Genomic DNA, 72,089 nt, shown 5'->3' with positions numbered 1-72,089 from the left:
GTATGGAAACACAAAAGTCCCCGAACAGCCAAAGCAATCTTGAGAACGAAAAACGGAGCTGGAGGAATCAGGCTCCCTGACTTCAGACTATACTACAAAGCTACAGTAATCAAGACAGTATGGTACTGGCACAAAAACAGAAAGATAGATCAATGGAACAGGATAGAAAGCCCAGAGATAAACCCACGCACATATGGTCACGTTATCTTTGATAAAGGAGGCAGGAATGTACAGTGGAGAAAGGACAGCCTCTTCAATAAGTGGTGCTGGGAAAACTGGATGGGTACATGTAAAAGTATGAGATTACATCACTCCCTAACACCATACACAAAAATAAGCTCAAAACGGATTAAAGACCTAAATGTAAGGCCAGAAACTATCAAACTCTTAGAGGAAAACATAGGCAGGACACTCTATGACATAAATCACAGCAAGATACTTTTTGACCCACCTCCTAGAGAAACGGAAATAAAAACAATAAACAAATGGGACCTAATGAAACTTAAAAGCTTTTGCACAGAAAAGGAAACCATAAAAAAGATGAAAAGACAACCCTCAGAATGGGAGAAAATATTTGCAAACGAAGCAACTGACAAAGGATTAATCTCCAAAATATACAAGCAACACATGCAGCTCAATATCAAAAAAACAAACAACCCAATCCAAAAATGGGCAGAAGACCTAAAGAGACATTTCTCCAAAGAAGATATACAGACTGCCAACAAACACATGAAAGAATGCTCAACATCACTAATCATTAGAGAAATGCAAATCAAAACTACAATGAGATATCATCTCACACCAGTCAGAATGGCCATCATCAAAAAATCTAGAAACAATAAAAGCTGGAGAGGGTGTAGAAAAAGGGAACACTCTTGCACTGCTGGTGGGAATGGGAATTGGTACAGCCACTATGGAGAACAGTAGGGAGGTTCCTTAAAAAACTACAAACAGAAGTACCATATGACCCAGCAATCCCACTACTGGGCATATACCCTGAGAAAACCATAATTCAAAAAGAGTCATGTACCAAAATGTTCATTGCAGCTCTATTTACAATAGCCCGGAGATGGAAACGACCTAAGTGCCCATCATCAGATGAATGGATAAAGAAGATGTGGCACATATATACAATGGAATACTACTCAGCCATAAAAAGAAACGAAATTCAGCTATTTGTCATGAGGTGGATAGACCTAGAGTCTGTCATACAGAGTGAATTAAGTCAGAAAGAGAAAGACAAATACCATATGCTGACACATATATATGGAACTTAAGGGAAAAAAATGTCATGAAGAACCTAGGGGTAAGACAGGAATAAAGACACAGACCTACTAGAGAATGAACTTGAGGATATGGGGAGGGGGAAGGGTAAGCTGTGACAAAGTGAGAGAGTGGCATGGACATATATACACTACCAAACGTAAAATAGATAGCTAGTGGGAATCAGCCGCATAGCATAGGGAGATCAGCTCGGTGCTTTGTGACCACCTAGAGGGGTGGGATAGGGAGGGTGGGAGGGAGGGAGACGCAAGAGGCAAGAGGTATGGGAACATATGTATATGTATAACTGATTCACTTTTTTATAAAGCAGAAACTAACACACCACTGTAAAGCAATTATACTCCAATAAAGATGTAAAAAAAAAAAAGTTTATTCTACCTAAAGCCATCAACAAACAGTGCCAGGAATACTAGACACCAGTCTCCAAAGAACGACACTGGTCACCATCTACACTGCACATAAAACTAACTAAGAGCGCACAGTATTCCACATTAAACCCTTTCTCTCCTGAGTGCCCTGACGATGGACCCCACCCACCCAGCAGTCAGCTGCACAGGAGGACTCTCCACACTTGCTCATTTTTTCCTCTTGTGGAGTCTCCTCACCAGTGGTTGCTTAGCAAACCCAGCTCCTGTCAGGGTGGACAATGCCTCATGGTCCAGAGACCTAAGCCCTGACAGGAGACAAAGCTCCTATCTGCTTGTCACAGAGCAAAGTCTGTGGGCAGGGTGCACCTGTGCCCCCAGGGTCAGACAGGTGGGTTCGGCGCCCCCTGTGGGTTGTGAGAAAAGTGCCGGGAGTGCCGCACTCACAAACCCAGAGGCCTCATCTGGAAGGCAGTTCTGCTGTATATACTAAGTTTGGAAATCCAAACTGAAATGGAGCCAAGTATCTCACTGTATCTTCTCAAAAGAGGGTTAAGGAGCAATTAATTACAAACCATATGTAATGAAATGAATGTAGACACAAACTTTACACCTTAAACCAAAATTCACTCAAAATGCCCATAGACAAATTTAAATTACCAAACTATAAAAATCCTAGGGAAAAAAAAGATAATCTACATGACTTTGGGTCTGGTGACCTTATTCAGAAAACCAGAAGACAAACCACAAACTGCAAGAAACTATTTCCAAAACACATATCTGATAAAGGATTTGTACTCAAATTATGCCAACAACGCCATTAAAATTTGGTAAAGGTTGAAACACACACCTGCCCAAGAAGATAAACAGGCAGTAAATAAGCATACAAGAATAAACTCAAGGTGCTGGTGGAATGCACGTGCAACCAGCTTTGGAAGACACTTTGGCAGTTTTTTCCAAATCTAAAAAGTCTCACCTTAGGATCCAAGAAGTGTACCTCTTGTATTTAGACAACTGCTTTGAAAAACTGTGTTCAAACCAAAACTAGCATCAAGTAATGCACAGCAGCTCTATTCATAATGGCTAAAAACTGAAAGATATCAGTATGTCCTTCTGCAGATGAATTCATAAGCAAATTGGGGCAGATACATGCCAAGGGGAGCAGAATACACCATCCCAAAATATGCCCATTTGACAAAAGGATTATTTTGGACTGATTAATTTAAGAAACAGCAGACCCAGGAGAATCTTTCAAAACCAAGTAGAAAATGCCCTTTTAGGAGGTACATTTACATTTATTAAGGATATCTCCATTTGTAAGGGTATGTCCCTCTCTGGACCAGGAACTCAATGATGACTAAATATCAAGAAAAGTTTGTTGGGACTCCCCTGCTGGTCCAGTGGTTAAGACTCCATGCTCCCAATGCAGGGGACCAGGGTTCAATCCCTGGTCAGGGAACTAGATCCCGCATGCTGCAATTAAGAGCCCGCATGCCGCAACTAAAGATTCCACAGGCCGCAACTAAGACCCAGCAGAGCCAAATAAATAAATGTTTAAAAAATTAAAAAAAGCTTTTCAATGAAATACACCTGGATGTAAATCTGTGTAACAACCATACCCTTGTTTACTGGGCTTTGACTAATAACATCCCTTAAATGGCTGCCTCCATTCCCTAACATCTTTCTTTTGTTCTGAAGATAGCATTTAAGGTAACGGCTTGGGCCTTTTCAGGGAGTGACTCAGTTTTCCTGGGTATCTTTCAAGTATACAGGAGGTACGCATGGTATATATTAAACTTCTGGTTTTTTTCTCCAGTTCATCTCTTTTTCATTACAAGGGGGATCTCAATGAAGAACACAGAAGTGTAGAGGGAAATTTATTTTTCCTCTCACATACATGCAGTGCAATAGTATTCAGAGATATAAAGGAATGGACGACCATCAACCCGTGGAAAAAAAAAAATAGATGCATCTGCACTTACATTGCTAAGTGAAAGAATCCAGTCTGAAGAGCTACACACTGTATGACCTCATTTATATGACATTCTAGAAAAGGCAAAACTGACACGGTAAACAGTTTACAGAATATGTGGTTGAAATAGTCCATATGATACTTCAGTGGTGAATACCTGTCACTATGCATTTGGCTACACCCACAGATTTTTACAACCCAACAAGTAATTTACAATCTATTCAAACTTAGCTACCTAGGATATGGGAGTGTCAAAGACTGGAATACAGAACGTAACAAAGAATCTAACTGATTCAGAAATGTATGAAAAAACTCACTGTTGGTAGTGGGACAAATGGGCTGACCTAAGTCAACTTTGGAAATGTACAGAATCTGTAGGCCAAAGACAAAATGTGCCATACATACACAGTGGACTCTATGTTCTTTCCCATGAAGGGTAGTAGCTAACAGTACTGAAACTACTATATCAGTCGTCAAATGGAACAAGCACTGAATTTAATAAATGACAAATGGTGGAAGCCAGGTTTCTTACCACTGGAGTTGGATGTTACAGTCAAACAAAGGGAGAAGGTTACAATATCCATGTCATAACAGATCCGGTTGGAGATATCAGTATAAACTCTCTTTAGCCTACACATAGTTCCACATGGAAATCTTTATAATTATGTGTATATGCATCGGCTGGGATACATGCATATATTTCTATGTACTGTCAGCTGAGCATATTTAGCTCCCACATGTAAGTTTTTAATACCATTCCTTAATAAAAGGAACAAGGCTTCTTTGAAGAAAGGGCTGATGCTAGCACTGAGACAGTAAATATATGAAGCAGGATAATCTTAAAATATCAGAAAGTTGGGCTTCCCTGGTGGCGCAGTGGTTGAGAGTCCGCCTGCCGATGCAGGGGACACAGGTTCGTGCCCCGGTCCGGGAAGGTCCCACGTGCCACGGGGCGGCTGGGCCCGTGAGCCATGGCCGCTGAGCCTGCGCATCCGGAGCCTGTGCTCCGCAATGGGAGAGGCCACAATAGTGAGAGGCCCGCATACAGCAAAAAAAAAAAAAAAAAAAAAAAAAAAATCAGAAAGTAAAGAAGTACCCAAAATTTTTAAAACCCACAAAAGAAAAATTATGTAAAATGAAAACAAGAGCAAATGGAAAAAGCTCTCAACAGCCAAAGCAAGAATTAACTAAGCAGTCTAATAATGTAGTGCTGGATTATAACCAAAACTTTACAATAAATATTCACGTGTCCCAACTGGTATAAATAAATTACATAGTTTTTGATGAATGGTGTTAAATAGAAATCTCCTATGCAGAAAGCTTCTAAACAATGTATATAGCCACTCAGCTGTCCATCAAGGATGTGAAGCTAACCCCTCTCTCCTCAAGCGTGGCTTCTGCATTATGATTTCCTCCTACATAAGACACACAGGATGGACATGGGAAGAAATTAACCTCACTGTGGGAAAATTTGACAAACACTACCTCAGCTAGGTGACCAAATTTAAGAATATAAGTGAGACGTTCCCTTAAGAGCCTGTCCTCTTGATATATAGTGAAGAGGAAGCACTTCACCTCTGTGGTCTGCTTTTTCAAAGCCAAGTCTAACCACGACAAAACCACCAAGCAAATCCCAGCGCCTGGCAGTCTATACAATACCTGAGCAGCCCTCCTCCACGCTGTCAAGGTCATGGAAACAGGGAGAGTCTGAGCAACTGTCAGAGCCCAGAAGAGTCTAAACAGACATGATGACCGCATGTCCTCTCAGATCCTGGAACAAGGAAAGGTATAACAAAGGGAACGTGAATAGGGACTTCAGTTAATAGTAAAGTATGAGGATTTGTTCATTATTTGTCATGATTCTGTAGAAAATTAGACAGGAAAAATTAAACGTCAAATAAGAGAAACCTACTGTAACAAACTGGAAATCTAGAGGAAAAGGGGGATTTCTTTGTAAAAACACATTACCAAAATGGACCCTAAATGAAGGAAAACACAAAAAGGCCAATTAACCACTGAGGAACCTCTTCCCCTACTGGCTATCCTATCACTGTTCCAGGCTTTCCCTCTCCTGGGACAGGGAAGGAGCAGGGACAGAGCTGTTTGGCAGCTCCCCTAGTATATGACCCCACCCAGTGTCTTCACCTACCCCAGCCACGCCTACCCAGTGAGGACACCTGAGGAAGGGTCAGGGATTATTGACTCAGACGTATCAACCAGGACTTTTTCTTTTCCCAGCGACTGGACCACTTACGGAAGTAAAATAAATTAGTATTTGTTGTAAGGGTAGAAATACATTAATACTTGCAAGTGGCAAGTTGAAGAATGGGTTTGGACCTGGCAGGTCCAGTGGCTCACACTGTCTCAGTGTGACCTTGCTTCTCTGCAAACTTTTGTCCCGCTCAGTGCCTTTGGGGGACCCCATTCACAGGCACAGGCTCTCTCACTGCCCTTGGGCCAACAGCAGTTCTAGGCTGACAACCACTCACCATCCATTTTCTGAGAAAGAGTTTCTCCTTTTCTTGGATTCCAAGAAAGTCATGGTTTTAAATGCCTTTGATCTGGCTTGGGTTGCATTCTCATCCTTGACCCATCACCAGAAAATGGAAAATGGGACTGGCTAGATGTGGGTTGTAAACCCATCTTCGAGCTGGGTGGAACATGGGGTCATCCTTATGCAACTGTTTGGACTGGAAGCAGGTGAGATATAATTCCCAAAGGAAAACTGAGGCCCTTGGGCCTGAGAACAGATGCTGGCTGGGATAAAGCAACAGATTCTATGTCAATGACAGCTCACTGCACAGCACAGAATCTGACACAAAAGAAAGAAAGGGGTTCACTTAGGGTCAGGGGCTGCAGCAACTCATCCAGTGCTCTTACTGTCCCTCCCAAGACTGCAAGTTCTTTCACTTGCTGAAAAGTCAGGATCATTGGTGGTGGTAAACTCAAGTCTCTTTCCTTGGGCATCAGGTCCTCACATCTCAGAGGCTGGCCCAGAACAGCCCATGTGCCGTCAGAAGATACACAGACCTCATTCCTGCCCCTGAGAGGTGGAAGTCCTTGAGTTATGCCATCTCCCTGGCCATATTAATTGCCCATCCCTGAAAAACAATACTGCTCCTTTTCCAGTTTCTTCTCTCTCCTTTACTAAGAGGAAGAAACCAAATGCTAGGGTGGTAAGGAAACTCTTGTGCAATGAAGTAACGGGAGGCTCAAGAATTATTCCAGGCCATGGAACCCATAATCGGCAGACTTTCCAGAGGCCACATGGATGCATAAGGCTCTCCAAGACAATGGCAGTGGCAGTGTAAACCTCACACTGGGAGGTCCAGTTGCTCTTTGATTCTTAATGAATATGCATGTCAAAAGTTTCTAACGACTGAAAGGACAAAGGATTGCAGGGCCATGGTCTGCTGCATGGGTGTTGTGTCAGGGCCACACTCCAATGTCTAGAGGATTATTATCTCTCTTGGCAGCCTATGAGGCTGTGAGGGGGAGGCCTTTTTCTCAGCCACATGCATGTTGGTAGTTGAAACTTCTCAAAGGAATGTCTACACTGCCCAGGTAGCTCTTGAATTGCCCGGCATCATGGTCAGCTCCGTAACTGTACATGAGGGCCTGACAATGCCCAGGCTGGACTGAGCTAGAGGACCACAGATACCTGCCTGGATAGTCAGAGGTCGAGGGCTGTCCTGCCTGAAACTTGATCATCTATTCATGCCCACTCAGATGGGACAAAGGATGCCTCCAGTGCCAGGAGGGCCCCACCAGCCCTTAATAAGGCAGCATCTGGGGGCTGGCAGGTCACTGCACCCAGTCCTGTATAAATCCACACATGTCTACTGAGTGCCCTCCTGTCTGGGCTGTGCTGGAACCTGGGGCTGCCCAGGCAGAGTAGGGCCAGCATCACCCTTCCCAGGTAGGAGGGCAGGTGGAAACCATGCGTGACTTCTGACACCCTCCCCAATGCTTGACAGAGGTTGAGGTGGATAAGAAACAGTCCGAGACAAGAACAGACATTTCATTCTTCTCTCAGAGCCCAGGACTGGGCGAAGGCAGGCCAGAAAAACAGTTGTTGACCTCAGCTCCCTGACTCCTGTTTGACCCTGGGCAAGTCCTATCCATTCTGGAGGCTTCAGAGAGAAGGAGAGGGGAGGACAATGAGGGCCAATTGTGCTTAAACCTAACTCTAACCTTTACCCTAAGAACCCTACCCTCTAACCGTAACCCCCTAACAACCCTAGCCCCAGACCCCTAGACCCTCGCCACTGACCCCTAAACTCTAATCCCTGACCCTTTAACCACAACCCTCTACCATGACTCTCCAACAATGACCCATAACCCTAAACCGTGACCGCTGAACCCTCACACTGACTCAGCCCCAGGCCTAAAGCCTGGCCTAGTGGGTACCGAGAAAGGACCCTATGAACTCTCAAATAAACCAAGGAATTAAATTTTCCCGACCACGAATTTAGCAATGGTTTCTTAGATTTGACAGTAAAGCATAAGAAATGAAAGAAAACAATAGATACATTGGATTTCCTCAAAATTACAATCCTTTGTGCATCAAAAGAGGCTATCCAGAAAGTAAAACGAGAGCCCACAGAATGGAAGACAATATTGGCACATTATATATCTGATAAGACTCTTTACCTAGAATATACCCGGGACTTTTCCAACTCATCAACAAAACACAAACAATACAATTTTTGAAACAGACAAATAACTTGCATGGACTGCTCTCCAGGCAAGATATACAAATGGTCAACAAGGACATGAAAAGATGTCAAACGTCAGGAGTCATGATGAAAATGCAAATTAAGGCCACAGTGTGATGCCCCTTCACACACACTGAAATAAAAATAAATTTTAAAATAAATTTTAAAATATGTAAATAAAAATAACAAATGTTGGGCTTCCCTGGTGGCGCAGTGGTTGAGAGTCCGCCTGTCGATGCGGGGGACGCAGGTTCGTGTCCCGGTCCGGGAGGATCCCGCGTGCCGCGGAGCGGCTGGGCCCGTGAGCCATGGCCGCTGAGCCTGCGCGTCTGGAGCCTGTGCTCCGCAGTGGGGGAGGCCACAACAGTGAGAGGCCCGTATACCGCGAAAAAAAAAAAAAAAAAAAAATAACAAATGTTGGCAACAATGCAGAGAAATTGGAACCCTTAAAAGTTACTTGTGGATATGTACAACGGTGCAGTCTACGTGTACAAACCTTTAGCATTTACTCAAAAATATAAAATATAATTACCGTGTGGTTCAACAACTCCACTCCTAGATATTTACCAAAAAAATGGAAAACAGGCTTCAAACAAAAACTTGTACACCAGCGATTCATAGCAGCACTGTTCACAATAGCCCAGGGTAGGAAAGATTTAAATGTCCATCAGCAGGTAAACGGATAAGCAAAGTACGGTAGATCCATAAGCTGCATTATTCTGTCATGTAAAGGAATAAAGTAAAATTATACAGCCGCTGTGGAAAACTGTATGGTGGCTCCTCAGAAACATGGAAAATGTATGATCCCTTGATTCCACTCCAGGGTGTACACCCAGAATAATAGAAAGCAAGGACTGGAACAGATATCTGTACCCCATATTCACAGCAACACTATTCACAATAGCCAAAAGGTGGAAGCAACACAACACATCCTTCAACAGATGAATGGATAAGTACAGTGTAGTAGATACGCAATGGAATATGATTCAACCTTTAAAACTAAGGTAATTCTCACACATGCTACAATGTGGATGAACCTTGAAGTCATTATGCTAAGTGAAACCAGCCAGACACCAAAAGGACAAACATTCTATGATTCCACTAGTATGAGGTATGCAGATAAGTCAAATCCAAAGACAAAGTAGAATAAGGTTGCCAGGGGTTGAGGGGAGTTAGTGTTTAATGGCTACGGTTTCACATGGGAAAATAAAGTTCTGGAGATGGATGGTGAGGATATTTTTACAACAATGTGAATGTAGTTAATGCCATAGAACTGTATACTTACAAATGGTTTAATTGGGGCTTTCCTCGTGGCACACTGGTTAAGAATCCGCCTGCCAACTGCAGGGGACATGGGTTCAAGTGCTGGTCCTGGAAGATCCTGCATGCCACAGAGCAACTAAGCTCGCGAGCCACAGCTACTGAGCCCTCGTGCCACAACTACTGAAACCCGTGTGCCTAGAGTCTGTGCTCTGTAACAAGAGAAGCCACCGCAATGAGAAGCCTGCACACGGCAACGAAGAGTAGCCCCCGCTCGCCACAACTAGAGAAAGCCTCTGTGCAGCAACAAAGACCCGACACAGCCAAAAAATAGAAAATAAAATATTTTTTAAAAAGCTTTTAAAAAGTGGTTTAAATGGTAAATGTTATGTGTTTTTAATCCCAATGGAAAAAATGAATGAAATAATGATCAATGTTACAATGCGGATAAACAGTGAAAACATCCCAAGTGAAAGAAGCCATACAGAAAAACCACCCAGATCATGCTCATCTTGCACACTTTCAATCCAGCAAAGTTTTTTAAGTGAGGAAAAGCCCCAGTGATGGTTCCAAGAAGAGAAAACTGGATTCGAATAGAAAAATACATTTCCACAAAGCTGGGGCAGCTGGTGAAAGTTGAAGCGGGTCTGTGGATAGGATTATAATGTGGAAACCATAATTATTCCTCACTTTGGGGTTATATGCTGGTTCCCTGTGAGAGTGGCCCTCCCACTCTCACAGGGTAAAACACACTGGAGTATTTTGTGAAGGTGGAAAACTTTATACTGCTATTTAAAGTTTTTTATACACTTGAAATTTACTAGAAAAAAAAGTACTTATCAAAACAACCATGTCATACCATGCCAGAAATACAGACATCAAACTCTGTTACAGAGGCCAAGCCCTACCCAGATCCAGTTCACCCACAGTGGGGATGCTAATCACCCTTGTAGGAGTCCACATACTACAAGAGGCACCATGGGAAGATTATATTGGGAGCCACTATGTGCTGCAGTGCCCGTTCCGTGGGGTCAGCATGGGTGCACGCAGGTCAGCCAGTGTCTGTGTGTCTCAGCCTGTAACCACAGACCACACTGTCCTGCTCTGCTCACAAGAGCGAGGCCAATGGAGGGACAACAGGGGTGGGAACAAAGCCGGGTCATGGTCTGGCTGGGTGAGAAAGGGTCCAAGGAGCGAGAACCCGGCTGCCCTTGCCTGATGAGCCGAGAGCTGACATCCACCCTGTGGGCAGCCCCTCTCCCCACGTCCCGAGGTAAGGCTGAGTTTCCTGCATCCTGGGGCAGGGTCATTCCTGTGTATAGAGCAGGACACACAGCAGTGCATGCAGCAGGCCTGATGCCTGCCCTTGCCATGTACTTGGGGGCTTGGTGAGGGTGGAACATCCTGACAAGACATGGGCCGACCCCGGGGAGGATGTAGGGGTGAAGCGTTTGGGAGCCTCTGGAGGGGATCCTCACCTGTCTGCACAGGTGGACTGAGGACACCGACCAAGGGTGGGCAGGCGGGGAGCCCCGGAAGGGTCCTGGGTCATCCCTGAGGCTGGAGGAGGGGTGTGGAGCTGGGGGTGATGGCGGTGGGCATGAGGGGCTGATCGCCAGACAGTGTGGAGGGACCATCAGAGGCAGCGGGGTAGGTGAAGACTGTGCCGGATGGGAGGACAGAGAGACCAGCAGGCGGCACTGTAGGGCGGGATCAGGGCTGCTCCCTGCAGGGCGGCGCCTAGCCCCGCGCCTCTGGAAGCTCCTGGTGTCTGGCCAGACCCCAGCCGGCAAGAGAAAGGAAGCCCCGTCTCCGCTGCTGAAAACATCAGTGTGGGACGTTTGCCGTCCACTTCACCTGGCGGGGAAACGGGCACACTGAAGTGGAGAGTGACGGGGTGCAGGTGGGAAATGCGGGTGCTCGGAGCCTGGAGAGGTGGACACTCAGTACCCGGTCTGTGGATGGTCTAGTCCTCTGGGTGTCTTGTCTCTTCTTGGGGGTCACTGGGGCTTTAACCTCACTCCGTGGAGTACAGGAGGAGAGGGATGCACACGCCCCGGGCTCACTGTGCCTGGGCTCCTGGGGAGGACCTCTCTGGCCCACATGTTCGCAGGCCTCAGGCACCCCTGCTCGACATTCCCCTCCAGAGACTCGGCAAAAGGACCTGCCCTGTGAAACGGGGCGCCTGGCTCGGGGGGCTTGTGGGTCCCTTCTCAGATGGCCACACTCAGGTCTCGGGGTGGGTGCGGTGGCCTGTGACCACTCGCCAAGTCACCACGCTGCTGCGGCTCCTTTCTGGGGCCTGAGATGCCCCAGGGGTGGCTGGGGGAGCGGGGCAGGTTGCTGTGATGGGGAAGTGTGGGACGGGGGTCCTGGGCCCTGGGTCCCTCACCGAGGAGGAGAGGGGGTCATGCCCAGAGGGGGGGAGGCCGGTGACGGTCCTGGGTGTCAGCAAGCACAGCGCCGCGCCCCGCAGGCCGGGTGTGGGATTCCTGTGGCCCCGGCACAGGACACCAGACGGGGGGTGCGGTTGGGACAGGGGACGCTTCCCCTCAGGCCTGGAGCCCGAGGTCAAGGTGCTGGGGGCCCGCTCCTCCGCGCCTTCTGGGGTCAGTCAGTCCCAGGCCACTCCCAGCCCCGTCTCTGTCTCTGCCATGACATCGCCTTCTCCCCCATGTGTCTGGGTCCAAATGCCCCCCATGAGGACGCCCGCACACCGGTCAGTGACCTCAGCTCACCCCGGGCAGCTCTGTGGTGGCCCATCTGCACACAAAGTCCCATACTGAGGTCCCGGGAAGTCCGTCTTCCGGGGCCTCTTGAGGTGACAATCCTCGTGGTCGACACAGCTCGTGGGGGCTTGTGGGTCCCCCAGGCCGGAATCCAGGAGCCTCATGGAGGACGGGGTGTCCTGAATCAGGGAGGACGGACGGAAGAGCAGAGCGGGGGAGGGAGGCCGAGGGGCGGTCAGCCCTGCCCTCCAAGGACGGGGGGAGTCTCTAGAGGGCCAGGTCGGAGCTGGCGGGGGGACGCGGTGCTCAGAGGCGGGCGGCCTGGGCTGCAACGTCAGGGTCGCTTAGGGCAACCATAACCCAGTTCCAGCCCTAATGCTGACCCTTCAAAGCACCAACACCAAGCCACATCTAATCAAGTCACACAAATACATCATGAGAAAGAAATGTACACCAGTATACCTTACAAATATGAACACAAGAATCCTCCACAAAATTAGAACAACATGGAGCCAACAGAACATTAAATGCATGATGCCATAAGCAAGTATCTCTACACTGGAAATGTCAGGTTGTTCAACATATTAAACCTAAGCAATGTACTGAAGAACTATAAAGAAGTGAAGTCAAAGCACATGATCCTATCAATTACTGCAGGAAAGGCTATAATCAAACTCCAGTGCTATTTCATGACACAAGCACTCAAGAAAATAGGAATAAAAGGAAGTTTGTTCAATATGAAAAAGAGTAGTATACAAAGCCACAGCAAACACCATGCTCAATGTTAAAAACTGAAAGATTTACTCCTGAAATCAGGAACAAGGCCAGGAAGGTGGCCTCCACCGCTGATAATAGTGTACTGGAAGTTCTACCCAGGGTTTTGAGGGAAGAAACCAAAGCCATCCATATGTGAATGGAAAAATTAAAACTGTGTGCATTCACAGAACACAGATCACACCATCTTATATATAAAACTTCCTATAACAACAACAAATTATTTGACTAATCACTAATTCAGCAAAGTTATAGAAAAAAATATCAATTCACAAAAATCTATCTTATACATATATACTAGCGATAAATAATCTGAAAAAGAACTTATGAAAACAATTCCATTTTAAATAATGTCAACATTAATATTTACGAATATATTTAATCAAGATACAAGACTTGCTTTTCTGTATGTAAAGCTGTCTGTACGTTTGAAATTACTGGAAAGTCAAGTACTTTGCAAAACACCATGTCAAAACCATGCCAGAAAGGCAGAGGAAACATCAAACTTCCATACAGAGGCCAAGCCTTACCCAGATGCAGCTCACCCCAAGTCCACATGTCATTTAGAGGCACTGTGGAAAGACTTATTAGAACTTCCAAATATAAAAAACTTCCCTTTCTTCCCTGTTGTGGATGACTTAGATGTGGTAGAAACAGCAGGATTTGGGAAGTTCAATTTTCCACATCATTCCACCAAGAAAATACTGTTAGAAATAATAAATGAATTCAGTAAAGACGCAAAATCAGTACACACAACTCAACTGCATTTCTAAACACGAATAATGAACCATCAGAAAGAGAAAAAAAACCTATTTACAGCTGCATCAAAAAGAACAAATTACCAAGGAATAAATTTAACCGAGGATGTGCAAGACCTGAAAACTTTAAGACACTCATGAAGACATTGAAGAAGACACAAGTCGGTGGAAAGACTCCCCGTGCTCATGGAATGCAAGAATTACTGTTGCTAAAACGTCCTTTCCACCCAAAGCGGTGCACACAGGGAAGGCAGGCCGTCCTGAAATTCCAATGGTGTTTTTCACAGAAATGGAGCAAATCTTCCTAAGATGCGTGTGGAGCCACAAAGGACCCCGAAGAGCCAAGGTGACCCTGAGAAACGAGAACGGGCCGCAGGCATCTCCCTCCCTGACTTCACACTTCATCACGAAGCTACAGTCCCCAAAACAGTGTGGAACTGGCTCAAAACAGGCGCACAGACCAGAGGGACGGGACGGAGAGCCCAGAACCCACCCCGCACTCTGGCGGGGGAGGGGGCCGTTAAGTTACGACCAGGGGGGCAGGGACACACCACGTGGAAGGGCAGCCCCACGGTAAACGGTACGGGGGAGACTGCACACCCCATAACCCACGCAGCTCCACCGCACACCAGCCTGACCAAAAACCCAGCTTTGCACACCAAGCCCTTCCTGGGTCGCACGAGGACGGACCCCGGCAGCCGTCAGTCGCCCCCAGGAAGCTTCTCCCCACTGTTCCTCACTGTCTCCTCACCTGTTCCTCCGGCGTCGCCTGCGTCCTCAGGAAACCCAGCTCCCGTCAGCGAGGACGCAGCCCCACGTTGTCCTGAAGCCGAAACCCCAGCGAGTCCTTGAGGAGACCGAGCGCCAGTCAGCAGCCACAACCCGGCGCTGCCTGAGGAGACACAACTGCCCTCAGCTGCGCTCAGAGCTGGGTCCGCGGGGAATGCGCATGCGCTGTGGGTCAGAGAGGCGGGATCAGCGCCACCCTGTGGTCGGTACGGGAAGTGCAGGCCACCCCTCCCTCACAGGTCACTGGAGACAGCGACCCTGCTGGCAGAATTGCTGAACCCATTAAATTGTGGAAACTCAAACAAATGAAGCCAATATCCCATAGCTTCTCCAAAGTAGTTAAGGAACAATGAATTGGAAGCCGTATGGAATAAAATGAATGTAGACACAAGCTTGACAACTTACACCAAATTCACTCAAAATGATTCAGAGACAAGTTTTAAATGCAAAACTATTCAAAATTATAGGAGAAAACATCACAGAAAATTGATATGACCTTGGGCTTGGTCATGTCCATCACAAGCTTTGTGGTTTTAACACACAACGCAAAAAAGCAGTCCAGAAAGAAAAACAAGGGATTCTGTGGACTTTATAAAATTAAAGATTTCTACTGTGTGAAAAACCTCATTCAGAAAATCGAAAGACAACACACACTGGGGGACAAAAACTGCAAACATATCTAATAAAGAATTTGTCTCAAAATATACAAAGAACTACAACACAACCCCATTAAAAATAGGGAAAGCTCTAAATAGACACCTGGTCAAAGAAGGTACAGAGATAGTATACAAAACTATGCCCAGGACTGGGGGGCAGAGAAACAGTGGTCCAGTTCAACTCCCTGAGTCATTTGTGACCCAGGAATAGTCCTGTCCTTCCTGGAGGCCTCAGAGAGATGGGGAGGGAGGAAGGGGAAGAGGGCGGATTCTGCTTAGACCTAACTCTAACCCCGACCACTCTCACCACTTTCATTCAACATGGTCTAGGTAGTCCTAGACATAGTAATTACGAGAAAAAGAAATAAAAGGAGTCCAACGGTAGAGGAAAAAGTAAAACTGTCACTGTTTGTAGATGAGATGATGTTTTATATTTCATTTATTTATTTATTTATTCATTCATTTATTTATTCTGGTTGCGCTGGGTCTTAGTTGTGGCAGGTGAGCTCCTTAGTTGCGGCAGGCAGGCTCCTTAGTTGTGGCATGAGAACTCTTAGTTGTGGCATGCATGTGGTATCTAGTTCCCTGACCAGGGATCGAACCCAGGCCCCCTGCATTGGGAGCACGGACTCTTAACCACTGGACCACTAGGGAAGTCCCGACATGATGTTTTATTTAGAAAATCCTTAAGATGACCCCCCCAAAACAAATAGAATTCACTGGAAAATTCAGTTAAGTTGCAGGATACAAAATTAACCTATAGAAATCAGTTGCATCTCTATCCACTGGCAACAAATTTTCAGAATGAGAAATTAAGAAAACAAACCCATTGACAATGGTATTAACAAAAATGAAATACCTAGGAATACATCTAACCCAGGAGGTAAAAGACCTGTACTCAGAAAACTGGAAGACACTGATGAAAGAAACTGGAGACGACACAGACAAATGGACAGATATAATGTGTTCATGGATTGGAAGAATTCATATTGTTAAAATGATTCCACATCCCAGAGCAATCTAGAGATTTGATGCCATTCTTATCAAAATACCAATGGAATTTTATGAGAACTAGAACAAAGAATTCTGATATGTGTAAGGAAACAGGAAAGAACCTGAATAGTCAATATGATCTTAAGAAAGAAGCACAAACTTGGACATATCACACTCCCTGTTTCAAACTATACTACATATCTAGAATAATCAAGACAGTATGGTATAGGAACAAAAGAAATACACAGAGATCCATGGAACAGAATTGAGAGCCCCAAAAGAAACATAGGCATATATGGTCAATTCATCTATGACAACGGAGGTGAGACGATACAATGGGGAAAAGATAGCCTCTTCAATGAATGGTGGTGGGAAAACTGGACAACGACATGCACAAGAATCAAACTGGAATCCTTTCTTATACCACCTACACAAGCAACCTCAAAGTGAATCAAATACTTCAACGTAAGACCTGAAGCCATAAAGCTCCTCGAAGAGAACATAAGCAGTATGCTCTTTGACATCCGTCTTAGCAATATTTTCTGGATCTGCCTCCCCAAGCAAGGGGAACAAAAGCAGAATAAACCAATGGGACTCCACCCAACTTTAAAGCTTTTCAATGGCAAAGGAAAACGTGCACAAAATGAAGAGGCAGCCTACCGAATATGAGAAAATAGTTGCAAACAGTATGTCTGAAAAGGGGTTCATATCCCAAATAGATGAAGAACCACACAACTGAACCTCCAAAAATCAAAAACCCAATTAAAACTTGGGACCGAACATTTTTCCAAAGAGTACGTACAGATGGCCAAGAGACATATGAAACTATGACCAATATCACTTATCATCAGGGAAATGCACATCAAAAGAACAATGAGATTATCACCTCACACCTAAAAACTTGGCTATCTTCCAAAACACAACAACTAACAAGCCTTGGCGAGGATGAGGAGAACCCTCACGCCTTCTCTTGGGAATGTTCATTGGTGCAGCCTCTGTGGAAAACAGTACAGAGGTTCCTCAAGAAATTGAAAATAGAACTACCATATGATGCAGGAATTACACTTGGGGGTATCTTTCTGAAGGAAACAAAAACACGAATTCAAAAAGATACACACAGGGAGATCAGCTCAGTGCTTTGAGACCACCTAGAGGGGTGGGATGGGGAGGGTGGGAGGGAGGGAGACGCAAGAGGGAAGAGATATGGGAACATATGTATATGTATAACTGATTCACTTTGTTATAAAGCAGAAACTAACACACCACTGTACAGCAATTATACTCCAATAAAGACTTAGAAAAAAAAAGAAAACAAAAATACGGGAATGCATCGAAATCACATCTACAATGGACACTTAGGTTTATCTCGTATGTCTGAAGCACAGTTACTCCTTTTTGACAGTCAAATGCATTCCCCTCCTCAATGCCAAAGCAGATGTACAATTCATATACAAAAGGCCACAAAACAGGCCACTTTGCTCAGTAAAATTTAAGTTAAACCATGTATAAGCCAGAGTGACTTCCTCACACCTCAATATGTGAAGAGTTTTTTTCCCTTTTGATTACAAGTCTTTCAATAGAAAGCATCGATGATCAAAATGTCAATCCCTCAGTGCCAGAATGATTCAGCTGTTTGGCCCTCGTGTAGATCACGTCCCTCAGCGCTAGGCCTCCTTTATATTTGCCTAGTTAATCCACATTGGGGGAATACTGATCAGGTATCGTGCACATGCTCAGAGGAATGTTAATGAGAAAACGCTTTATATAGGCCATACATTTTGTTGTTCATACCCAATTGTCACACAAGCATTGCACATGTGCTTTTAGCCGTAGACCTAAAGCAAACAGTGATACATCATGAGTAGTTACATTCTGATAACTTCACTAGGTAGTTTTCCTTTCCTCTTAAACATCAGGGCAAAATGAAGCCAATACAGTAACTTTCATAAATCCACACTTCCATACAGAGGTGTCATTTATCCAATTGCTCCAAGTCCTAAGTAGCTTGAGGGGAAGGACTTCCCTGTGTCTGGAAAACACAGATCAAAGCCAGTAACAAAAAAACAAAAACATTATAACCATATTCACCAGTTCACTCAGTAACCAATCCTTCTGTTAACTTTTTATGAAGCCATCCAATTCTCGATTAAGATTTTTTATTTCTTACCCAGTGTGGCATTATGATATGAAATTTATCAGAGACCTGTGCTTGCCAAAAGGTCCTTCACATAGATCTTCTTGAAGATGGAGCACTTTTGCAAAGTGTTAGAGCACAACAGTAACTATCTATAAATCACATAAAGACTTAAAAGGTCATGGTTAAACATTTGACCACAATGTAAATGACAAAAGAAACCATTATTGCTGTTACATACAACATTTAAAAATAACTAGAATTATGACTGATAAAACTTTACCAGGACATACTAGAGTTTTAGGAATTCTATGTAATTTAACATACTAATCAAACATTTCTCTCTGACATGGCTCAAGGGCCTTCTAAAGCAGCTCAAAGTTAGCTGGAGATCAAAAGAACTGTTAGAATTGGCCAAACAACACTTATTCACTGAACCAAAGTAAAGAGATTTCAAACAAGAATACAGATCACAGACACAGGCAAAGGAACTCACAAGCTGTTCACAATCAAAAGCAGCATTCCAAGACAACTTTGGAGGGAGAAACCAAATCCAGGCTTGCCCTAACCCACTGCCAACAAAATCCATCTTAGAAAATCCTGGTCATGCACAACTCTTTCCTCAGTGTTCCATTTTCACAGATGTTCATCACCTTCTGTATCCATCTTATGTTGCCCCTTATTTTCTTCCGCATTCAGACAACCAGCTCTACTACAAAGTGATTTTCTTTTCTCTTTGTACCATCAGCCTGTTACCTAGCTGCTCACTTTCTTTATTACGTAGCTTCATAAATGCTTGAACATATGGAACTTCTTTTGTCTTTCTCTTCCTGTGACAAAAGAACTCTAGCTGAAGGATAGTATAGTCATTTAGGCTACCATTCAAAGACCACCATTCCTCATTTTTCAAGAATGTATCCATACATTGGCCAGACAAAATTACAATAGAATTTCATTCTTTTCTTAGTCTTAGGTTTACAACTATAGGTTGACCAGTCTGCCAGGATTTTGCCCACTGGATATCACATGGAACTGAAGAAGAAGCACTTCTTATGCTTGAACCATAGAACACTCACACACCGACTAAAAACAAAACAAAATCCTAAACACCAACGGAAGCCTCAAACCAAAGGAACCAGAAACCAAACAGAAACCAAACAGCACAAGACTCAAATCATCTTCCAAGTCTCAACTTAGCCTGTGACTTCTGTCCAAGTGGTGCACCTTCCAAATGAGATTTCCTGGAATGAAAATCACCCAAATGGGAACCAAGTTTCCCCCAAATGTACAGGGCTAAAAGGACCTCAGACTGCATGCCAGGGGAGTTACCACACGCTGCTTGAGGTGCTGCAACATCCCAAATGCTATTTTCCTGGTGCCCCAAAATAATCCCTTGGAGTAGCACATTCGGGGCAGCCCAGGCAGGAAGAACAGAGGAACGTCCTCAAGGCAAAGACGGCCTTGGCAGCTGCTAGGGTGGTCCCTCTTCCACCATCTATTCCTGCCCCAGAGTTCTAACTGCTGGGATGACTGGGGCTCGGCCTTTCCAGGCAAGGGTCCCAGGTGGTCTGGCCTCTAAAGGAATTCTCCAACACTACACTCTCTCGAAAGAGGCTGGCATGGAGAAAATCTCAGTGTCCGATCAAGTCAGGGGACCCACAGGGGCCATCCCCAAGTCAGCCCCACATTGGGTACTAAATTTGATGTCGAAAACTCGACCTGTGTGCACCAGTGCCAAATCGAATCTCAGAGAGAGAGGTTTGGAGGAAGTAGAAAAGAATGGTTTTACTGCTTTGGCAGCCAAAGGGGGACACAGAAAACTTGTGCCCTCAAAAACCATGCGTCCAAATGCAGGAGGGTCTGGTGAGGAGTTTTACAGCAATGGTTTAAGAACACACTTGCTCCTAAGGATTAGTGTGTGTACAGGGCCTAACTCCCTCTAATCTGGCCTCAGATGGTCTCTTGATGAGCTTCCCTGAAATAAAGAAGACTAAAATCTTCTATTTTGTGGGGGTTTTAAGTTGGTAAAGAGCTCAAAGATACTCTTACCTGTAACCCTTGCGGCAAAACCAGGATCTTGCCCCAAGGCTGCACTATTGTTTCTTGATGGTTCCTCCCTTTTCTCTGCATCCCCTCGATCCCTGATTAGCAACTGTTCGAATCTGCCCTTTGGAACTCAGGGAAGGTCCTGGAGTCTCTAGTCTAAATAAGGCCCTGACATTACACCTAACTCAGTCCCTGACACTGTCTCTAACTAAGGCCCTGCTGCCCTCAATATTTAAGTCCTGACATTATCCTGAGCTAATACACTGATCCTTATATTACCAAGGTCCTGAAACTATCCCAAAGTAAGCCGTGACACTGTCCCTAAGTGAGGCTCTGAGGCTGTCCCTAAAAGAGGCTCTGAGAATGTCTTTAATGAAGACCCTAAGGCTGATACTACAGACGCCCTTATACTACTCCTAAGTCATGCCCTGACACTGTCCCTCAATCAGGCCCTAAAGATAGGCCTCACTTAGGCCCTGTTGCCGTACCTTAGTTAGGCTCTGACGCTGTCCCTACATCAAGCCCTGACACTGGTCCTGATTAAGGCCCTGACACTCGTCCTAACTAAGGCCCTGCGGCCGTCAATATCTAAAGTCCTGACTTTATCCTGAGCTAATATCCTCACCCATGTCTTACCAAGTTCCTGAAACTGTCCCTCACCCTAACCCTAACCCTCACCCTCACCCTAACCCTAACCCTCACCCTAACCCTAGCCCTGAAGTCTGACTGAGCCCCTCTCTGTGCTGCCCAGCCTCCCACTATTACACACAAATCCTGGCAAAAAGGTATTCATGACATTCACCTGGCAACCTCAGTCCCTCTAGCACAGTAAGCATGACCACAATGAGGTACTTGCCCCGAAAGTGGGACAGGTGCGCCACCTTACCATCAAGGCGCCCAAGAATGCTATGCACAGGACACACCACCACAGTGGTGACACAAGGGGTTTTCTGGGAATAGGAAACAGCACTGCTTGATTTTCAGCGCCTGAGGGACAACCTGTACAACTCCAGAGGCACCACAGAGAGTAGGTGACACATGCTCACACACCAAGGAGGCATGCAGCAGAGCGGTGGGATGGGTCTTGCAAGTGGCCCTCCGTGCCCTGGGGAGAGCCATCCCACCAGTCTGCTGCATGCCTCCTAAGGTGAAAAAAGCGTCTGTTGCATCAGAGGACCATAGCCACACTGATGCCCTGAAGCAAAGGACAAGAGACTAAGGTCGGGATAGAGTCGCCACTCCTGAGTTCCACGCAAGGCAGTGGGGGAGAGGCAAGGGCCTCAAGGGCAGGACAAGAGTGGCCCCGTTTGCTTTGAACTTCCAGCCCTCATCTTGTTCAACTTAGCCCCAGCCCTGGAGAGCATGACATAACCACCAATCCATGTGCATGGAATCCCCAAAGGGGAGACCCAGGGAGACCGTCACCAGCAGGGCCTACTTCAGCCTCACCAGCCACCTCTTCTCAGGTGACAGTGCCTAACAATTCTGGGAATATTACATCTCACACATGACATGACACCTGTGAGATGAGGTTATCACAGCCACATGAGAGTAGAGGACCCACACTGCATGGCCTCACTGCCCTCGGGTTGCCAGGGGCCAGAGATGGAGTATGAGGTAGGATTGGGTCAGCTGGACACACACCTAAGAGCCGATGCACACGCCCAGGCAGGCAGCTCAAGAAGCAACGGGAGAGCCAGGTGCAAAGTTGTGGTCAAACCCAGAGCACTATGCATGTCCAGAAGCCCAAGGTCCCTGGCAACATGCACTGAAGAAAACCGCACCTCTCTAGCAGCAAAAAAACCCGCCAACAATTGGTGAAAAACTTGCCACACCCAGCAATGGGGGCTGGCTATTCACAAATTGCAGGGGTCCCCCAGCAGCTCAGTCCAGCCACCGGTCCCCAGCACTACCCCATCACTGCCAGCCCCTGAGCTCTCACGGCCATCTCAGGGTAGCGTGGCAGCAAAGGGGGGCGGGGGGATGAGTGCCAGGAATGAGGGGCAGAGTGGACGGGGCATGCCCTCTCCAGTTCGCCCAAGTTGGCAGGTACCGGTCCCTCAATGTCTCTCGATGGCGACTTGGGAAAATTCTGCAGACGCGCCTCCGACGACTGGGCCCCAAGAGGGACAACACCCAGACCCGTGCCACCCTACCCAGGTTACCTCTCATGGCCCGGGGCGGTCCCCACCTCCTGCGTGCGACTCCGAAAAATCTATCAGAAAGAGTCCAACCACCGGGACTCAAGCATGCCCGCCACTGCGTCCATTCCACACTCCACGGGCCTCAGCACGTACCGGTCGGCCTTCTCCTCTGGAGCAGGAAGTGTAGAGGGAGTGGGGAAATTAATAAGGTCGGCAAAGAACACCCGCGCCACGGGCGTCTGCGTGGGTGCAGGACGCCCTCCCTTTCCTCCCCGCAGCGCCGGGCCATCGCGGGGTGGCTCCTGCAGCCCAAGGGGCGCTGGTGAGTACCAGTACGCCGGGCCAGGCGGCTCCACGTCCGGGCGGAAGCGCGGCGCGACCACCCCCAGTGAGCCTGCGCGCCCAGAACGCGGCGAGCGAATGACGCGCCCACGCCCCTGCGTGACCCGGAGAGCTCCCGGCAGCTTCGCCGGGCGCCCGGGACTCCGCTTCACGCTCGGAGGCCGCGTCCCATCCATCGCCAAGGGCGCCAGAGCTCCAGACGGAAGAGGCGATATAAAAGAGGCCGCCAGAGGGCGGCCGACAACCGGCGCGAACGTAAGCGGGACAGACCCCGAGAGCCCGGGAGAGAGGACGCAGCGCTGGCCGCCCGAAAGCTAGAGCTTGTCCCGGGGCGGGTGGAGGGCGTCCGCCCCAGCCCTGAGGCATCCTCGTGGCACTTAGCTCCCGGTTTCGCATGGCACAGCACTGCACAACCGGCCCCGGCAGCAGACAGGGGGAGCGGGGGCGGGGAGAGGAGGCTGGGAACATATTGGCTGGCGTCTGCCGCCTTGGAGACAACACTAGCCACGCGATTTCCAGGTGGTTAAAATTCCATGGAGTCGCCGGCGGGGCCTGGTGGCCAGCAAGGGCTGCCCAGAGTGCAAGAGCGAGATCCTGGCTCCTGCGAAGGAGGGAAGCCGTGGACTGGCAAACCGAAACCAAGCAAGTGCTCAAAGAACAACAATGCATGAGTCGGTTTTCATTCCATACTTTGGAACAGAGGAAGTCTTTCGAATGTACAGGGAAAGCCCAGGAGCTGGAAAGGAAAGGCTGATACGCTCAAACCCATACAAATGGAAATAAAAATCTATCTCTGCATAGACCGTGACAACGTCCAAAGACAACAAATGGGTGTGTGGGAGACACTGGGGGAAATGCACTTGCGGTCACGATGACATGGATTTCAGCATGACTTACCACAATAACAGGGGGGAAAAAGTGTGTGTGTGTCCATAGCTATCCACTATACACCGAGTTCCACTACATCTGTACAATGCAACATTGTGTGTTGTGTGTGTTTGAAATATGTTAAATGATGATGATAAACTATAGTCCAATAACAAAAACAAAACAACCACCCAAAAGTCAAGATGTAGAACTTCCAATGTCAGGCATTAAAAAAAAAATTTTTTTAAATAGAGCTTCCCTGGTGGCGCAGTGGTTGAGAGTCCACCTGCCGATGCAGGGGACACGGGTTCGTGACGCGATCCGGGAGGATCCCACATGCCGTGGAGCGGCTGGGCCCGTGAGCCATGGCCGCTGAGCTTGCGCGTCCAGAGCCTGCACTCCGCAACGGGAGAGGCCACAACAGTGAGAGGCCCGTGTACCAAAAAAAAAAAAAAAGGGAAAAATATATATATCTGATAAGGGGTTCCTATCCAATCCCTAGCCCTAACCCTAAACAGTGCCCTAACACATAACCTAACCCTAACCTGTACCCTAATTCTAACCCTAACCCTAACCCCTAACCCTGACCCTCACCCTCACCCTACTGTTTTTCCAAGTATAGTTCCTGCTTCTTCTTTTCTCAATTATTCTAACAAAGCCCACAAATGTCCTCAACAATCTGGCTTAAACTTTCTTGAAGTCCACACCCCATTATGAGCTTATGCTCTGGAACATTGATAAGGCGAAATACAGAGACCATCAGATGCACCTGTCCATGGGCTCAACATGAAGCCCACCACTATCTGTCATTCTCCCACCCATCACCCTGATGGGGAACTCTTGGTGTCATCACTGGTAACCTGCAAAGCAATATGACTTAAATCTCACCACTTCTTTTTCCCATCACCCATTGGGCGTCTCTCATAGATATTCCCCCCAGCATTATCATATGATCCAGTCTCCAGACATAATTCCCTCCAATTTTCTCCACAAAGGAAAAATAACATTTTAGTGCTTATGGCCTAACTCATTTTGCCTAGGGGTAAAGAGACCCTAACAACACATCCCCAGCCACTGAAACGTAAAGATACCGGTTATATTTCCTTCTATGTGAACAGGAATTTGTATGGGTTTCCTCCAGTCTACTAGCTCATGAAGGCCATGTCATATGCCAGTGTATCTGTTTAAATGCAGGCTCTGATTCCACCTGGTGAATAATGGGCTCACCTGGTTCTAGGTGTTGGATGCCATCCCTTCCCCTCCCCTCTCCCTCAGTGTATCAGCTCACGTTTCAGGTCCTGACTTTTCCTATGACTCTTGCTCATCCTGCTTTAGTTGACTCTCTTATTATCTACATTTAGTCAGTAAGGTTATTATTTAGTTTTCTCTATTAATATTATTGAAAAAGCTAGAAGCAATAGGGTACATTTGGGAATATGTTCATGAAATAGTATGGAGGAAAGGGCTTTTCATAAACAGCAGGTTCTACATTAGTAAATATGCAGGTGATATCGCAGGGCTGAGGAAGTGCTGATCTGCCCCAGACCCGCAGGTGTGACATCTCAGTGAAGGAGTGGAGCCAGGGTTACATGTACAAATGTGTCAGTCAGAGAAGAGAACTCGGATTGGTCTTTCTGGTTCCCAGGAGAGATAACATCACTGATGACATTGATTACACATCCAACACTAATGGCAAACCCACTATGAAGTTCAGACATGCTGTTACTATCGTGATCCCCAGTTTACATCCTTGCAGACTGAAATGCAGATGGTGAGGCCACATCCTCAGTGCCCACAGCGAGATGGGATGGAGCTGTGCTCTGCTCTCCAGCACCCCTTACTTATGTGACCTCAGGCACAGTCCCAGGACTCAGTGTCCCAGGGACTCGGGAAAGCTGCTCTCAGGTGGACATTTCAAGGGAAACTGCTTCCTGAAGTGGGGGCTTTCCTCTGACCATGACACCCTCATACTCTGCAAACCATTCAACGTGAAGGTTTACTTCTAAAAATCTTGCATGTTCTCTCACCCAGTGCGGTGGGAACTGTGTTCCCTGAGCTCCAATGTCACTGGCTGTGACAAGGAGAGTTAGAAATGAACACTTCTAGAGGGAGCGAGTCTGTGCACTGTGACCAGGTCACCTGCCCAGCATGTTGGAGTCCTGACGAGCTTCCAGGAGCTGTCTGTTCTTAGACCTTGGTAGCCCTGGAGATTCCTCAACGTCCACCCGCAAGGAAGGAGCCCTGAAGCTCGCGGTGTTCCTGCAGACACTCAGTTGTGCACAGGGAAAAAGCAGGACAGGCTACTCGGCAAGTCAGCAATGCTGGGAAAGATGACCATGTCAGCAGAAATGACTACCTTGTCCACACAATTACCTGTGTGGTTAGTTGTAATGAACAAATCCACCTCCAGAACAACTCTTGAAAATATTTAAGCTGTTTCCGGTGAAGAACCGGTCACCCCAGTTAAGTCAGACAGTAAATGTCTTGTGAATTATGATGAACAGTGAATTTTACACAAATTTGTCTGAATTCAAATTGGTTATTACATGTATGTTTTGTTTCCAACATTTGAATATCCAATAAATAAGCATGAGCTAATGTGGAAAACCAAAAATAAGAGTTTGTGTCTGACAACTTGGAGCTCCCTGAAGGTGAGGTGGAGATTTTTGATAAGCGAAGATATGTACCTCCGTGGGATTAAAGTCTCTTCCCAAAATCTACCATTGAGCCTTGAGCCTTGACCACAGCTGTTTCCCTGACCAGCCTTAAAGCATCGTTTCATTCCTGGACAAAGAGGCACCCAGGAATGTGAGGGGGACCCCGGGTGGGCGCTGAGTTCTCTGAGGGCACAGTCAGCACCCTCCTCACAGGGGGAGCCCCAGAGACAGGGGCCCCCTTTCACTACTTTTTACTTTTTATATAAAGTTCCCTCCCACATGAAAATATCCATGTAAGTCAGAAGATTAAAAAACATTTGAATTCAGGTATCTCCTCATACTTGAAGACACTTTCTGGGATTCATTAATCTTACCCACAAGAAGATGAATCAGCTGTGGTTCTTCCTCTTTCTGGTGTCAGCTCCCAGAGGTGAGTGTCTCAGGGATTCAGACATGAACACATGGGGAAGCTGCATCTGAGCCCATGAGTCACCATGGTTCTCTCTGTCCACAGGTGTCCTGTCCCAGGTGCAGCTGCAGGAGTCGGGACCCAGCCTGGTGAAGCCCTCACAGACCCTCTCCCTCACCTGCACTGTCTCTGGATTCTCATTAACCAGCTATGGTGTAACCTGGGCCCGCCAGCCTCCAGGAAAGGGGCAGGAGTGGGTTACTACCATGTGGAGCAGTCGAAGTACAGACTATAACTCAACTCTTTTTTTTTTGTTAACATCTTTATTGGAGCATAATTGCTTCACAATGGTGTGTTAGTTTCTGCTGTATAACAAAGTGAATCGGCTATACATATACATATATCCCCATATCCCCTCCCTCTTGCGTCTCCCTCCCTCCCTCCCTCCCTATCCCACCCCTCTAGGTGGTCACGAAGCACCAAGCTGATCTCCCTGTGCTATGCGGCTGCTTCCCACTAGCTACCTATTTTACATTTGGTAGTGTGTATATATATGTCCATGCCACTCTCTCTGGGACGAAATGAGAGAGTGGTATAACTCAACTCTTAAGTTGCGGCTCAGCATCACCTCCAAGAGCCAAGTCTATTTATCGCTGAGCAGCCTGACAACTGAGGACACAGCCGTGTATTACTGTGCGAGAGACACAGTGAGGGGAAGTCAGTGTGAGCCCAGACACAAACCTCTCTGCGCGGAGGCACGTAACCACCAGGGGGCGCGTAGGACCCAACAAGTACAGGGCTGAGCCCCAGCAGCAGGTGCAGATGGGGGCTGGGAGGGGATTCTTGTTAGAACCTGTGCTTTCTTCTTCCTGCCCAGGAGCTCCACCAGAGACCCTCTTCTATTTCCTAATGTTTCATCGTTGTGGTTTATGTCATGCTCACAAAATTGTGTGTGCATATATATTTTTTAATTTTATTTTTTTTATTGAAGTAGGGTTGATTTTAAACACACACTTAATGCTCAGCAGTTACAGTTGTTTTTTCTGCTTTATTTTTCTTTTTATCAAAGGATCTCAATACAACACCGAGGCTCACCATCCTTTTCCCTGTGAGTCTGAATCTCGAAACTGGTAAATATCCTGAGAAGGCACATGAGATTTTTGAGCATTATTCATTTCAGTTTTGTTTTTGTACATGTCGATGGAAGAGAAACGCCCTCCTGCTTTCAGTCAACCTTCACAGTTTGAATTCTGTAGCTTGTTTGCATTGGTATAGACACTAATGTCAGAATGTCCCAATACTTCATATGCAATGATCCTCATTAGTCACAGATCCCATATCTGCAAATTCACTTACTTGCTACCTTTTATTAGCACCCTAAAATAACTTCTGTCATTTCGTGTTCATTCATGGAAAATTGCAATGTGGCCGGTTCTTTGAGTCACCCAAAACAGACACACACACTTTCCCAGCTGAGGTCAGTCAAGGTGACACTTTCTTTTCTTGTTTCACCTACCATCATGGAAATGAGCACTTTCTGGGGTCAACCTAATGCCATGCTTTTCCCTTTCCTGTGATTTTTGGCAATTGTTTAAAGTACCCCTAGGCATAGGGCTGAAGAACAGTATAGCGTCCCTAAGCACAAATGGACTTAGGAGAAAATATCCATGACAGATCAGCTTCATTCAGGCATGAGTCATGTGGCCATGGGCTGTGGGATTGATATTCATATTTCCAATATAAATCTCATGCAAAAAATGAAGACAAAACTCACTGCTGCATATTTGAGGCAGCCTTGGAAACTTAGCTTAATTCCAACTGCAGCATGGCAAATGGGGTCTTATGGCCAAGAAGAGGGTGGGGTGGAATGGATTGAAAATTACTAACAAAAGAAATATAGGCTAAGGGGATTCTGGTTACATAGACTCAAAAGGATTCTTGCTAAAGGGAGACCAGGGTGATCAGATATCGCATGTGTGATAAGAGGTTTGATGGATTTGATCAAATATTGAGGGTGATCAGAGTTCAAGGGTAGGGAGTTCATATTAATCTGAGGTAGTGGTTTCTTGACAATACTTGCTCATGCAAATACAAACACAGAAGCCCACAGGTCAAGACTAGTTGAGAAGAGCATTTCAAGTAGCCTGTTGCCTAAGATGTGGTCAGGGATCATTGTCACACTTAAGGAGAGAAATGTTGAACACAAAAATAAACCAGGGATGAACACACACACACACACACACACACAGAGAGAGAGAGAAGACTAGATGAGGACTCATTGAGAAGAGGTCCATCTGCAAACAAAGGAGAAAGGACTTAGAAGAACCCAAACCTGCTGACACCTTGATCTTAGACTTCTAGTATCCAGGTCTGAGAGAAATATATTTCTGTTGTTTAAGCCACTCAGTCTGCTATTCTGTAATGGCTGCACCCACCTACTAGTACACAAATGATATAGAAACAGACAGATGTATATGGAAATAAAAGTATCATATTGTAAAGGAAAAATCACCCATTCTTCAGTGGTGACATGATGTTCATACCCAAAAAGACATATATGTGCCTATTATAACATTCTTTAGAATTTAGAATAGATGACAAATGATTTCTGGATAAATTAATGTCCAAATTATGTTGGTTTGAGTATAACTTGGAAATGAATAATATAAAAATTGATCAAAATTAAAGTGCAATTTTTCTTATCAAACAAAACTCGAATTTTTAAGGAAGGACGTTTTAAAGTAAATCCAAAATTTGTGGGGGTATTGCTATGTAAAGCGTTGTAAACATAGGATGAGAGGTGAAGAATTATGATATAGAGCAAGAAAATAACAGAGTACGTGCTATGGAACTGTGTTCACTACCTTTGTATGAAAAGGCCAACACAGTGTGATGAAGTGTGTAAAGCTGGTGTGTAACTAATGAGAAAGTGCACAGCATCTGTTTAACAAGCAGCTCAGAGTCAGAACACAGAAACAGAGAAGGTGCGCGGGGGCAAAGCGGGGGGCCCGAGGCGGCCGGGAGGGCACGAGAGGAAAAGTGAGAGGTGCCGGGCTCTAGGCGTTAGGATCGGATGTGCCCTCGGGAAGTTTCCACGTGAAACCCTGGGAGGGCAAGGAAGTCCTGATGTGTTTACTGTCACACACCTGCCCTCTGACTCTCCTTTGTCCAAACACTCCTGTTCTAGAAGGGCAGGACCTGTGGTCAGTGAACAGAAGCTGTGTCCACCATGGACCTCAGCCAGCACCCTCCTCCAGAGCCCCAGAGAGGGGCCAGCCATGACCATCTTTATATGGAAACATGCTTCCCACCTGCACATCACACCCTGGGCTCAAGGGGAAAACACAGCACCTGTGCTGTGCAGAGTCAGGGTTCTCACCTTCACTGACATAATTCTCTGAAAGTCAAAGATTTAATGAAAAAGAACATGAAATCCTTCGGGTCATTCCTCCTCTTGCTGGCATCTCTCAGCTGTGAGCATCTCCTGGGTCTGAGGAAGGTGGAATTATGGGGTGACGTCTGTGAAGTGGGTGCCACATTACTTTTCCTTCCCCAGGTGTCCTGTCCCAGGTGCAGGTGCAAGTGTTGGGCCCAAGACTATTGAAGACCCTCTACCTCACCTGCCCTATTTCGGGATTCTCCAACCAAAGAGTGCTGACTGCTGGGACTAGATCCCTCAGCCCCCAGGGAAAGGGCTGGGGTGACCGGGGTGCTTTGGTTCTGGGAATAGCACAGCACACAATCTGTCTCTCCAGAAATGACTCTCCACCTCCAGAGACACATCACAAATTTAGTTTTCCCACAAATTTGGTTTTCCCTGCAGCTCAGCTCAGGGCACAGACCTAGGACACAGCCCTGTGTTACTGTCCCAGGAGGCCCAGTGAGAAGTCAGGGTGAGTCCAGACAGGAACCTCCCTGCAGGGGCCGCACCAACCACCGGGGGCACTCAGGGTCATCAGGAACAAGAGGACCCATTTCAGGGCAGGGGCAGAGGATGTCATGGAGGGATTTTCTCTCAGAGCCTGTGGTTTCTCCACTGGATCACTGCCACCCCTGAAAGCCTCATCCACAGTGATTCCAGGGAACTTTCTTGTTTCTAAACTTGAGACGCTTTTCATGGATTCAGGCTTGTCTGTGTTTCCCCATCTATCTTTGGAAGAGCCGCACAGAAATATTTCTTCATGAGACCTTTATTTGAAGATTAGGTTACTACTTTCTGTTATTACTTGTCAAGTTTTTAATCGTTTAATGACATAAATAATTTTTACTGTTGAACTTTAAATCTGCTTTCCACCATCAGATGGATTTCCAATTCCTCTCATCCTGAAAATCTCTCCAGTCCTGTCTGATGCAATGCCTTTCACTTGAATAGTATGAGTCATGTTGATATTCGGAAATTGATGTCCATACAGCACTGCAGTCATTCTCTCCTCAGAGGACATTTTGAAATGTTGGCACACAGGCCTGGCTGTAACATGTGGGCTGTGTTGCCTGCACCTTGTTATCTAGATTGATAATAGGTAATTAGATAAAACAGAGAGATAGATAAAAGGGAACAGAAACAAGTATATCCTAATCGTATGGAAAATAACCATAAAAACTGACTACATAACCCATATTTAGGGAGTGGTAAAGGCTCGAATGTGTAAAGATGATACAAGCACCCGTATGAAGTTATTTGTATTAACATAAATATTTTTAAAACTTTTGTAAATACTTTTCTAGCTCACTCCTCAATCACTTGGTGAGTGTCTGGTTTTCTCTCTAAGAAAACGACAAATATATTCCAATTGGCGGCCATTGGCATTCCTTCCAGCAAGCGGATGAGGGGCCTTTTGCTCTACATCATCCCCAGTATTTAACTTTTTTATTATTCTGTGCTTTAATTGTTGTAATAAGTGAATAGCAGTATTTCATCATCGTGTTATTTTATGTTTCCTTAATGAAGACTCCTTTTAAAACCTTTATCTCTTCTATGTGTAAGTATCTTCAAATCACTGGCACAGTGTACATTATTTTCATTTTTTGTTGCTGTTGTTGAGCTGTTAATTTGCTGTGTATTCATGATACAAGTCCATATAAATATGATACTAGAAAGCACATTCTCCAAGTCTGTGCTTTAATTCCCTTCTCAGTGAAGTTATTGTTACTGTTGATGTTGTTGTTTTCAGAACAGAAGTTTTAATGGATACAGAAAAATTACAAATTTATATTATGAATGATGTTTGGTGTATTATATCTAAAAATTCATCATGTAACTCAAGGGCACCCATAATTTCTGCCATGTCCATGCTCCAGGCCACTTTCAGGGATGGAAGGTTAAGTTCACCTTCCTGAAGGGAGGATGACCATGATGAGGTACCTGAAGTTATTCATTAAGGGAGATTTATCCTACCTTCCCCATTAGATATATTTATTCAATCTCTTTATATAAGTATGAATCAAGTTATTTGTTTCATATTTTCTGTGAAGGTTATATACTAAGGCATTTTCTTTGCTTCTATAATTCTGACCACTTGTCACCCAGGAGGAGCTCTTTCAGATTGTCTCCTGTATCCCCTTTATGGGTCCCCATCAATTTGTGTGAAGTTCCTTATTTTCTGGTGATACAAGAATCTTCAGAATAATCATATGTATTCTCTTCTCTGGCCCTAGAATTAGCCATGCCACAGCTGAGTTGCAGATCCCATTCTGGAGAATAGTAATAGGAATCAGAAGATTGGGGATTAGGATACTAATGCTTGTGTCTTGTCTACTGGGAGCATTAGCTCTAGACCCTATAAGGTAAAGGACCTTGGAAATATATCTGTGTGCACTACCCCACGTATACACACACACATCTGCAACTAGCTCTGTATCTCACCTTCTGACCTGTGTTAAGGTAAATGTGAGACAATACTTACATCTCCGATCCTAGTGCAATATCACATGGTTAAATCCAGTGTTTCCACCTTGCTTGTCTGTTACTTTCCATCCAACAGTGAGAAACCTGGCTCCACCGATGCCATCCAGCTACTAATTGTTCAATTCCATATGCACAGTAGTAACAGAATTCTTAGCCTGACTCCTGATGGAAATACCGTTATCCACGAGGCTCTAGTGCTTATGTGCAGTGGCTTAGAACTTAGCCTTTAGACTCCACTCATTTCCAAAGTCACTTAGGTCAAAACCTACTTTCCCACCTTCTTCAGCCATGTTAATTCATAGATTCACTATGATATGAGGTATCATCTTTACAGTGTGCCTCGTTCCATCCTTCAGTCTCTGAACTACTAAGTGAAATTTATATTTATACTAAAAAGGTTCTCCTATTACTGTGTATATTTTGACAGATTCAGAGTGTAATGATTCCACCACTGCAATTTCATAGAGAAGAATTTCACTGTCCTTAAATATTGCCCATGTTTCACATATCAAACATCTTCTTCCAAATTCCTGCTAAATGCTCATCTGATTGGTTTATATATAGACTTGCCTTTTCCCAAATGTGAACTAGATGAAACTGAACGTTTTCAGACCGATTTTTTAATTAGCAATATGCAGTTAGGATTCCCTCATGTCCTTTCATGGTATAATAGTTTAATATTTAGATTGCTGAATACAATTTCATAGCATGGATACATCGCTCATTATTTATCTGCTAATTTATGGAAGAATGTATTTGTGGCCTCCATTTTTTCTCAGTTGTAAATGAAGAGACCACAGTAATTCATGGGAAGTCTATGATGAGCTCTAAGTATCAAGACACTTGTGTAAATATTACGAGCATGACGTTGGGGTCCTACATTAAGCTCTGTCTAGGTGTGTAAGTGACTGCGGGGAGGAAGGGCTCTGATGCAGAGACCTCTCAGCTGACCCAGGCATCTTGCTGAAAGGATGTCAGAGCCCAAGCAGTGTCCACACGAGGTGGACACAAGGCCCAGCCCTCAGACCAGGCTGAGCCCCCAGCCTACAGTCAGGGTCACCCTCCCTTACACGTGAGTGTGCATCACAGGAGCAGGTCCTGCAGCTGAACTTGAGCCTCTCACAGCGACCCTGCATGAGGCAGGGTGGGCTTCTCCTCCAAGCCCTCCCTAAGCAGAGACGGTGAACAAAGTAAAGAGCTGCTGTCAGTGTAAACTGTCAGGGGTTGTGGCAGTGTTTTGTGCGTCAGTCAGCACCCGGAACATTCTTATTCATTTCCGCATGTGATCCTATTTCACCATTTCATATGTGGTAAATATATGGCACAGTGGGACTGGATGAGGGGACAAAGGTCACACTGTGAGCGGAGATGCTATGAAACAGTGCAGATCCAAGTCCAGGGCCAAGGTCCTCTTTCCGAGGATGCAGGAGGACCTAACAGCTCAGGCAGGAATCCTGAGCTGTCCCAGGTAGGAAGACACACCTGTGTTGATAGAGAGGTAACACCATCTGACTCACACTTTAGCAGGACCACGCTGACACTGGCAAGGTAGTTACTTAGGAGACGTTGGGACACTATTACACCCTAACCACACTCGACCTCAAGGCATCCGTTTCTAGTTTAATCTTGTAGTAGTTTTTATTCCATTCAGCAGCCTATGGCAGCATTAACAATCTTAGCCTTTGCTATTCTGTGAGCATTTGTCTATCCAAGATTTAAATTTGTTGCTCTCTTAGTTCTCTAATTATCTGATATAATGGTGAGATTTTGAGAATGTGCAACTTGCCCCATTTTGAGGTTGTTTTAAGAACATTAAAAAAGAAGCATTTTCTCAGGTTCTCATCTCTCTACATCTCCAAGACGAGTATCAGCTTTATTGTAACGCCCAGAAACTGGAAACAATTCCAATATCACACATCAGCTTAATAAATAAGCCAATCATGCTATGATCATTCTTTAAATGCAACCTGTTATTAAAACCAGGATTCTTGATACACACAATAACATGATAGTATTCACAACTATTTGTGCTGAGTAAAATAAGCCATAATAATAAGAATACATACAATATAATCCCACTTTTATAAATTCTAGAAAAGGAAAAGTAATCTGAGATAACAAGGAAAGATCAACGGTGATGTGGGGACAGGATGGAAGATAAGAAGGGACAGGAAGGAAGAAACCCAGAAACTACTGAAAATAATGAGAGGAATTGATTTGTTCTCTCCTGATAATGCTGATGCCTCCGTCAGTATTCATCACAGTGTTCATTCTGAGTGTGTGCGCTTTATTATATGTCAAGAAACTCATTAAAGTAATTACAAATAAAGAAATGCATGACTTGGGAGGTAAGGAGTGAAGGGAAGATACTGAAACATAAGAGACTCTTGAAAATACTTCTCATCAACCCTGACCCTCTCCATATATTTTAGGTAAACACTAGAATAGAGCAAAGTCATCATGACCTCATTACAGAAGGGGTTTTTGCAAACCTCACCCGGCAACTCCAGCTCTGTCCTCCAGTGGGTTCCAGGGAGCAGACTGGCCCAGAGCTCAGGTGCAGATGCTGGACCTCACGGTCACCCCATGTTTCTCCTTGGACACTACACACACCCTCCATTCTTCTGGGTGTAGTTTACACCCCTAATATGAGGGTAACAATGACAGCTACATCACAGGATGTGTGTGCATATGTAAAATGACATATGGGTCCTACGTGTTTACTGTGGAACAATCAAACAATGAAAGTTATATTTCCCAGATGCTATCAACACCACAAAATCCAAGACTCTCACACCTGTTCTGAGACCCTGCCCTTTCGGAGGACGTTCAACGACATAGCCTCTTATAGACTATAAGGTCATGCAAATAGGGTCCTTCCTCTGTTGATATAAAGCAGCCCCAGCCCTGACCCTGCAGCTCTGGGAGAGGAGCTCCAGCCTGGGATTCCAACGTGCCCCCATTCAGGGCTCAGGACAGAGCACTCACCATGGACTTTGGGCTGAGCTGGGTTATCCTTGTGGCTATTTTACAAGGTAATTTATGGAGAGCAAGAGACACTGAGGATGTGAGTGGATATGGGTGAGGGAATCACTGGATGTGTGACAGTCTCCTGACCAGGATGTCTCTGTGTTTGCAGGTGTCCAGTGTGAGGTGCACCTGCTGGAGTCTGGCGGAGGCTTGGTACAGCCTGGGGGGTCTCTGCGACTCTCCTGTGCAGCGTCTGGATTCACCTTCAGTAGCTTTGACATGAGCTGGGTCCGCCAGGCTCCAGGGAAGGGGCTGGAGTGGATCTCAGTTATTAGTAGTAGTGGTGGTAACACATACTATACAGACTCTGTGAAGGGCCGATTCACCATCTCCAGAGACAACTCCAAGAACACGCTGTATCTGCAAATGAACAGCCTGAGATCTGAGGACACGGCCGTGTATTACTGTGCGAAAGATACACAGTGAGGGGAAGTCAGTGTGAGCCCAGACACAAACCTCCTTGCAGGGAGACAGGAGGGGGGATGCAGGGGGCACTCAGGACATACAAGTGTGTGTTTCAGCCCCAGGAGCAGGTGCAGATGGTAGTTAAGGGCTGCTTTCCACTAAGGGTCTGGGGTTTCCTCTCCATGTAGCAGTTTTCCCTGGGGAACCTCTCTGGACTCATCCATGGTTCTTGACTTGCACTTTCAGTCTCTCAATTAGAAAGACTTTGAAATAGGGGAATAAATGTCATATAAGAAAGGCAGAGACTCAAAGATATATATTCAGCTTTTCCCTTGTCTAAATCTTGTCTAAATTGACCCTTTTAAATACTATTCCAGCGGATGTATAAAGAGTTAAACATATTCTTCCTTCCTCATTGTGATATCTCAGCCCTGCCCTACTGTAGACCAGCTGTCCCTGCCAGGATGCTGGCTGTTGACTTGCCTGCTAACCTCTTGCATGAGAAGCATAAATGCGCTGAGCAGCCCCGGATCCTCAGTGGGTCGCTGGGAAAGATGCCAGTTAGAGGGGACATGGGTGGGGGCGTTTCTACATGTGCTCCTTGCTTCCCGGCCCAATAGAATCCCTATATGCTTATATGAGACCTGCATCCTCTTCTACTGTGCAGTTTATTTTATGTCAAATATTCATCATCACAGCTATTACCAATAGACACATATGTAGTTGGCAGGGAAAGTTTAGCGTCAGGTGGATAATAACATGAATTTTCAGAAGCTGCTGAAAACAAATCTATTCTCCTTTCTTCACCACAGCATCTTACGTGAGCACTAAAATGCAGGAAAGTCCCACAGCTTCTCCTTCCAGGAAGAGTCCTGCAGCCTCACTATGCAGGCCCACCTCTGTCCAGGAACCCCTGCACGAGCAAAAATAACCAGGGTGGAGACGCCCAGGCCTGGACGGGAGGCCTCACTGTGTCCTGATGTGTGCTCTCCAGCACATCACTGCCAAGTCCAGGCTGCAGTTTAGCTTCACATCTGTAAGATGCAGGTAAACCGATACCTACATCACATGCTTGGTGTGCATATGTAGAAACAAAATAATAAAGGAGGCCTTGAGTGTTCGGATCCAGGGTAGGCCACCCCTAAATATGCCTCCAAGTGACTTAAGACAGAGCCCACTACAGGGACACTCTGAATTTCCTCCAAATCACCCTGAAATGAGAAATAAACCTCCCATGTGAAAGGTGCTCTCCCCCATTTAGGTGTGGAAGTGAAACGGTCCTTCACCTCATGCTCTCCACCTGCCTTTTTTCTGTAGAAACAATTTAGCCAAAGAATAAGTTTAATCTGAGAAGTGAGCAAATGCAGAAAGAAGGGAAAACTGTCCAACAAGACTAAAAACTAATAGTTTAGTTATTAAGCAAATCAAGGACCTTTGGTTCCTCCTCAAGGGCTGCAGATAATATTCTTGTCCATGTCCCATGAGCCGTCTTATAGATACTGAAACTCCCACCAGGAGGAAGAAGTTAACTGCATGATGACCAGACTGTAGCCATGACATAAGCTGCCACAATTCCAAGAACTGGCCTCAAGAAATGAGAACAAACCGACCCTGGACCTGAAGATTAACTCTACTTAAATCAATCAAGATGAGGCTGATCACAACACCTCATGACCAACTGCAAGACGACTGTCACAGCTGACTCTGCCGTTTCTGCCCGTAGCCCCGCCTTCCGCCTATAAAAGCCCTTTCCCACAGATGCTCAGTGCTGGGTGACCTTTGGAGAGAAGTCTGCCCCCCACCCCCGGGTGCAGGCAGCCAAAATAAAGCAAACTTTCCTTTCACCAACTTTGCCTCTTTATTGGCCTTTCAGCACCAAGCAGCCAGACCCTGCTTTCCTTTACAGAGGGACACTCTTATCACCAGGGATGGGGAATTCAGGCCTGGAAGTCTCTATGAACAAACCTTGCTCCTTCTTTAATGACTACGCAAGCCCAAACCCTGCTTAGGTTGTTCGCTATTTGAGCACCAAAAGCACACATTTCCTCCTTCTACCAATTCCTCACAAATATTGCATTTTGTCTAAAAATATAAAAGCTGCCTGCTTTGGTCACTTCTGGGTCCATTTCTATGGCACGTCCATGCACATGGTTAAATTTTTTTTCTTTTCTCCTGTTAATCTGTCTTTGTCAATTTTGTTATCAGCCCAGCCTCAGGAACTCAAGAGGGGCAGAGGAGGAGATTTCCCTCCTGACATGTCCCAGGTGTCTTCTCTTCAGCCTCACGTTGTACAACCTCTTAGGAACCTCAGTCCTCACAGCCACTGTCACTCTGTTGACATCACCTTGCCAGGTGTGTTCTTCTGGAATCTCTACTTTGCGTTTCCATCTCACCATTCGATATTTCTTCAAATCGGTATGAGATTTCAGTGTCCATTGACTGGATATACACAGTTTATTAATCATTCCCTATGAAAGGACATGTTGCTTTTTCCAAATTTCGGCAGATATCAATAAAGCTAACTGAGCATCGTGGGCAGGGTTTTCTCTGGACTAAAGTCTTACTGTCTTTCACAAACATACAAAGGAGCACTATTGCTGAAACATAGATAACAGTATGTTTAGTTTTGCAGGAAGCCCCCAAAATGTCTCCCAAGGTGCACCCCGTTCTGCATCCCCACCAGCTGTGAATGGACCCCCTGCAGCTTCACATCCTGCAGGTGTTTGAGGTTCTCAGAGTCCTGATCTGATCCACTCTTGTAAGTTTTCAGGGATATGTCCTTGTTCGGAACGGCACTTCCCTGTGACATATGTTCTCCCACAGCCTTATTTGCGAACTCTTTGTCTTTTTGGTCAGGTGTCTGTTAAGGATTTTAGCCCATTTTTTAAGACTTTTGTTTCTTTCTTATTGTTGAGTTTAAGGCTTCTTGCTACATATTAGATAACAATCACATATACTAGATATGTCTTTTGCAAATATTTTCTGCCAATCTGTAGCTTGCCTTTGGGTAAATTTTAAATGTATTTTTTTTTGCTTCTCAATTATTTGTTGTTATGTTTCTATTACAATGAAAAGTGAAGTTAAACTTTCACTTCCTAAGCCATGGGAACTTCATGTGGGAACATGTCACAGTACACTCAAAGGCCTCTTTCAGATACTACAAGGATGGAATGGGTAAACAGAGGGGGGACTTCGTCAGAGATGCTCTTCTGGAAAAGTAGAAATGTACCAACGTACCCTCCTTCCTGTGTTGCTGGTGAGAACTGTGCTGCGTGTCCACAGAGACACAGATCCTTGATGAGAGAGTGAGATTTCATCAGTTAAAATGATCGTTTCCTAACAATAAATTTTACCCATGATGCATCTGAGTTTATGAATGATTATAACTTGAATGATTCAATGGATTTAGCAATGGTTGAAAACAAAATCAATACCTTGAATTATTATTATTAATTTTAATTTATGTTGCCCCAGAGAAGAATTTGACAATCACAATTTCAGTAACACATTTCCATTACTTAGACTTATACTTCTTAAATTTTAGATACCTTGTTGTTTCATAATAAATATTTCATTACATCCCTCACATTTGAAACTGGATTCCAAGTGGACCTAGAAGATGAAATGTGAGGATAGCGAATGTCTGTACATTCAGTAACATCTAAGACAACTAATTTAATATCACACGAGGGCATTGCTCATTTCCAAGTACACTTCCTGCTTCTTCTTTTCTCAATGATTCCAACAAACATACTAAATGACCTAAACCATCTGTCCTCAACGTTCCTGAAATCCACAACTCATTCTGAGCTTATACTCTCAAGATTTTATAAGGGAAAACACAGAAACCATCAGAAGGACCTGCCCACGTGGTCCCCATGAAGCCACCACCATCAGCCCTTCTCCCTCTTATCACGAAGGTCAGGCGCTCTTGCTGTGACCATCACTAGTAACCTGCAAAGAAAGATGACTGAAATCTCCCCACTTCTTTTTCCCATCACCCACTGGGTGTCTCTAATAGATATTCCCTCCAGCATTATCATATGACCTGGTTTCCAGACTGAATGGACCCCAATTATCTCCACAAAGGAAAAATAACTTTTTTCAGCTCTGGTGAACTAACACATTTTTCCTAGGGTTAAATGGACCCTAACAACACATCCCCACCCACTGAAACATAAAGACACCTGTTATATATCCTTCTATGTTAACATGAATTTGGATGGATCTCCTCTAATCTACCAGCTCATGAAGGACAGGTCAGATGCTGGGGCATCTGTTCAAATGCAGGCCCTTCTTCCACCTGGTGAATAATGGGCCCACCTGGTTCTAGGTTTTAGATGCCATCCCTTCCATTATCCTATCCCATGGCGTATCAGCTCAATTTTCAGTTCCTGACAACAGGGTGCAGACTTGTCCTTTGATTCTTGCCCATATTACTTTGTTCGGCTCTCCTATTACCGACATTCAAGCAGGCAGATCCTTTAGTATTGAATTTACTCTGCAAATATTATTGGACAAGCTAGAAGAAGTATCGTACTCTCTTCATGAAAGAGTATGGAGTAAATATCTTCTCACAGACGGCAGGCTCGACATCAGTCAGTGTACAGGTGAAATCACTGGGCTGAGGGAGAGCTGACCTGCCCCAGACCCACAGTAGTGACCTCTCAGGGCAGGAGTGGAGCCAGCGCTACATGTACAGGGTGTCAGTCAGTGATGGGGACTCACGTTGGTCTTTCTGGTTCCCAGGAGAAGTAACATCACTGATGACACTCATGTCAACATCCAGCACCCCTGGCAACCCCACTATAAATTTCAGACATACCATTACCATCGTGATCCCCAGTTTACATCCTTGCAGACTGAAATGCAGGTGGTGAGGCCACATCCTCAGTGCCCACAGTGAGGTGGGATGGGGCTGTGCTCTGCTCGCCAGCACCATTTACTTATATGACCTCAGGCACAGTCCCAGGACTCAGTGACTCAGGGACTCAGGAAAGCTCTCACGTGGACTTTTCAAGGGAACCTGCTTCCTGAGGTGAGGACTTTCCTCTGACCATGACACCCACATACTCTGCAAGCCATTCACTTTGAAGGTTTACTTCCAAGAATCATGCATGTTCTCTCACCCAGTGCAGTGAGAACTGTGTTCCCTGAGCTCCAATGTCACTGGCTGTGACAGGGAGAGTAAAAATGAACACTTCTAGAAGTAGTGAGTCTGTGCACTGTGACCAGGTCACCCGCCCAGCATGTTGGAGTCCTGAGGAGCTTCCAGGAGCTGTCTGTTCTTAGACCTTGCTAGCCCTGGGGATTCCTCAACGTCCACCCGCAAGGAAGGAGCCCTGAAGCTCGCACTGTTCCTGCAGACACTCAGTTGTGCACAGGAAACAGGCAGGTCAGGCTTCAGGCCATGTCAGCAGTGCTAGGATCCATGACCATCTCAGCAAGAATGATTACCTTGTCCACAAAATACACAGTGTGTTTAGTTGTTATGAATAAATCCACCTCCAGAGTAACTCTTGATAACATTTAAACTGTTTCAGGTGAAGAAATGTTCACCCAAGTTAAGGGACACACGAAGTCCCTTGTGAATTATGATAAACATTAAATTTTACCTCACTCTGTCTGAATTCAATGTGATTATTACATGTATGGTTTGTCTCAAATACTTGCACTTCCAGGAAATAAACATGAGGTAATGCAGAAAGGAAAAAACAAGAGTCTGTGTCTGACATCTTGGAGGACCCTGAATGTGTGATGGGTATTTATGTGAAATATATACATCCATGGGATTAAAGTCTACTGCCCAAATCTGCCGTTAATCCTTGAGCACAGCTGATTTCCTGACTAGCCCTTCAGCATCATTTCATTCCTGGACACTGAGTCCCCCAGGCATAGGGAGGGGACGCCAGGTGGCGGCTGAGTTCTCTGAGGAAACAGTCAGCAGCGTCCTCAGGTGGAGTCCCAGAGACTGGGACCTCCCTTCACTACTTTCTGCTTTTTATAAAAAGGTCCCTCCCTTATGCAAATATCCCCTTAGACCACAAGGTAAAAACAAAGTACCTGTTCACTTAAATTCGGGTTTCTCCTCATGCTTGAAGAGAATTTCTGGGCTTCAGGAATCTCATCTGCAAGAAGATGAATCCACTGTGGTTCTTCCTCTTCCTGGTGTCAGCTCCCAGAGGTGAGTTTCTCAGGGATTCAGACGTGAACACCTGGGGAAGCTGCATCTGAGCCCATGAGTCACCGTGGTTCTCTCTGTCCACAGGTGCCCTGTCCCAGGTGCAGCTGCAGGAGTCGGGACCCAGTCTGGTGAAGCCCTCACAGACCCCCTCCCTCACCTGCACTTTCTCTGGATTCTCATTAACCAGCTATGCTACAGTAGCCTGGGTCCAACAGCCTCCAGGAAAGGGGCTGGAGTGGGTTGGGGGGATAGATAGTGATGGAAGCGCATATTATAACCCAACTCTTAAGTCCCGGCTCCGCATCACCACGGACACCTCCAAGAGCCAAGTCTACTTATCGCTGAGCAGCCTGACAACTGAGGACACAGCCGTGTATTACTGTGCAAGAGACACAGTGAGGGGAAGTCAATGTGAGCCCAGACACAAACCTCCCTGCACGGAGGCCCGTTACCACCAGGGGTCGCACAGGACCCAACAAGTACAGGGCTGCGACCTGCAGCAGGTGCATATATGGGCTGGGAGGGAATTCTTGTTAGATCCTGTGCTTTCCTCTTCCTGCCCAGGACCTCTACCAGAGACTCTGTACTGTATCCTAATGTTTCATTGCTGTGGATTATGAAGTGTCTAAAAATTTTTGTGTGCATATACATATTTGCTTTTTATTTTTATTATAGCTGTGTATATATATATTCATATGCACAGACACATATAATACTCAAGAATTAAGGTTGTTTATCATTTCTTTATCTTTTTCTCAAAGGAGCTCAAAAAAACCCTGCAGCTCACCATAATTTTCAATTTCAGCCTGAAGTTTGTGAAACGTGTAAATATCCTGACAATGCACATGAGATTTTTAAACAGTATTAATTGTTGTTTTGTTTTTGTAGATGTGGAAGGAAGAGACACACCATCCTGCTTTCAGGCAACCTGTACAGGCATTCTGAATTCTGCAGCGGGCAGTGTTATAGACTCTAACGCCAGAGCGCTCCAATACTGCACATGCAATTATCCTCGTTATTCACAGATTCCAAATCTGCCAATTCACCTACTTCTAGCTTTTATGAGCACCCTAAAATAAATACTGTCATTTTGTGGTCATTCACAGACATTAAAAATGTGGCCGGTTGTTTGAATCAGGCAACACACATGCGCGCACTAACACACACACACACACACACACACACATACATACACACACACACACACACACACACACACACATTTTCCCAGCTGAGGTCAGTCAAGATGATGCTCTCTTTAATTGTTTCAACTCCCGTCCTGTAATTGAGCACTTTCTGGGGTCAAATTAGTGCCATGCTTTTCACATTTCCGTGATTCTTGGCGATTGTTTAAAGTAGTCCCAGGCATAGGGCTGAGGAACAGTCTAGCGTCCCTACGCACAAGTGGCTGTGAGTGGACTTAGGGAAAATATACATGAGACATCAGCTTCATTCAGGCATGAGTTATATGGCCATGGGTGCTGAAAATGATACTCATGTTTCCAATATAAAGTTCATCGGAAACCTGAAGACAAAACTCGTTGCTGCACATGGGATGCAGCCTTGGAAACTTCACTTAATTCCAAATACAGCCTGGCAAGTGTGGGCTTATGGCCAAGAAGAGGGTGGGGTGGAGTGGACTGGAAATTATTAACAGAAGAAATACAGGCTAAGGGGATTCTGGTTACATAGACTCAAAAGGATTCTTGCTAAATGGAGACCAGGGTGATCAGATACCGTGTGGGTGATAGGAGGTTTGATGGCTTTGATCAACTACTGCGGGTGATCAGAGTTCAAGGGTAGGGGATTCTCATTATTCTCACTTAGCAGGGCTCTTCACAAAAACTGGTCATGCACATATAAACAGAGAAGCCCACAGGTCAAGACTAGTTGAGAAGAGAATTACAAGGATCCTGTTGGCAAAGGGGTGGTCAGGGGTCTTTGTCACACTTAAGAAGAGGAATAATGAACAGACAAGTAAACCAGGGATGCACACAGAAACACAGAGAAAAGACCATCTGAGGAGTCAGTGAGAAGACGTCCATCTGCAAGCAAAGGAGAAAGGTCTGAGAAGGACCCAAACCTGCTAACACCGTGACCTTAGACTTCTTGCCTCCAGGCCTGAGAGGAATCCATTGCTCTTGTTTAATCCACCAGTCTGTTATTCTGTAATGGCCACACTAGCCAACGAGTACACCTATAATATAGACGCAGATAGACATATATGGAAATGTAAGTATCGTATTGGAAAAGGAACATCACCCATTCTTCAGAGGTGACATGAAGCTGTGTCCACTCTGGATCTCAGCCAGCACCCTCCGCCAGAGCCCTAGAGAAGGACCAGCCATGACCATCTTTATATGGAAACATGCTTCCCACCTGCACATCACGCCCAGGCTCAAGGGGAAAGCACAGCACCTGTGCTAGTCAGAATCAGGGTTCTCAACTTCACTGACATAACTCTCTGAAAGTCAAAGCATTGATCAAAATGAACATGAAAATCTTCTGGTCATTCCTCCTCTTGCGGGCATCCCTCAGCTGTGAGCATCTCCTGGGTCTGAGGAAGGTGGAGTTACAGGGTGACATCAGTGAACTGGGTGTTTCCTTGTTTCCCCTTTGCCAGGTGTCGTGTCCCAGGTGCTGGTGCAGGAATCGGGCCCAGGACTATTGAAGACCCTCTCCCTTACCCGCTCAGTCTCTGGATTATCCATCACAAACAGTGCTGGCTGCTGGGACTGGATCCCTCAGCCCCCAGGGAAAGGGCTGAGGTGACTGGGGTGCTTTGGTTCTGGGAGTAGCACAGCATACAAGATGTCCCTCCAGAAATGTCTCTCCACCTCCAGAGACACCTCACAAATTCAGTTTTCCCTGCAGCTCAGCTCCGTGATGACCTAGGACACAGCCCTGTGTTACTGCCCCAGTTGGTTCAGTGAGAAGTCAGGGTGAGTCCAGACACGACCCTCCCTGCAGGGGCCTCCCCAACCACCAGGGGGCGCTCAGGGTCATCAGGAAACAAGAGGACCCATTTCAGGGCAGGTGCAGAGGTTGGTATGGAGGGATTCTCTCTCAGAAGCTGTGGTTTCTCCACTGGATCATTGCCACCCCGGAAGCCTCATCCACAATGATTCCAGGGAACTTTCTTGTTTCTAAACTTGAGACGTTTTTCATGGATTCAGGCTTCTCTGTCTTTCCCCATCTATCTTTGGAAGAGCCGCACAGATATATTTCTTCTTGAGACCTTTATTTGAAGATTAGGTTAATACTTTCTGTTATTAGTTGTCAAGTTTTTAATCGTTTAATGACATAAATAATTTTTACTGTTGAACTTTAAGTCTGCTTTCCACCATCAGATGGATTTATCCTACCATCCCCATTAGATATATTTATTCAATCTCTTTATATAAGTATGAATCAAGATATTTGTTTCATACATTGTGTTAAGGTTATATACTAAGGCATTTTCTTTGCTTCTGTAATTGTGACCACTTGTCAGCCACGGGGAGCTCTTTCAGATTGTCTCCTGTATCCTCTTTATGGGCCCCCATCCATTTCTGTGAACTTCCTTACTTTCTGGTGCTACAAGAGTCTGCAGGATAATCATGTGTATTCTCTTCTCTGGCCCTAGAATTAGCCATGCCTCAGCTGAGTTGCGGATCCTTTTCTGGAGAATAGTAACAGGAATCAGAAGACTGGGTATTAGGATACTAATGTTGGTGTCCTGTCTACTGGGAGCATTGGCTCTAGACCCTATAAGCTAAAAGACCTTGGAAATATATCTGTGTGCACTACCCCACATATACACACACACGTCTGCAACTAGCTCTGTATCTCACCTTCTGACCTGTGTTAAGGTAAATGTGAGACAATTCTTACATCTCCAATCCTAGTGCAACAACACATGGTTAAATTCAGAGTTTCCTCCTTGCTTCTCTGTTACTTTTCCATCCAACAGTAAGAAACCTCTCTCCACAGATTCCATCCAGCTACTAATTGTTCAATTCCACATGCACAGTAGTAACTGAATGCTTAGCCTGACTCCTGATGGAAATACCGTTATCCACCAGGCTCTAGTGCTTACGTGCAGTGGCTTAGAACTTAGTCTTCAGACTCCACTCATTTCCAAAGTCAAAACCTACTTTCCCTCCTTCTCCAGCCATGTTAATTCATAGATTCACTATATTAGGTATCATCTATACAGTGTGCATCGTCCACCCTTCAGTCTCTGAACTTCTAAATGAAATTTATATTTATATTAAAAAGGTTCTCCTATTACTGTATATATTTTGACATATTCGTAGTGCAATGGTTCCACCACTGCAATTTCATAGAGAAGAATTTCACTATCCTTAAATATTGTCCATGTTTATCTTATGAAAATCCTTCTCCCAAATTCCTGCTAAATGCTCATCTGACTGGTTCATATATAGACTTGCCTTTTCCCAAAGGTGAAATAGATGAAACTGAACGTTTTCAGACCGATTTTTTAATTAGCAATATGCACTTAGGATTCCCTCATGTCGTTTCATGGTATAATAGTTTAATATTTAGATTGCTGAATACAATTTCACAGCATGGATACATCGCTCACTGTTTATCTGCTAATTTATGGAAGAACGTATTTGTGGCTTCCATTTTTTCTCTATTGTAAATGAAGAGACCACAATAATTCATGGGCAGTCAATGATGGAGCTCTAAGTATCAAGTCACTTATGTAAATATTACGAGCATGACCTCTGGGGTCTTACATTAAGCTCTGTCTAGGTGTGTAAGTGACTGCTCGGCCCACAGGGCCTGCACCCACTCACCCTGCTTACTCATGGGCAGCACTCCCGCCTCCCACCATCAGTCAGTGTTGGTCACAGAGAATGTGGTCATGACCAGGACCTGCAAACTCCACCCAAATGAATGAGGTTCCCCAGGGAGCTCTGTGTGGACGTGAAAACCACCCCCAAGTCGTATGTATTGTTTATGACTACAGAACTTTGACTCCAATTTGCATGCTGTTCTTCTGATCCTGGTGAGTTCAGCTGGACCCGAGCTGTTGGGTGGACTCCCTTTTGTTCTCTGTGACTTAGAAGCCTAGCCTGAAGGCAGCCAGGCTGTTTTCTTGGCCGTTTTTCTCCTGGCTCACTGCCTAACCTTTAATGCCTTACCACTCTTATGGTAAGAAAACAAAACGAAAATGAAAACAAAACACAAAAGTCAAATCCAACCAGGAAAAGATAGCTTATGAGAGAGATAACCTTGAGATCTCAGAAAGATCCAGTGTAGCCAGGCCAACCTGCTACTCATTGCTACTCACCACTACCCCCTCCCCGCCCCCCCCCCCCGCCTTCTGATTACCTCTTGACCTTTGATTGGAGGCTGTTTTCATTGATTTCTTATGGTGAGGATGCTGGAGAAGAGATGCTTCTCTCACTCAGAAGGAGATCCTGGGCCCATATTTTCACTTCAGCTGCTCAAATGACAGGTTTAAATAAGGATAAAGAATCCAAAAGAGGAATTCAGGTGGGTACATTATACAGAGACAAGATTATTTTTATATCCTCTTCACTCTTCATGCTTCAGAAGTCGACCCATTAGCACTTTGGCTCCGTGTTCTCCTGCTCCTTGTCCCAAACCTGCCCCCATCTTAGGAGGGAGTGGGTGCGAGGGTGGGAAAACCCAGCTTCTTCGATAGGTACTGTAACACAAAGCCAGTGAATTGCAGGCAAAAACCACTTCATCATAATTTGCAGGAAGCTCTGTCCTGGTGTTTTTTTTTTTTTTGGTACGCGGGCCTCTCACTGCTGTGGCCTCTCCCGCTGCGGAGCACAGGCTCCAGACGCGCAGGCTCAGCGGCCATGGCTTACAGGCCCAGCCGCTCCGCGGCATGTGGAATCTTCCCGGACTGGGGCACGAGCCCGCGTCCCCTGCATCGGCAGGCGGACTCTCAACTACTGCGCCACCAGGGAAGCCCTACCTTTGACTTTTAAATGAACACTGAAATCAGCCTCTCTGGGGTATCTCGCTATTTTCTTCTTTCAGGTGCTATGGGACACCTTCAATCCTTTTTAGAGAAGGAGGACTGGAGCAGTGCCCTGTGCCCTTCCGGCAGGAGAGAAGCTCATACACTTTATCGTTTCTCTCTCCCATCTTTTGTCTGAGGGAATCCCAGAAATAGCTATGATGGTAAAATATGTGAACGGCTTACTATTTATATCTGGTCTTCAGGTGCCATAATAATCATAATACATATAATTAAATATGTCCAACTAAGTTGGTGGTAAGTCTTATCTCATTTCAATGTTACTGTTCTATTTGAAAATCCAGGATAGTTTCATCTGGAACCGGCTGTTCTGTCATTCATCAGAACTGGCTTTCTGGAGAACTGTGTTGTGCCTCCGTGATCATGCTGTGCACCCCATGCTGGAAGCTTCACTCCCCTCCCAGTGGGAGCGCAGCTTCTCATTTCCTCAGCCTTCTGTTCATGATTTATGGATCAGATGGAGGATGATGTTGGCTCCATCTGGAAAGTGGGTCAGGCAGTCTTTGAGGAGACACATTGGAGGTCTTGAAATAGTGCTCTGGATACAGACTCCATAAGTAGAGAGACTGATATGGAAGAGGAGAAAGGGCTGGACTCTCCGGAAGTGAAATCAGATTTCTCCTAGAGTGGACTTCGTCAAAGACAGAGGCTCAGCACAGTTGAAGGCAGGCATTAAAAACCCTTTCTGATCTCAGATACCTCCCTCAGAGCCCTGTCTGAGCACCGAAACTGGCCACAAGTAGACTGTTGGCCATTGGGCTAAGTCAGTCAGAAAAGCTGACTGTGTTACCGAGGAGGAGTAATATCTTGGCACCTACTGGAACAGTTACACCATTTCTTTGCCAGACTTGTCAGTCCAATGAATTGTAAAGGGTGAGGGGTACCCGATCCCATGCTCATACCTCCCCCCAACCCAAGGAGGTCAGCCATCTCCCTGAATCCTGTGTTCATAATTTCCTTGTTTTTATTTTCATCTGTGTGAGGATAACACAGTTCATTCATCTGTTCTCCTGTGGACAGGCATTCAGGATTTCCAGGTTTGTGCTGTTTAAACAGTGATGTTATTAACATTCTTGTATATATTATAGGGTATACATGGGACAGAGTTTCTTAGGTGTATATATCAAGAGTGAAAGTGCTAGACCATAGAGTAGGTGAATGTTTGGCATTACTAGATAATCCAAAATTATTTTCTAAAACAATCATACTAATTTACGTTTCTACCAGCAGGGCATAAGAGATTTTGTGAATCCACATCTCCTCCATCCTTCCCACAACCAGTGCCAACAACTTGGCATTATTGGACTTTTTAATTTTTGCCAATCATATAGATACAACTCATATGTCTCGTGTTTTGATTTGCATTTCCACGCTCACTAATGAGGTTGAACATTTGCTTTATGTGTTTACTGGCCATATGTGTTTCTTCTGTTTTGAAATTTCTGTTCATGTCTTGTGCTCATTTTTCAGTTGGGATATAAGTACTTTAAACTGATACATAGGAACAGTGATTTTTCTAAGGAATAGAATTAAGTTTTATTCTAAAATTAGGATTCTACTCCCAAATGAAGTTGGCACACATTATTTTATATATTAATATTATTCTTACTCTAGGAAAACCTTAATTGCATCTGAAATTCAGAGGGTATGAATGGGCAGCCACATTCACGACCTTTGGAATATTACAATCCTGAATTCAACAATTTTCAACCATCTCAACCATTATCATCCTGCTTTCCCCATCCACTTCTAGTCTAAACCACCCTTGTCTCTCACTTTGACTAATGCAACAGCTTCCTAACTGGTCTCTCTGCTTCTATTCTTGCCCTCCTCAGTCAGTCTCTATAGCAGCCCCCATGATTTTGTTACTCCTATCAAAACCCTCCCATGACTTTCAATTGCCCTTGTAATAAAACCAAAACTCACTGCCACAGTGCAAAAAGCTCTATGTGATTTGATTGTTGCCTTCTCTCTCCATCCACCTTTCCTTGACCTCTATCCACACAGAAATTTTTGCTGTTCCTGGGACAGACCAGGCTTGATACTCTCTCAGGGGTTTTATGATCATTATCTTCTGCTGGGAAAGTTGTTCTCCTGAGTCTTCCCATGTATCGGTCTTCCACACCGTTCACTCTCCTACTCAATGCCACTTAACCAGAGGTGCTTTCCCTGACCTCCAATCTTGATATATCTTCTTATCCCACTTTATTTTTCCTCACAGGACATATTACATCTGAATGTAAGTGCCACAATGGCAGAAACTTGACTTGTTTCCTGCAGCATCACTTTTATATAGAATGGTGTCTGGCACATAGTGGACCCCCCAATAGGTATTTGTTAAATAAAATAAAATAATAAATAATGTAGATGAGAATGCTACCCAAAACTTCTTCGGTTGTTCACCTAGATGTTCACAGATAGCATTAAATCAGCATAGGTAAACCATTATCATACAGAATCGGTTCTAAGAACTAAGATGATTCTAGCTAGAATCAGGCTGATTCTAGAAAATCAAGTCAATCTTGGAGAATACCTAGAGTTGGTAGTTCTTTTTTTTTTTTTTAACAAACTTTATTAGGTACATTTTACATATCGCCAGTTTCTAGTGTAAAACTCAAATGATTTTAAATAACTTTACTGAAAATAACTTTACTGAGTGGTACAGCTACCATCATCAGTTTTAGAACATTTTCATCCCCCTCAGTAAGATTCCCTTGTGCCCATTTATAGGTGATTCTTTTTTTTTTTTTTTTTCCTACAGTTGATTCTCATTCCCATTTCCAGCCCCAAGCAACCACTAGTCCACCTGTTGTCTCCATACATTTACCTTTTCTGGACATCGCATCTGAATACAACGTGTGGTCTCTGGGTCCAGCTTCTCTCACTTAGCATAACGTTTCTGAGCTTTATCCGTGACACGGCATGTGCGGGCAGTTTGTTCACTGCTATGGCTGACTAGGATTCTGCCATACGGCTGTACCACACTGTGTCTATCCATTCCCCAGTTGATGGGCCTTGTCCGTGGTTTCTGGACTCCGGCTACTGTGAGTAAAGCTGCCGTGAACATTCATGTGTGTGTCTTTGTGTGGACATGCTGCTTTCATTTCTCTTGGGCAAATGCCCAGGAGTAGAGATGTTGGGTCACACGATAGTTTATGTTCAGCTCTTTTGAGAAACTGCTAATCTGTTTTCCAAAGTGACTGTGCCACTTTACACTCCCACCAGAAGTATATGAAGGCTCCTGTTTTTCCACATCCTCACCAACATTTGTTATCATCTGTCTTGTTTATTATAGCCCTTCTAGTGGGTACGTAATGGTATCTTGTGGTTTTGATGTTCATTTCCCTAAAGGCTAATGATGTTGAGTATCTTTTCATGCGCTTATTAGCCAATCGTGTATCTTCTTTGGAGAAATGTCTATTCAAAGTGTTGGCAGTTCTTAAAGGTCTTAAAGGAGAGGAAGCGTATTTGTGGAAGTTTTCTCAATACACAGAATTAACTTCTACAAAGGCAGACATAGGATAGGAGTGTGCAAATTACTTATAAAGGAAGAGTGTAAACAGCATAGCTTTGTTAGAATGGAGTATCTCCAAAATGTAGTGGAGGACTAGTGGGATGGGCAAAAAAAGTTAGTAAATGGCCTTGAATGCCAGGTTGAGTAATGCAGTGTGAGAGGAGTGGTAGCACAAAGAGATTGGATTTTGATGCCTAAAAGAAGTACTTGGGTTAAATATGCCTGCACTAGTTTTCTTGTTTGTAGGGACATAACAGGATATATTCCTCAGTCTATTATAGGACTGTAGGAGAAGAATAGATTCCAATGACCATTTGGTTCATTTGTCTATCCAGGCAGAATTAAATATAGCTCATTTCTGATACATGGATATAGTTTCTACTGGAGATCACAAATTATTCTTCAAGGAAAGATATTCTCTTCTGCTCTTGGCTAATCCATTTCAATTAAAAACAACCCTGACATTCAGAAAAGCCTTCTTATTGCTTTCTTCTTTCTTTCTTTTACTTTTCTTTATAAATTTATTTATTTATTTGGCTGTGTTGGGTCTTCGTTGCTGCACGCAGGCTTTCTCTAGTTGCGGTGAGCGGGGGCTACTCTTTGTTGCGGTGTGCAGGCTTCTCATTGTGGTGGCTTCTCTTGTTGCGGAGCATGGGCTCTAGGTGCGCGAGCTTCGGTAGTTATGGCTCGTGGGCTCAGTAGTTGTGGCTCACAGGCTCTAGAGTGCAGGCTCAGTAGTTGTGGCGCACGGGCTTAGTTGCTCTGCGGCATGTGGGATCTTCCCGGACCAGGGGTCAAACCTGTGTCCCCTGCATTGGCAGGTGGATTCTTAACCGTGGTGCCACCAGGGAAGTCCCTCTTACTTCTTTCTTCACTTTTAGTTACATTTTAATTTTTTACTCTAAAATATCTGATTTGGGATATAAAAACGAACAATTGAGATAGCTACTTTTCGTCACATTCGGTCTTCATGATACTGCAGATTCTTGAAAACTGTTTCTCTTTTTAGCCTTTGTTCCCTAGTCTGCTTTTTCTATGCTCATGAAGAACCCATCCCTCCGCACACACTGTGATAAGTGATGGCCATATAGACTGGAAGCCAGCCCCATCACCCAAGAACATTCACTGACGCAGTGAACAAAAGGAACTGAAAGCTTCCTGTGCCAAAACTTCTCTAAAATTCTCCTGTGTTTGAATAGGGAGTTGTTGGTAAAGACCAGGCAAAATTTTCCCTGAAACTATTGATTCCCAAGGGTAAATCAAAAGGACAAGTGGAAATGATTTATATATGCCACAGGACTCAGGCTTCTGCCTCAGACCTACTTAAATGCTAGTACCGAAAGCAATCAAAAGAAGACACTTCTAAGTAAACGTCAATAACTGTCTCACAGGTATGGACGTACTCTCTTCCCTTTCCCTGGGGACAACCCAGACTTACAGCTAATCTGTCATTGAGCACTTACTGTCTGTAAGAGGAGGAGAAAGAGGAGGAAGAGGAGGAGAGACCAACTGACCACAGATTAGATAGGAAATCTTAAAGTAAATTTCTTTGCCTCCTTTTTTTTTTTTTTCTTTAGGGATAGCAGCAGAGGTCTGGAGGAAACTTTTTTTTTTTTTTAAGTAGGCATACATAATATTACTGTTAAAATAAAACGATAGATTTGCAGAACTGTTTTGTACCTGGATTCATACTTAGGTTTGTCATTTTCTTAGCCTGCGGCTATTCCTGAAACATGTGCAGTGATTGTCTTCTTTCACATTTTGTTGGCATATATTTCCATGTTATGTTTCTTTGTTTTCCTTTTCCATACAATCCTGATGTTAAGATGATGTCTGCAATTTCAACAATATCAACGTTACTGGATTAATTTCCTTCAAGCTTTTTAAAATAACAGCAAAAAGTTTATAAGCAGCTTACTACTCTAAACTTGTTCTTTATAAGTTTGTTTGGATTTACAAGTTTCTGCTCTTCATCAATGAGGAACTGTCATTAGTTAGTGTATCCTATGTGTGCATGATCCTGGGCACTTGAAGATCTCAACTTGCAGAAGCTCCTGTGTTCGGATGGAGAGACGAGTCCTAAACTGATCATGAAGTAAACCCCCATTATGCCCAAGGTACTATGCTGATGAAAGCTATATCATGAATTATAACAACATATGGGTACACATGGTGTGAGGGGCTTCCCTCCAGCAAGGGAAGCAGGCAAAATCGAGCAGAGACAAAATAATCCATTTCCCATCTTTGCTATCCACAAAGTCCATATTTCGGTAAACTTTGTTTCAAATTTTTTGGTTGTTCTTATTTCTTAATAAGAAAAAGAGACGACCCTTGCATTGAATGGAGTTGAGCTTTGAATAATTAATTTGGTGTAATTTTTTTGTGAAGGTCGTATTGGTCCTTTCCTGCACTGCTGAATGTCAGGTCAGTGTCATGGGACGTTGTTTGGAGACATACTTCGCCTCAGCACATTCAGGATTCTCCTAACATAAGTGCCATTTCCTGGCGTTTTCTTCCCTTGTGATCAGGAAGTTCTTCAAGTGTCTTTAGTTTACAGAACCATTTTGTGTGCATGGGGGTAAGGGGATTAGGGAAACTAGCAATTTGGGTCAAAGCCCTAGTGACTCTATAGATGATACTGCGTTTGCACTTCACTGGGAATGCAGGAACAGCCCAAGTCATGATTTCACAGTGAAAAACAGAGGAGACGACTCTGGAAAGAGCAGGAGTGTTGTTAGAAGCGATGCTGACAGGGAGTAAGAGTTTTAAGGGTAAACTGGAGGCAGATGAGAATAAACTGCTAAGTAAAAAACATAAACATCTTGAGTAAGCTTTCTCAGTTAGAAATAGTTTTTTTTTCTTGCTAGATTTCAGGCATATTTTCATCCCTTAATTTGACTTTCTCCTCTTTCCACATTAAATGGATGGAAAAGTGTTACCAAAAAGTCAGGGGTTATAATGATGAAAAGCACATCTCAGAGCAGTGGTTCTCAAAGTGTGTTCCCTGGACCAGCAGTTTTAACATCACAGGGGAATTTGTTAGGAATGCAAATTCTCAGGCCTTATTCTAGACCTACCAAGTCAGCAGTTTTGGGGCTAAGGCCACTAATTTGTGCTTTGACAAAAGTTCTCCAGGTATATCTAGTGTGTATCAACATTTGAGAACCACTGGTGTAGTGATTAAGGGTATGACATCTGGAGCCAGATAGCTGTAGTACTTAGGGCAATTCATTTGTTTGTTTGTTTCCCATCTGTAAAATGGTAGCTGTACCAAACTCACAGTGTGGTAATGGAGACTAAATGAGCTAAAGTGTGTAAAATCCTTAGAGCAATGCCTGGCCACTGTAAGTGCTATATAAATGATTAGGTGATGATGATAATCTCTTTATAGGTGTTATTTTCATTTTTTCCCCCCACAGGGTACATTTCACAATTTACAGCACAGCTTTTTGTTTACCAGGAGAGCTTCTCCCCTATTATCTTAGAGTTATTTTCCATGGCTCAAAGCAGCATTTCTCAGCATGTGCTCCATGGCTTATTTGCATCAAAACCACCTGTGGTGCTTATTAAAATGCAGATTCTTAACTTCCCCCCAGACCTACAGCAGTGATCAGAATTCTCTAGTGACTCTTCTTCACCCAGAAATTTCAAAACCACCACCCTTGGATAACAAAGACTATGATCTTCATTTTGCAAATGGGAACGTGAGGCACAGGGGGTAGCATAAGCTCAGGGAAATCCAGAATCTCAGTAAGACCACGAATAAGAACTGGATTTCTGATTTTGTGTTATATTGACAGATTATGCTGCTTCTTTGTGGCTTTATTTGCTTTATCAAGAATTTGATTCGGGTTGTGCCACTTTGTTTACTGAGACCTAGCATTATTTAACCTAAAAATAACATTTACATTATAAATCTAGAACTATCAAAAATGATGAGTTCCGAAAAATATACCTGGACCATTATCCATCACTCAGCTAAAACTGTTTCAGTTGTGGCTGTATCTAATACATCACTATTTTTTTTTTTAAGTTAAGTATTCTTAAAAATTAATTAAATTTTTTTGGCTGCGCTGGGTCTTCGTTGCTGTGCCTGGGCTTTCTCTAGTTGCGGACAGTGGGGGCTACTCTTCGTTGCGGTGTGTGGGCTTCTCCTTGCGGTGGCTTCTCTTGTTGCGGAGCATGGGCTGTAGGCGCACAGGCTTCAGTAGTTGTGCCTCGTGGGCTCTAGAGCGCAGGCTCAGTAGTTGTAGCGCACGGGCTTAGTTGCTCCGCAGCAGGTGGGATCTTCCTGGACCAGGGCTCGAACCCATGGGCCCTACGCTGGCAGGTGGATTCTTTTTTTTTTTTGCGGTATGCGGGCCTCTCACTGTTGTGGCCTCTTCCGTTGCGGAGCACAGGCTCTGGACGCGCAGGCTCAGTGGCCATGGCTCACGGGCCTAGCTGCTCGGCAGCATGTGGGATCTTCCCAGACCGGGGCACGAACCTGTGTCCCCTGCATCGGCAGGTGGACTCTCAACCACTGTGCCACCAGGGAAGCCCTGGCAGGTGGATTCTTAACCACTGCACCACCAGGGAAGTCCCTAATACATCACTCTTATGTTAAAGATGAACTAAAAGGGCTCAGAGAGGTTGAGGAAACTGTCAAAAGTCACATGACTAGACATCAGCAGTGTGGAAATCAGAGCTTGGTCTCCCAACTGCCAATCCAGTGTCCTTTCGCCATATCCCACTGTCCTAATCCTTGCTGATTTAAATGATTTAAAGGAGCACTTAAATTTTAGAAACAACTTTACCTATACTGCTCACATAAAATCTGGTCTCAGCAGTTTTTTTTAACCTCCTTTAATTCCTTTTACTTAAAGATATGCTAATATCACATCTTCCTTTTTACAGTAATGATAAATCAATAATATACTGACAACTAATAACTCAAAGCTCCACTGCATAATGCTTTTTCATCAGTGCAAATTTGACTGTTCTAAAGCAGTTAGATTGACTTTTCAGGCTGTGATGAAAACGCTTTGGGCCTTGTCACACAGGGCCTACAGGTCTTGTATACACTGACCTATTACAGTCAAGCTCCCACACAGTATTAATATGCATTTAGATAACTTAGCTCTTAACTTGAGGCTACACAGGGATATTTATCTCCTCTACAAATCACGCTCGTGTAATTGGTGGGACAGAGGTGCTATTCATGCCAGGATCACTTGATTATCCTATAAAATGATTTTCTTTTTGTCTCAATTGTTTGTATTTTTTATATTATATATGAACTTCATCTTAATGCAGTCATCTTTTCCCACTTCTCTTTCCTGCTAAGTTTCTTTTCATCTTACCCTTAGCTAGTTCACTACTACTTACTACCTAGTTAACTACTCCTCATTTTTACATCTTAGCTCAACTGTTACCTCCTCATAGAAGTCTTCCTTTTCTTTCTCTCTCTCTATAAGAATCTCCCTGCCCCCATACCATGCACTCTTTGTAACTTTACAGCGTTTATTTCTTCATGGCACTGATCACAATATGTAATTTTAAAATTTATTTGTTTGCTTTTTTATTGTTTCTCTCTCTATACACTTGACTGTGAGGTCCATGTGTCCATCATGCAGGTGTCTGCCCGAGTACTAAGCATGATGCCTGATACACAGCAGAGGCTAAGCCAACATTTGTTGAATGAATATGTCTGTGAGTTGCTGTGGAATTTTGTAGTCTGCTTAGAGGGGTATGAGTATGTGTTATATCTTGGTCCCCTATGATAACTTCTTTTGGATGATCTCCTTCAGTGACAGACACTGACATAGACGTAGGGTTGTCTATCTACTCAGTTAGTTTCCTTGACTCCAGATCTATTAAATGGACAGGCCTCCTAGACCATTTGGACCATGGTACCTTATCGTGAGTAAACCTAGGTTTTCTAGATCATTCTAGACCACGATGTACTATCTTCCAGAGCTTGTATTCTATGGTAGCCTCTGGTCACAGGTGGTTATTGAGCACTTGAAATGTAGCTAGTATGAAGTTCCATATGCTGTGAGTGTAAAATACACATTGGATTCTGAGGATTTAGTATAAAAATGTAGAATATCTCATTAATACCTGTCATACTGTTTACTTATTGAATAACATTTTGGGTCTATTGGGCTAAATAAAATATATTATTACATTTAATTTCACTTTTTTTCTTTTTACTCTTAAAAAGTGCTACTGGAACATTTGAGATTATATATGTGGATCACATTTGTGACTCACATTATATTTCTATTGGGCAGTGTTGTTCTAGACCTAACTAGTTCACCTCTGTTGTTTGGCAGTGTGGACTGAAGGTGATCCCCTGAAGGGAATGCCCAAATTGCAAGAGCCTCTCATAGCCTGCTCCATTCTTGTTAGCTGTGCACTAGGGGAAGAACTGGCACTCCAGGAGAGTGGCTCAGGTGTCATTTCAGTACTCCCTCAGTGTCAAATCACGAGGCCCACATACAGTTTGCATCCCGAGACACAGAAACTTCAAATATATTGTTAGTGTCCATATATCTTGCTTAAAATAATGATAGGACCAGAACCCAGATCTTTCAATTATGCTAAGTCATTGAATTACTTATAGAAGGACTGACTAATAAAATTATATCTTCCTTTTAAAATGCAATACTAGAAAATTTTAAAGGATTGTTAATTAGTTATACAGGTTTTCTTTAAAAAAATCAATTAATGATGAAATTACACCAGTCTTTAGACAACTAAATAGAAAATCATATTGTATACTCTGATAAATTAAACAAACAGAAACTCCTATTATTGCCACGTGTGCTATAGTAGAGGATTAAACTGGGATGACCTTTATTTGGCAAAAGCGTATACACTGCAAAGCAAAATTTAAACAAGTCAGATATGAACATGAACTCTACTTGTAAATAAACACAAATCTAATAACCATTCTTTGCAAAGCTATAAAAACTCCCTTGGAGACCATACACTGCAGTTTGGAAAACTGGTTGCTATGTCTTATTCCAAAAGCCCTCACCACTGACACATCAGGCAGACTTCTCTTCTTAGGTAAGGAGATGGATTCCTAAATAATTAGCTTCATCATCATTATCTTCTGGTTCATTCATTAGTTTAGCAAATATTTAGTGGGAACCAACTATGTGCCAGGCATCTGTGTGTTCTAGGTGCTCAAGATGCTACAGTGACCAATGCAGACAAACTTTTGCTCTTTGGAGCTTAAATTTTTGTGCTTAGGTATTTTCTCAACAGGAAGAATAAAATGAAAGGATAAAGCAAATCTAAGCAGTGCTACCTTAGAATGCCACAGGTAACTTTTTTTTTTTTTTTAAGTTGGGAATCGAAGTGAATTTGAGACTTTCTATCCTGTGTCTTTCTTGGGGAATTTGAAAGTGGAGGTGCATATGGAAGGTGGAGGTGCATAAAACCATACCTATCCAAAGTACTAATTAGTATTTTCAGAATGAAAATGTCAGAAGACCCTATTAAAGCTTCAAATAAAACCATTAGACTGTGTTAGGGGATTTTCCAATCATTCTGGGGGGTCTTGGCATACTTATTCAGGTCTTCTTTCTTCTGCTGGGACATCCCAACCTATAGTTAACCAGATGTCTTAGTTCTTACATCCATTAATTCTAGGAACTCCCAGTCAGAATGGCTTCCCTTCCCGCCCAACAGACTCATTCTCATTCTCTCACAGTCCGAGTCCTGCCCCGGCACATATTCTCTCCCTTCCACATATTCACTTGCTTACACTTCCACAGGTTCCCCTTCATCCCTTTCAAGCAGAGAGGCTCCTTTAATATGGCATTTTCCCCTTAAAGTTCAGCCGGTAGATGTCTCCATTACTCCCTTATAGCGAAGACCTCGGCAAGTAGGGTTTAATCATTTCTTTAACCGACAACAAGGAAGAAGATTTGATAATTTGCCCAAAATGAGCAGATGCTCGGGAGGACACGTCTCCATCCTACGTCCCTTCCCTCCGATTTAAGCCACAAATGAAAACTACTTTCTCCCTCTTTACCAGGCAAAAGGAAAGGCTGATTTAACTAAGCATGCAAGATGCCAACACCCTCCTCCTCGGTACATCCAAGTTTCCTTCGCTCTGAGCCACCACAAGTCTGCTTCTCCCTTCACTCCGCCCACCCCACCTCTCACCCCCTCAGGTTCCCGAGTCATCAGGGAACGCGAGCGGGTGAAAGGACTCAGCGAAGCTGCATTCCGCGCCACCGCCTCCTCCTGCGCCTCGGGTTCAGCACTGGACAGCTCCCGCACCAGCCCAACAAACGGCAGTCGGCTGATTGACAGAGGAGCCGGCCAAACAGGGCACAAGACGACTTGAAGCCGCCCTACCAGGGTTTGGTTGCGGCCAAGCCGCCTCTTTAAACCGGCTTTCCTCCCGAGAGCAGGGAGAGGCAGGAGTGTGGTTTGTGGCCAAACTTAAAGACTCCAATTAACCAGCTGCCTAGCCCTCGTGGTTCCGGAAAGACAAACGCCTTAAAAGAAACCCTAGCTGCTACGCTCGCGGTGCGGGTCTGGGCGCGCGCGCTCCGCGCCTCGGGGCGAAGCGGACGAGGAGGAGCCTGAGCCGGGAGGCGGGAACGACCTGCCACGGGCGAGACGATGGAGCAGTGTCTTTGGCGGCCGCGGCGGCGGCGGCAGCAGCAGCAGCAGCAGCAGCAGCAGCAGCTCCTGAACACACCTCAATGAGAGCGGCGGTGGAAGCTGCTAAGCAGAAAGACGTAAGCAGGCCAACTATAGCTGCCGGCGGCGAGAGGGGATGTAAGGTGCCGGGCTCCAGGCTGCGAGGTGCGCAATCCCGAGCAGACCCATGGTGGAGCAGGAGCAGCCGGCGTTGCCACAGGTGATCTGATCTCCTGCGACGGTAGCTCAGTCAGCCGCGCGTATGTCAGAACATCCCTACTTTAAAGTCCTTTTGGACTGGGTGCCAGCTGAAAAGGGGGAAGACTCCTAGAAAAAGTCTTAGTGCTGATAGATTGACGACCAAAATTTAAAAAGTGACTCCCTCCGTTACCTCCTCTCCTTGCTGCGAGGCAGATGGGAGCCATGGCTAACCCCTTACTCTGCTGCCTCCTGCTCGTTCACCTGGGATTGGGAGCTGCCGGCGCCAGCCGCGACCCTCCAAGTCGGACGGATTCCTCTCGAGAGAAGGCCCTGAGGGCGAAGCAGCACGCCCAGCAGCCGGCTCGAGCCTCTGCCTCGGACCCCTCGGCTCCCTGGAGCCGCTCCACCGACGGCACCATCTTGGCGCAGAAAATCGCCGAGGAGGTGCCCATGGACGTGGCCTCTTACCTCTACACCGGGGACTCCCACCAGCTGAAGCGAGCCAACTGCTCCAGCCGCTACGAGTTGGCGGGCCTGCCGGGGAAGTCGCCTGCCCTAGCCAGCTCCCATTCCTCCTTGCACGGGGCGCTGGACACGCTGACACACGCCACCAACTTCCTCAACATGATGCTGTAGAGCAATAAGTCGCGGGAGCAGAACTCGCAGGACGACCTGGAGTGGTACCGGGCACTGGTGCGGAGCCTCCTGGAGGGTGAGCCCAGCATCTCCCGGGCGGCCATCACCTTCAGCACCGAGTCGCTGTCCGCCCCAGCCCCGCAGGTCTTCCTCCAGGCCACGCGCGAGGAGAGTCGCATCCTGCTCCAGGACCTGTCCTCCTCAGCACACCACCTGGCCAACGCCACGCTGGAGACCGAGTGGTTCCGCGGCCTCCGGCGCAAGTGGAGGACTCACTTGCACCGCCGCGGCTCCAATCAGGGGCCCCGGGGCCTGGGCCACAGCTGGCGGCGCAGGGACGGTCTTAGCGGGGACAAGAGCCACGTCAAGTGGTCTCCGCCTTACCTGGAGTGCGAGAACGGCAGTTACAAGCCCGGGTGGTTGGTCACTCTCTCCGCTGCTTTCTACGGGTTGCAGCCTAACCTGGTCCCGGAATTCAGGTAGGGAGGGAAAAAAGATCAAAGCAAAGCCTTCCTTCCGGGTTCATGGGTAGGTGCGCGTGTGGGGAAGGAACACTGTGGCTGTGACATTTAGGCCTCCCACCTTCAAAGCAGAGACCCAGGCTGAGGGACACCCCACGCAGGCGCAAGTGCTTAGGGACAAGAAGTGCCCCGCATTTGTCAGCTTCAGACACTCAGCAAAAGCTTTTCTCTCAAATCAGTTCCCCTGCAAGGGGCAAGGGACGGGAGCTCTTGGTAGAGCTGAGAGATGCCCTATGTTTCTCTCTAGCCCTCGGGAGAGCAGGGAGGGGAGTTCCCGGTCAGGGGTGATGCACTGCACCCTGGCAAGCTCAGGGCATGCCAGCCAGGCACAGAGTGGCGTGCCAACTCACAAGAGTAGGAAAGGGAGTGGGAAGAAAAGAGTTCGTTATTCCCGCTACTTCGGGATAGCCTCTACCTACTTCCTCCTACGTGTGTAGTTTGAGGCGCCAGTCTGTTGTTAGTCAGTTACCAGAGCGCCTAATGAAAACGCTGCAATCCCCTGGGCAGTTCTGTCCCTTCAGCAGTGAGTCAGTCCCAGCAGCACAGCTGTCTCTAGGATCCATACTTTGCAGTTTGACAGGTGCGCTCCTTCTACTTGTCTCCCTCCTTCCCTCAACCCATCTCCCATTCCTTGGTCCCCTCTTTCTCCTGTTTTCTGTGTTAGGCACACCTAGGGGTTCTCTGGCCCTTCACATACACACACTTTATAAATGAACCTGGTTGAGTCATCCTAGGGAGGGAGGGATCAGTTCTCACTGAATGCACTCAGGGAGCTCAGAGAAAATTTAGTAACAGTTCTGTATTTCCTGCCTCACGGTGTAGCATTTGTGGGAAGATGAGAATTTGCAGATTAGCAGGTGGTAACTTGTGCCCTGGGACGTGCCTGATTTTTGGGGTGAGGGACTTTTAGAAGTAGCCCTGTTGAGTGAACATGAGGAACAGAAAGGAAAGAGTGGAAACTCCACAGAAGGCCTGGGAGAAGGCCACAGATTGACTGGTATCCTCCCCAATTCCCAATGGGAAGAAGGTCTTGGGGGTTGAGGTTGCTTCTGTACTTTTTGGGAAACTGGGCAAAAGTGAGAAACCTGTGTGTGTTTTAATGCCCTTTTGGTACAACAAGGACAGGATGATGACCTGGTGAAAGTTACCAGGGGGAGTACTGGGTGGGCAAATGGGAGGAGTCAGAAAGCTTATATGTCTTGGCACTGTTATTTACTGCTGAATGACCTCGAGAAAGTTGCTTAATCTCTCTGGGCCTCAACAACTTACCTATCAAGTAAGGGAGTTGAACTAGATGGTCTCTAGGGAGCCATCCAGTTATAAAACTCTGTGGCTTTTAATGCTGGCAACACTTGAGAAGGTATAAATGAAAAGTAACCTCCTTTCTCTAATTCTGTATGACCATATTAAATGTTTTTTGTGTGTGTCTATCTCTTTAAAGGATCTTGTCTTAAACCAGCGTAACTCTTTCCTACTTTAAGGATAATCTTACTTCCTCCTGACTTCTGTAGGATCCTATTAGTAAAAGCTGAGCCCAGCTTTGAGTCTTTGCTATATTATTTGCTCAGAAAAGATCTGCAGATGCCATTCACTGCTAGAAAATTGCTTTTGGCCTTCGCATAAGCCTTTTCAGGGAGTCCCAGGGCCCAGGACTGAAAGATCAGTTGATCAATCGATCGATTGATCTATCCATTCATCCAGCTTACTAACGTGTATTGATACTTTATGTTAGGCTCTGTGCTAACTGCTTTGCATGTATTATCTTGATTAAGCCTCACGACAAACCTGAGTTAGGTTTTATTAGTTTCCCCGTTTTACAGAAAAGGAACCTGAAGCACAGAGAGATTAAGCTTCTTTCCTAAGATCACGCAGCAGTTAAGCAGCAGAGTCGGGATTTGAGCTCGACTCACACTTTTAACCACTATGCTAAACTCTGTCTCATGAAGGTGTCCTAAGAATGCTGCATGTATTGCAGCTGCTGCATAAAAATATATGTATTTTCAAGGGTCAGATGTGAGACTGGGGATGAGAACCATTCATTTTCAGAAGTATTTCTCATAAGGCTCAGAAACCACAGGTCACCTACATGAACTCAGGCCTTCCGCAGGCCAAGATAAAAGGCTGAGACACCAGGGGTCATGTTGTGTAGGCTCACACGACCCGATCTAATTTTTGGACTATGTTCAGAAAATAGATTGTTTCCTCTGGCTGAGTCTCTTTAAGTGCCTTCCTAGTCATCGATGGTGTTCTTTAGCCAAGGCACGAAGCCAGGCCATTTAGTGTGTGGCTCTCTACAGAATCTGGCTCCTCCTAGCAGCACGCATGAAGAGCAGAATAAGTGCTCTCCTGTGAGTACTTTTGCCCCATGTCCCAAGCTCCTCAAGTACTGTATTGAGGATTCGCACAGATGTTAATTATAGGAACTGGAAGAAATCTTAGATCAGATGGTTCTTCCTGTTTCATAAAGAAACAGATAAGAAAGGTGAAGTGACTTGTCCAAGAATCACATATCGAGCTTTTAACAACAGCAGAAATAGGATCCAGGCCTTCTGCCTCTGGTTCACACTATGCCATATATATATATAAATTTCAACGGGCCTTTTCTGTCTCTTCATACTCATAAAAGGCAAATGTTTTTGATGTTGTTGATGTTTTATCACCTAAGATGTGTATTCTAAACTTTTATAACGTAAGTGAATAATATTGTACAGGTATGGTAACAGGTAAACCTCAAATGAATTTCTGAGAAACCATGACTAGGCTCTAATCATGATTTTAAATCTATTTTGAATCTATAGAGTGTTATTTGCAAAAAGCCTTATCTGTAATAAAAAAAATTTGCTAATGATTTCCTCATGGAAGAGAAGAGGAGGATAAACTTTGTAGTTAAGACTTTCATTTAACTTCAGTTACTATTTCAGCTAATATTTCGCCAGGTCTTACAAGGTTCAAGATTTAAATTATATTTTATTTTTAGAGAATTCAAATCTGAAATATGAAATTCAAAAGTAATGTGGAAAACATGGTCAACTACCTTCTTATATTAATGCTTATCACTGTAAAACACCTCTCAGAATAAATTTTATTCCCCTCTGCTTCAGAATGACACAGGTTTCTTACATTTTAAGGCCTAGTGTAAGACTCACATGTGAAGAGAAGTTTATTGCTCTTTTTTTTCCCCCCCAAAATGGCATTAGTGTTTTACCTAAATGGCTCCTGAGTCTTGTTATAGACCTATAGTATAAACACTTAAGTTCTCATCTTCTATCCCAGCAAAAAAAAAAAGAGAGACTAACAATTTAAGGTATACTCTAAATTATTTTTATTTATCATCTTAGGTTTGTGATGTCCTTGCAGAGTTTTCTTCAAAGTTAAGTCCTTTGCTTTTGTATACTAATTTTTCTGTGTGGAACTTAAAGTACTATGGAGTTTGAGCCCATTCTAATGAACTCATAGACATATTCCTGGTGGTGGTTGGAGCTGTTTAGTGCCTAGGATGAATATAAGGTACCTAAGTGTTTGTTGAATTTAAATTAAGGTAAAGGAACCTTTGGGAATTCTTACTTGATGAGCCGTAAGGGATTTTGGAATTCATTTGGTTTCTTTCCTCTTCTCATTGTACAGTGGAGGAAAGTAAGACCCAGAGGGCTAAAGGAATTTGCTAAGAGTGGCACAGCTCTTTTGTGGTGGGTTAGAATTAATGGGAACCAATATATATTGAGCATCTACTATGTGTCAGATGTTTTATAAATATCCCACTGCATGTAGTTCTTAGTATTCTCAGGTAGTTACAACTTCAGGAAAGTTGAGCAACTTGCCCAGGGCAACACAGCTAGTAAATTAGGGAGCGTGAATTAAATTTAGATCTATCTAGCTATGAGGCTTGTATTGTCTTTCTACTACCCTATGACGCTATCTCTTAATTACCAATTTTGTTTTCACCTTGTTATTAAAAATGTAACACGGTATTGGCTTGAAATAATTAATATATTTGGCCAAATACGTGACAGACACTTGTTTTTTGGGCCAATCATATAATCAAGCATGTTGTATAGAGAGAAGAGTATTAGACTTGAGTCAGAACTTTGCCCTAAGTCCCAGTTTTGTCTCTGACTGGCTGTATTACCTGTCTGAAAATCAGTTTCTGCACAATTAAAACGTGGAAAGAGACTTGGCGATATCCATATACCTTTATAACTCTTTGTTCTATGAGTTCTTAAGCGACCTATCCAACGGGCAACAAGGAGGCTTTGGAAACAGGACTGATACACATAAATGCAGTACCTTGTGGAAATGATATTGATGGGGGAGGAACGTGCAGAAGAAGAGGACACCAAATGAATGTCAGGTGTGCATTTTTCCACAATAGTGTGGAAACGCCTTTTTAGAAACTTACATAAGTAACATTGGTGTCACTGAGTCACTGACTCCTGAGGGGTTACTCCTCTCTCCTTCACAAACATGTGCCCACACACCTCCATCAGAGATTCTGGTATAGATCTCTGCAGATGGCAATTTACATAGTATTAGAGAAATGACCATCTTGCTCTAGGCCAAACATACCCTGTCTCTCTTGTGGGTACTGGTAGTGGTGAAGAGGTTACCTACAGGAACACGACAGAGCTGTCTACCTGGGTAATGGATCAGAGTTTTTAGATGGACTTCTGCTATTGAGGCTTTTGAGTCTCAATTATTTCATCTTTAAGCTGTGAATAGTAAAGTGTATCTTTGGGATTTTGTAAAGACTAAATGAAGAACTGTTATCACACAGGAAGTTCAGTAAATATTTTGTGTCACAGCGTCTGTCTTCCTAAATACTGAACACTTTTAGTTGTATTAAAGTCACATGATTTATAGTAATTTATAATTTATATAATGACTTAGTTTCATTCCTATTATTGCGAAGGCTTGTAATTACAGTGGATCACGGGGGAAATACTGGCCTTGGAGACAGGAGACATTGACCCCAGCCTGGACCACATCCTTGGCTATGGTGCTCCCATGGGCAGCAGTTGCCTTTCTAATCCTGTTTCCTCATCTGTAAGTTAAAGGGGGCTGGACTAGGTGACCTGTTGGGCTCCTTATAATCTAAAAGCCTATGATTATGTACATAACTAAATGTGTCACTTTAACTTGTGAAGTTTCGATGGTTGTGCTGAAACCAGTTAATGTATCCTCACCTGAATGCAGATCATGTTCATATATGTTCAGTGTTTAACTTTATCATGGTCATTTACTCACAGGCTATTTAGAGAAAGCCCTCTCGGTGTACACTGGATTAAGTATACATACTAAGGGAAATGAGAACTCCATTTCAAAATAAGAATAAGCATGATCTGAGTTTCTAGATCTTGAAAGATCACCTGAAATTTACTTAAAGTCAACAAGAAGCTGTTTCACAGATTTCTAAACCAAGGGCCTCAGTACACTTGTGTAATTTCCCCCAAGGTAATCAATGTTTAGGCATCCTGAAGCTCCTACTTACTGTTTAAAAACAACCTGTCTCTGACTTAACTCTGTAGTTGGTGTTAATACTTCAAAGGAGGCTATTTAGTGTGGTGTAGCAGTGGTACAGCATTATCTTGCCACCTTCTAGAACACGCATTCGGAAGCTGAAATGGGATTTCAAGACTGCTAAATAAATGACAGGAGTTTGGGCCTCCCCTCTGGGGAGAGAACTCATGCCTCACAAGACTGATTTTATGGCCTCAATTGCTGGCTAAGTCAAATTTTACTTTCAACTTCATAAAAGCATCAGTTTTTGTTCACTGTTCAGGGTTTTAAGGCTACCTTTTTCCAAGATGCACCGTGTTTTATGATTATATTGTAATATACTGGGATGCCAAGAAGTATGCTGTTGGTGTTATTTGTACTTGGTTGGTACAGAAGCATTAGGGCCTTGTTTGTCTTCTCTATTCAGCTCTGGATTGATGTTCACAGGGTTATTTAAACAGAATTACTGAAACAGTACATTGGAATTTTGATAACTTTAGCAGCTTGATGGCCACTATGTGCAAACAGGCAGTTCAGCGGTCTTGGGACTATGTTTCGGACACTTTGCAGACAACAGCATCATTAGGCTCTTGCCCAGCACAGCTATGGCACATACGTACATTGGCTTGTTTTGCTGGTCTTTTAGTATTATTCGTTTTTCAAGTTTTAGCAAGAAACCTTTTCTGGTGTAATTTCTACTTTGGCTGGGCATTTACTCATCTAACAAGTCTTTCTTCCTAAAACTTGACCTATGAAAAGATTTAGGTGGATAGGCTGTTCTATAAAATACTTCTTCAGTTTAGGAAAAAATTAATGCTCTTGGCTAAAAGTCTTTCTCAGGTACCCACCCCCCCAGCCCCATTTTCTACAATACCAAACTTAGTGTAGGAACCATGACTGACTTTCTCTTTTACACCAAAGGATATTATAGTGTCTCAAAGCAATCACAGGAGTCACCTAGTTTTATTACCTTCATTATAGGTAGAATTTATAGAAAACAGAGATTAGCTTAAATGTGATCTGACCCCAAGATCATTTTCTCCAAAAAACAGTTTCCTTCCTTTTTATTAAAGAAGGCAGTCTCTTTCTCTTTTATAGTTAACTGATACTTATAATTAATTGAAATCCAGTTAATTTTTATTCATTATAATATCTCTTGTAACTTTCCCCCATTTAGAATAAGACAAAACAGGATTAAAAAAAAATCCTGTCCAGTTAGCAAAGTACCCAGTGCACTTATAACCTAAAAGGGAACTTAGAATTACATAAGATGTTGGTTTACTTTCTTAACCTGGTTTTCTCACCACTTATGTGTTTTCCAACGTGTATGCCTTATTACATTATCGTGGAAGGATTTTTATGGAATAACAAGACACATGGCTTTTATCTCAGAAAGAGGAAAAGGTATTGTAGTACAAAATAATGTATTTTATCAATTCTAAGATGTACCTTTTCCACATTTTGATGTCTCTCAAACTGAGATGTGTCTTAATGATTGGGGTCATGTCATTTCCAATTGGCATACACTTTTCTTTTAGTGGTACAGAATGTAATAGCATATCTTACAATTAATGGCATCTTATATTTGATGAACTGTGATATTAGAAAATGGGAAATTAAATTCCATGGTCTCTCCAACTATAAAGTTCTACTATCATCTATAAGCTATCAATATGCAGCAAAATATGCCTACATGGAAACAAAAAACGTAGACCTTACTGCTGTATATCAGATTGCTATTTGTCTTCATAATAATTTTTAAAACAAGACAAGCTATACTAAAACATGTAACCACACTGTCTTTTTAATATATGTGAAATACACAAAACATCGGGCCAGAAGCTGCAGAAACTTATTTTCAGAATAGGTGAGGTAAGGATTATCAAAATCTTTCCTACACCATCTGGCAAAGAGTTTCACTCACACTGTGGGGAGATGGATAGGACAGTGAGAATACAAGACCACTTATAAACTAAAAATAGAGGGACTAGATCTGTCTTTCCTTTCTAAAGTGCTTAGAGGTTTCAGGGTGGAAATAAAAGCTTTGTGGTGTAGCCGTGTAACTAGTTTTGGTTAAAGAGATTTAAATGGAATTGTGGAGGTATGTGTTTTTTCTCTTTCTTTTCTAGTCAGTTGCCGGGAATGGAATGAAGAGTTTGGCTGTCCCCTTATTTGATGCCTTAGACCACTGTGTAGAGCAGGGTGTCTCAACCTCAGAACTATCGACATTTGGGGCCAGATAACCCTTTTCTGTGGGGGCTTTTTTGCTGTAAGATGTTTAGCAGCACCCCTGACTCTACCCACAGGATGCCAGTAGCAACCTCCCTGCCCAGTGTGACAATCAAAAATGTCTACAAACATTGCCAAGTATCACCTAAGGGGTAAAAATGTCTCTGGTTGAAAGCAGCTGGTGTAGAGGGAACACATATAAAAATGCTATTCTGTGGCTATCCTATTTCAAGAGTTCTATATGTATCTATGTGTGTGTGTGTGTGTGTGTGTGTGTGTGTGTGTGAGAGTGTGTGTGTGTGTGTGTGTGTGAGTTTGTCAGATCACATTTCTATTTGTTTGTCTGGAACATAAGATCACTGCATATATAGAATCTGACATGAATGAGAACTAGAAAATTTTGATGAATCGATGGAATATTAATTCACATTTAGATGTCATTAAGGCTCAAAAAGAACATCTGGCCAAATTATTTCCAGAACTTGTTGCTAAGCATGGATTTGCTACTTATATAGCTAAATGTCTCATTTTTAAGATTTCCCATTAAAGGATGCATTTGGAAAAGAAAATGTGTGTGTGTCTGTGTGTGTGTGTGCGTGTGTGTGTGCGTGTGTGTGTGCGAACCTCTGTGGGGACAAAGAGGAGAGAGGGAGAAAGTAGGGGGTAGAGAGGAGTGTGGACAGGGAACAAATGGAGATGAATGAAACGAAAAACAGTTAGCAATCTATGATAGTGTTTTACTTTTTCATGAAGCTCTGTTTACCACTGAGCACTTTCATAGTTCTGATGAAACTGAATTATTCTTTTCTAGCAAGTAGTGAGGAATCAAGTTCCTGACGATTTAATCATTATAAAGATAGGTTGGCTGTGCTTGCATTTCAGAACTTTATCTCAGGAAGTCAAAGCTATAAACAGGCTGATGCAGAGCTTATCCCATTAAAGGAATATTAATACCTTACAATATATATTCTTAAAATGCTCTGGTTTTTTTAATGATTTTTTGTTTTTTGGCTGCGCTGCATGGCTTGCAGGATCTTAGTTCCCCGACCAGGGATCCAACCCAGGACCCCTACAGTGGAAGCTCGGACCCTAACAGCTGGACCACCAGGGAATTCCCTAAAATGCTCTGTTTGCCACTTTACCTTTATTGATTCAACTAGAAGCTGTTCATAATTTGAACATATTATAAATGAAATTTCCTAGAAGAAATAATTAAAATGACATATTATATAGACATTATTTAAGGCTTTAACATGTTTAAAGACAGTTTTTAACATTACTATGTTTAGAATCCTGTCAGAAGAAACCTTAAAAAATAACAATGGCTACATGATGGAAAAGAATGTTTAGGCTTTACAAATTACCATAGCACAAACTGATGCATGCCTACTTCCTCCTGTGCCATCCATAAACATGTAGTACATGTGAGCTTCAGGGGCAAGAAACGAGGAGCGTGCTGCTGTATACTGTGTTGATTACAGAGAAATGAGAGATGATGTTGTGAATGTTAAGAGATGAGACCAAAGCTCATGAAGAGAAAGATGAAGATTACTATTTATCTGGATAAGGCACACTTCAGAAAGCTGTTTCAGGTACTAACTTAATAATTAGATTTGTGGGAAGGCCCTCATATTACAGCCCTCTGAAAGTTATTTAGAAATCTATTTGTCTTTCCACTTTTTTGAGAAAGAAGCAAATAACAACTGGGGCATTCCTGAAAGAAACAATGTTCTAGTAAACATCCTGGGAAAGCTCCTTTTTGAAGAATTAGAATTTTAGAAGTAAAAAGGATTTTAGAGATCATGTAATCCAACTTATTTTTACTTTTACACATGAGGAAATTGAGACCCAGGGAAGTGGTGACCATCACTTGCACTGGCTATGGCTGCAGTGAACTTGTAGTTTAATAACAGGCACAGATAAAAAGACGCTGAGTCATCAAGTAAACGTTAATTTACGGTCATTATTCACTGATTACAAACTTAGCTGGGTATCAGGATCACCTGAAAAGCCTGATACTACATTCCTAGGCCCTTTCAGACCCTGTGAAGAAGACATGTGGGGACAGCTTCAGAAGTCTGTATCAAAAACAAAGTCTTGGGGCTTCCCTGGTGGCGCAGTGGTTAAGAATCCACCTGCCAATGCAGGGGACACAGGTTCGAGCCTTGGTCCGGGAAGATCCCACATGCCGCGGAGCAACTAAGCCTGTGTGCCACAACTACTGAGCTCGTGTGCCACAGCTACTGAGCTCGTGTGCCACAGCTACTGAAGCCAGCGCACCTAGAGCCCGTGCTCCACAACAAGAGAAGCCACTGCAATGAGAAGCCCGCGCACCGCACCTAAGAGTAGACCCGCTCGCCACAACTAGAGAAAGCCCACGTGCAGCAACGAAGACCC

General features: G+C 44.4%; 1 pseudogene and 1 gene segment (V, D, J or C); both read left to right on the top strand.

The window, feature by feature from the left end:
* The first annotated feature begins 35,733 nt into the window (after positions 1–35,733).
* LOC149748633 (immunoglobulin heavy variable 3-23-like) lies at positions 35,734–36,280 on the top strand. The segment is given in 2 exon segments: positions 35,734–35,837; positions 35,942–36,280. Coding segments are annotated over 2 exon segments (363 nt in total).
* Positions 36,281–56,421: 20,141 nt separating this feature from the next.
* On the top strand, positions 56,422–64,907 carry LOC149748632 (metabotropic glycine receptor pseudogene; annotated as a pseudogene).
* The last annotated feature ends 7,182 nt before the right edge of the window (positions 64,908–72,089 follow it).

The sequence above is a fragment of the Delphinapterus leucas genome, chromosome 8 (assembly GCF_059928025.1).
Source record: "Delphinapterus leucas isolate spDelLeu-1000000601 "Yukka" chromosome 8, BTC_Dleu_Yukka2, whole genome shotgun sequence".
In the NCBI taxonomy this organism is placed as follows: domain Eukaryota; kingdom Metazoa; phylum Chordata; class Mammalia; order Artiodactyla; family Monodontidae; genus Delphinapterus; species Delphinapterus leucas.
Note: the sequence above shows the minus strand (reverse complement) of the source record. Positions and strands in the feature narration are given on the sequence as shown.